A 72089-nucleotide genomic window follows, 5' to 3' on the forward strand; every position below is an offset into this window, starting at 1 on the left:
ACAACTATATACATAACAGAAACAACAACAACAACAGCACCTACAACAGCAGAAACAACATCATTGACAACTACTTCCACTCCAACAAGTACAAGTCAGGAAGCAACAACTACAGAGAAAATGACCACAGTGACAACTGGACCATCAACTGCAACAACAACAATAGGCTTCACCACTACCTCTGAATACACAACAACCACAGCAACAACAACAGCAGAAACAACTGCACCCACAACTGCACCCACAACTCTAACAAGTACAATTCAGGAACCAACAACTCTAAAGGAAACAACACCTGCTCCAACTGTGCCATCCACTACAACACAAACAGATTCTACCACTACAACTATATACATAAAAGAAACAACAACAACAGCAGTACCTACAACAGCAGAAACAACTTCATTGACAACTACTTCCACTCCAACAAGTACAAGTCAGGAAGCAACAACTACAGAGAAAATGACCACAGTGACAACTGGACCATCAACTGCAACAACAACAATAGGCTTCACCACTACCTCTGAATACACAACAACCACAGCAACAACAACAGCAGAAACAACTGCACCCACAACTGCACCCACAACTCTAACAAGTACAATTCAGGAACCAACAACTCTAAAGGAAACAACACCCGCTCCAACTGTGCCATCCACTACTACAAAAACAGATTCTACCACTACAACTATATACATAAAAGAAACAACAACAACAGCAGAACCTACAACAGCAGAAACAACATCATTGACAACTACTTCCACTCCAACAAGTACAAGTCAGGAAGCAACAACTACAGAGAAAATAACCACAGTGACAACTGGACCATCAACTGCAACAACAACAATAGGCTTCACCACTACCTCTGAATACACAACAACCACAGCAACAACAACAGCAGAAACAACTGCACCCACAACTGCACCCACAACTCTAACAAGTACAATTCAGGAACCAACAACTCTAAAGGAAACAACACCTGCTCCAACTGTGCCATCCACTACAACACAAACAGATTCTACCACTACAACTATATACATAAAAGAAACAACAACAACAGCAGTACCTACAACAGCAGAAACAACTTCATTGACAACTACTTCCACTCCAACAAGTACAAGTCAGGAAGCAACAACTACAGAGAAAATGACCACAGTGACAACTGGACCATCAACTGCAACAACAACAATACGCTTCACCACTACCTCTGAATACACAACAACCACAGCAACAACAACAGCAGAAGCAACTGCACCCACAACTGCACCCACAACTCTAACAAGTACAATTCAGGAACCAACAACTCTAAAGGAAACAACACCCGCTCCAACTGTGCCATCCACTACTACAAAAACAGATTCTACCACTACAACTATATACATAAAAGAAACAACAACAGCACCTACAACAGCAGAAACAACATCATTGACAACTACTTCCACTCCAACGAGTACAAGTCAGGAAGCAACAACTACAGAGAAAATGACCACAGTGACAACTGAACCATCAACTGCAACAACAACAATAGACCTTACCACTAACACTGAATACACAACAACCACAGCACCAACACCAGCAGAAACAACTGCACCCACAACTACTACAACTCTAACAAGTACAATTCAGGAACCAACAACTCTAAAGGAAACAACACCCACTCCAACTGTGCCATCCACTACAACACCAACAGATTTTACCACTACAACTATATACATAACAGAAACAACAACAACAGCACCTACAACAGAAGAAACAACATCATTGACAACTACTTCCACTCCAACAAGTACACGTCAGGAAGCAACAACTACAGAGAAAATGACCACAGTTACAACTGGACCATCAACTGCAACAACAACAATAGACCTTACCACTAACACTGAATACACAACAACCACAGCAACAACAACAGCAGAAACAACTGCACCCACAACTGCACCCACAACTCTAACAAGTACAATTCAGGAACCAACAACTCTAAAGGAAACAACACCCGCTCCAACTGTGCCATCCACTACAACAAAAACAGATTCTACCACTACAACTATATACATAAAAGAAACAACAACAACAGCAGAACCTACAACAGCAGAAACAACATCATTGACAACTACTTCCACTCCAACAAGTACAAGTCAGGAAGCAACAACTACAGAGAAAATGACCACAGTGACAACTGGACCATCAACTGCAACAACAATAATAGGCTTCACCACTACCACTGAATACACAACAACCACAGCACCAACACCAGCAGAAACAACTGCACCCACAACTACTACAACTCTAACAAGTACAATTCAGGAACCAACAACTCTAAAGGAAACAACACCCACTCCAACTGTGCCATCCACTACAACACCAACAGATTTTACCACTACAACTATATACATAACAGAAACAACAACAACAGCACCTACAACAGAAGAAACAACATCATTGACAACTACTTCCTCTCCAACAAGTACACGTCAGGAAGCAACAACTACAGAGAAAATGACCACAGTTACAACTGGACCATCAACTGCAACAACAACAATAGACCTTACCACTAACACTGAATACACAACAACCACAGCACCAACAACAGCAGAAACAACTGCACCCACAACTCTAACAAGTACAATTCAGGAACCAACAACTCTAAAGGAAACAACACCCGCTCCAACTGTGCCATCCACTACAACACCAACAGATTTAACCACTACAACTATATACATAACAGAAACAACAACAACAACAGCACCTACAACAGCAGAAACAACATCATTGACAACTACTTCCACTCCAACAAGTACAACTGGACCATCAACTGCAACAACAACAATAGGCTTCACCACTACCACTGAATACACAACAACCACAGCACCAACACCAGCAGAAACAACTGCACCCACAACTACTACAACTCTAACAAGTACAATTCAGGAACCAACAACTCTAAAGGAAACAACACCCACTCCAACGGTGCCATCCACTACAACACCAACAGATTTTACCACTACAACTATATACATAACAGAAACAACAACAACAGCAGAAACAACTGCACCTACAACTACTACAACTCTAACAAGTACAATTCAGGAACCAACAACTACAAAGGAAACAACAATAACAACAGCACCTACAACAGCAGAAACAACTTCATTGACAACTACTTCCACTCCAACGAGTACAAGTCAGGAACCAACCACCACAGAGGAAACAACCTCAGCTGCAATTGTACCATCGACCACAAAACCAACATCAGAATTCACCACTATAACAGTATACACAACTCAAAGTCCAACAACCACGGCACCAACAACAGCAGAAACAACTGCACCCACAACTGCACCCACAACTCTAACAAGTACAATTCAGGAACCAACAACTATAAAGGAAACAACACCCACTCCAACTGTGCCATCCACTACAACACCAACAGATTTTTCAACTACAACTATATACATAACAGAAACAACAACAACAACAGCACCTACAACAGCAGAAACAACATCATTGACAACTACTTCCACTCCAACAAGTACAAGTCAGGAAGCAACAACTACAGAGAAAATGACCACAGTGACAACTGGACCATCAACTGCAACAACAACAGTAGACCTTACCACTACCACTGAATACACAACAACCACAGCACCAACAACAGCAGAAACAACTGCACCCACAACTCTAACAAGTACAATTCAGGAAACAACAACTATAAAGGAAACAACACCCGCTCCAACTGTGCCATCCACTACAACACCAACAGATTTTACCACTACAACTATATACATAAAAACAACAGCACATACAACAGCAGAAACAACATCATTGACATCTACTTCCACTCCAACAAGTACAAGTCAGGAAGCAACAACTACAGAGAAAATGACCACAGTGACAACTGGACCATCAACTGCAACAACAACAATAGGCTTCACCACTACCACTGAATACACAACAACCACAGCACCAACACCAGCAGAAACAACTGCACCCACAACTACTACAACTCTAACAAGTACAATTCAGGAACCAACAACTCTAAAGGAAACAACACCCACTCCAACTGTGCCATCCACTACAACACCAACAGATTTTACCACTACAACTATATACATAACAGAAACAACAACAACAGCACCTACAACAGAAGAAACAACATCATTGACAACTACTTCCACTCCAACAAGTACACGTCAGGAAGCAACAACTACAGAGAAAATGACCACAGTTACAACTGGACCATCAACTGCAACAACAACAATAGACCTTACCACTAACACTGAATACACAACAACCACAGCACCAAAAACAGCAGAAACAACTGCACCCACAACTCTAACAAGTACAATTCAGGAACCAACAACTCTAAAGGAAACAACACCCGCTCCAACTGTGCCATCCACTACAACTATATACATAACAGAAACAACAACAACAACAGCACCTACAACAGCAGAAACAACATCATTGACAAGTACTTCCACTCCAACAAGTACAAGTCAGGAACCAACCACTACAGGGCAAACAACCTCAGCTGCAATTGTAGCATCAACCACAAAACCAACATCAGAATTGACCACTACAACAGTATACACAACACAAAGTCCAACAACCACAGCACAAACAACAGCAGAAACAACTGCACCTACACTGACTACCACTCTAACAAGTACAAGTCAGGAAGGAACAACTACAGAGAAAATGACCACAGTGACAACTGGACCATCAACTGCAACAACAACAATAGGATTGACCACTACCAGTGAATACACAACAACCACAGCACCAACAATAGCAGAAACAACTGCACCCACAACTACTACAACTCTAACAAGTACAATTCAGGAACCAACAACTACAAAGGAAACAACAATAACAACAGCACCTACAATGGCAGAAACAACTTCATTGACAACTACTTCCACTCCAACGAGTACAAGTCAGGTACCAACCACCACAGAGGAAACAACCTCAGCTGCAATTGTACCATCGACCACAAAACCAACATCAGAATTGACCACTACAACAGTATACACAACACAAAGTCCAACAACCACAGCACCAACAACAGCAGAAACAACTGCACCCACAACTCTAACAAGTACAATTCAGGAACCAACAACTATAAAGGAAACAACACCCGCTCCAACTGTGCCATCCACTACAACAAAAACAGATTCTACCACTACAACTATATACATAACAGAAACAACAACAACAGCACCTACAACAGTAGAAACAACATCATTGACAACTACTTCCACTCCAACAAGTACAAGTCAGGAACCAACCACTACAGAGGAAACAACCTCAGCTGCAATTGTAGCATCAACCACAAAACCAACATCAGAATTGACGACTACAACAGTATACACAACACAAAGTCCAACAGCCAAAGCACCAATGACAGCAGAAACAACTGCACCTACATTGACTACCACTCTAACAAGTACAAGTCAGGAAGCAACAACTACAGAGAAAATGACCACAGTGACAACTGGACCATCAACTGCAGAAACAACAATAGGCTTCACCACTACCACTGAATACACAACAACCACAGCACCAACAACAGCAGAAACAACTGCACCCACAACTGCACCCACAACTCTAACAAGTACAATTCAGGAACCAACAACTATAAAGGAAACAACACCCGCTCCAACTGTGCCATCCACTACAACACCAACAGATTTAACCACTACAACTATATACATAACAGAAACAACAACAACAGCACATACAACAGTAGAAACAACATCATTGACAACTACTTCCACTCCAACAAGTACAATTCAGGAACCAACCACTACAGTGGAAACAACCTCAGCTGGAATTGTACCATCGACCACAGAACCAAAATCAGAATTGACCACTACAACATTATACACAACACAAAGTCCAACAACCACAACACCAACAACATCAGAAACAACTCCACCTAAACTGACTACCACTCTAACAAGTACAAGTCAGGAAGCAACAACTACAGAGAAAATGACCACAGTGACAACTGGACCATCAACTGCAACAACAACAATAGGCTTGACCACTACCACTGAATACACAACAACCACAGCACCAACAACAGCAGAAACAACTGCACCCACAACTCTAACAAGTACAATTCAGGAACCAACAACTATAAAGGAAACAACACCCGCTCCAACTGTGCCATCCACTACAACAAAAACAGATTCTACCACTACAACTATATACATAACAGAAACAACAACAACAGCACCTACAACAGCAGAAACAACATCATTGACAAGTACTTCCACTCCAACAAGTACAAGTCAGGAACCAACCACTACAGAGGAAACAACCTCAGCTGCAATTGTAGCATCAACCACAAAACCAACATCAGAATTGATGACTACAACAGTATACACAACACAAAGTCCAACAACCACAACACCAACAACATCAGAAACAACTCCACCTAAACTGACTTCCACTCTAACAAGTACAAGTCAGGAAGCAACAACTACAGAGAAAATGACCACAGTGACAACTGGACCATCAACTGCAACAACAACAATAGGCTTGACCACTACCACTGAATACACAACAACCACAGCACCAACAACAGCAGAAACAACTGCACCCACAACTCTAACAAGTACAATTCAGGAACCAACAACTATAAAGGAAAAAACACCCGTTCCAACTGTGCCATCCACTACAACAAAAACAGATTCTACCACTACAACTATATACATAACAGAAACAACAACAACAGCACCTACAACAGTAGAAACAACATCATTGACAACTACTTCCACTCCAACAAGTACAAGTCAGGAACCAACCACTACAGAGGAAACAACCTCAGCTGCAATTGTAGCATCAACCACAAAACCAACATCAGAATTGACGACTACAACAGTATACACAACACAAAGTCCAACAGCCAAAGCACCAATGACAGCAGAAACAACTGCACCTACATTGACTACCACTCTAACAAGTACAAGTCAGGAAGCAACAACTACAGAGAAAATGACCACAGTGACAACTGGACCATCAACTGCAGAAACAACAATAGGCTTCACCACTACCACTGAATACACAACAACCACAGCACCAACAACAGCAGAAACAACTGCACCCACAACTGCACCCACAACTCTAACAAGTACAATTCAGGAACCAACAACTATAAAGGAAACAACACCCGCTCCAACTGTGCCATCCACTACAACACCAACAGATTTAACCACTACAACTATATACATAACAGAAACAACAACAACAGCACATACAACAGTAGAAACAACATCATTGACAACTACTTCCACTCCAACAAGTACAATTCAGGAACCAACCACTACAGTGGAAACAACCTCAGCTGGAATTGTACCATCGACCACAGAACCAAAATCAGAATTGACCACTACAACAGTATACACAACACAAAGTCCAACAACCACAACACCAACAACATCAGAAACAACTCCACCTAAACTGACTACCACTCTAACAAGTACAAGTCAGGAAGCAACAACTACAGAGAAAATGACCACAGTGACAACTGGACCATCAACTGCAACAACAACAATAGGCTTGACCACTACCACTGAATACACAACAACCACAGCACCAACAACAGCAGAAACAACTGCACCCACAACTCTAACAAGTACAATTCAGGAACCAACAACTATAAAGGAAACAACACCCGCTCCAACTGTGCCATCCACTACAACAAAAACAGATTCTACCACTACAACTATATACATAACAGAAACAACAACAACAGCATTTACAACAGCAGAAACAACATCATTGACAAGTACTTCCACTCCAACAAGTACAAGTCAGGAACCAACCACTACAGAGGAAACAACCTCAGCTGCAATTGTAGCATCAACCACAAAACCAACATCAGAATTGATGACTACAACAGTATACACAACACAAAGTCCAACAACCACAACACCAACAACATCAGAAACAACTCCACCTAAACTGACTTCCACTCTAACAAGTACAAGTCAGGAAGCAACAACTACAGAGAAAATGACCACAGTGACAACTGGACCATCAACTGCAACAACAACAATAGGCTTGACCACTACCACTGAATACACAACAACCACAGCACCAACAACAGCAGAAACAACTGCACCCACATCTCTAACAAGTACAATTCAGGAACCAACAACTCTAAAGGAAACAACACCCGCTCCAACTGTGCCATCCACTACAACAAAAACAGATTCTACCACTACAACTATATACATAACAGAAACAACAACAACAGCACCTACAACAGTACAAACAACATCATTGACAACTACTTCCACTCCAACAAGTACAAGTCAGGAACCAACCACTACAGAGGAAACAACCTCAGCTGCAATTGTAGCATCAACCACAAAACCAACATCAGAATTGACGACTACAACAGTATACACAACACAAAGTCCAACAACCAAAGCACCAACAACAGCAGAAACAACTGCACCTACATTGACTACCACTCTAACAAGTACAAGTCAGGAAGCAACAAGTACAGAGAAAATGACCACAGTGACAACTGGACCATCAACTGCAACAACAACAATAGGCTTCACCACTACCTCTGAATACACAACAACCACAGCACCAACAACAGCAGAAACAACTGCACCCACAACTGCACCCACAACTCTAACAAGTACAATTCAGGAACCAACAACTATAAAGGAAACAACACCCGCTCCAACTGTGCCATCCACTACAACACCAACAGATTTAACCACTACAACTATATACATAACAGAAACAACAACAACAGCACCTACAACAGTAGAAACAACATCATTGACAACTACTTCCACTCCAACAAGTACAATTCAGGAACCAACCACTACAGTGGAAACAACCTCAGCTGGAATTGTACCATCGACCACAGAACCAAAATCAGAATTGACCACTACAACAGTATACACAACACAAAGTCCAACAACCACAACACCAACAACATCAGAAACAACTCCACCTAAACTGACTACCACTCTAACAAGTACAAGTCAGGAAGCAACAACTACAGAGAAAATGACCACAGTGACAACTGGACCATCAACTGCAACAACAACAATAGGCTTGACCACTACCACTGAATACACAACAACCACAGCACCAACAACAGCAGAAACAACTGCACCCACAACTGCACCCACAACTCTAACAAGTACAATTCAGGAACCAACAACTATAAAGGAAACAACACCCGCTCCAACTGTGCCATCCACTACAACACCAACAGATTTAACCACTACAACTATATACATAACAGAAACAACAACAACAGCACCTACAACAGTAGAAACAACATCATTGACAACTACTTCCACTCCAACAAGTACAATTCAGGAACCAACCACTACAGTGGAAACAACCTCAGCTGGAATTGTACCATCGACCACAGAACCAAAATCAGAATTGACCACTACAACAGTATACACAACACAAAGTCCAACAACTACAACACCAACAACATCAGAAACAACTCCACCTAAACTGACTACCACTCTAACAAGTACAAGTCAGGAAGCAACAACTACAGAGAAAATGACCACAGTGACAACTGGACCATCAACTGCAACAACAACAATAGGCTTGACCACTACCACTGAATACACAACAACCACAGCACCAACAACAGCAGAAACAACTGCACCCACAACTCTAACAAGTACAATTCAGGAACCAACAACTCTAAAGGAAACAACACCCGCTCCAACTGTGCCATCCACTACAACAAAAACAGATTCTACCACTACAACTATATACATAACAGAAACAACAACAACAGCACCTACAACAGCAGAAACAACATCATTGACAAGTACTTCCACTCCAACAAGTACAAGTCAGGAACCAACCACTACAGAGGAAACAACCTCAGCTGCAATTGTAGCATCAACCACAAAACCAACATCAGAATTGACCACTACAACAGTATACACAACACAAAGTCCAACAACCACAACACCAACAACATCAGAAACAACTCCACCTAAACTGACTTCCACTCTAACAAGTACAAGTCAGGAAGCAACAACTACAGAGAAAATGACCACAGTGACAACTGGACCATCAACTGCAACAACAACAATAGGCTTGACCACTACCACTGAATACACAACAACCACAGCACCAACAACAGCAGAAACAACTGCACCCACATCTCTAACAAGTACAATTCAGGAACCAACAACTCTAAAGGAAACAACACCCGCTCCAACTGTGCCATCCACTACAACAAAAACAGATTCTACCACTACAACTATATACATAACAGAAACAACAACAACAGCACCTACAACAGTACAAACAACATCATTGACAACTACTTCCACTCCAACAAGTACAAGTCAGGAACCAACCACTACAGAGGAAACAACCTCAGCTGCAATTGTAGCATCAACCACAAAACCAACATCAGAATTGACGACTACAACAGTATACACAACACAAAGTCCAACAACCAAAGCACCAACAACAGCAGAAACAACTGCACCTACATTGACTACCACTCTAACAAGTACAAGTCAGGAAGCAACAACTACAGAGAAAATGACCACAGTGACAACTGGACCATCAACTGCAACAACAACAATAGGCTTCACCACTACCTCTGAATACACAACAACCACAGCACCAACAACAGCAGAAACAACTGCACGCACAACTGCACCCACAACTCTAACAAGTACAATTCAGGAACCAACAACTATAAAGGAAACAACACCCGCTCCAACTGTGCCATCCACTACAACACCAACAGATTTAACCACTACAACTATATACATAACAGAAACAACAACAACAGCACCTACAACAGTAGAAACAACATCATTGACAACTACTTCCACTCCAACAAGTACAATTCAGGAACCAACCACTACAGTGGAAACAACCTCAGCTGGAATTGTACCATCGACCACAGAACCAAAATCAGAATTGACCACTACAACAGTATACACAACACAAAGTCCAACAACCACAACACCAACAACATCAGAAACAACTCCACCTAAACTGACTACCACTCTAACAAGTACAAGTCAGGAAGCAACAACTACAGAGAAAATGACCACAGTGACAACTGGACCATCAACTGCAACAACAACAATAGGCTTGACCACTACCACTGAATACACAACAACCACAGCACCAACAACAGCAGAAACAACTGCACCCACAACTGCACCCACAACTCTAACAAGTACAATTCAGGAACCAACAACTATAAAGGAAACAACACCCGCTCCAACTGTGCCATCCACTACAACACCAACAGATTTAACCACTACAACTATATACATAAAAGAAACAACAACAACAACAGCACCTACAACAGTAGAAACAACATCATTGACAACTACTTCCACTCCAACAAGTACAATTCAGGAACCAACCACTACAGTGGAAACAACCTCAGCTGGAATTGTACCATCGACCACAGAACCAAAATCAGAATTGACCACTACAACAGTATACACAACACAAAGTCCAACAACTACAACACCAACAACATCAGAAACAACTCCACCTAAACTGACTACCACTCTAACAAGTACAAGTCAGGAAGCAACAACTACAGAGAAAATGACCACAGTGACAACTGGACCATCAACTGCAACAACAACAATAGGCTTGACCACTACCACTGAATACACAACAACCACAGCACCAACAACAGCAGAAACAACTGCACCCACAACTCTAACAAGTACAATTCAGGAACCAACAACTCTAAAGGAAACAACACCCGCTCCAACTGTGCCATCCACTACAACAAAAACAGATTCTACCACTACAACTATATACATAACAGAAACAACAACAACAGCACCTACAACAGCAGAAACAACATCATTGACAAGTACTTCCACTCCAACAAGTACAAGTCAGGAACCAACCACTACAGAGGAAACAACCTCAGCTGCAATTGTAGCATCAACCACAAAACCAACATCAGAATTGATGACTACAACAGTATACACAACACAAAGTCCAACAACCACAACACCAACAACATCAGAAACAACTCCACCTAAACTGACTTCCACTCTAACAAGTACAAGTCAGGAAGCAACAACTACAGAGAAAATGACCACAGTGACAACTGGACCATCAACTGCAACAACAACAATAGGCTTGACCACTACCACTGAATACACAACAACCACAGCACCAACAACAGCAGAAACAACTGCACCCACATCTCTAACAAGTACAATTCAGGAACCAACAACTCTAAAGGAAACAACACCCGCTCCAACTGTGCCATCCACTACAACAAAAACAGATTCTACCACTACAACTATATACATAACAGAAACAACAACAACAGCACCTACAACAGTACAAACAACATCATTGACAACTACTTCCACTCCAACAAGTACAAGTCAGGAACCAACCACTACAGAGGAAACAACCTCAGCTGCAATTGTAGCATCAACCACAAAACCAACATCAGAATTGACGACTACAACAGTATACACAACACAAAGTCCAACAACCAAAGCACCAACAACAGCAGAAACAACTGCACCTACATTGACTACCACTCTAACAAGTACAAGTCAGGAAGCAACAACTACAGAGAAAATGACCACAGTGACAACTGGACCATCAACTGCAACAACAACAATAGGCTTGACCACTACCTCTGAATACACAACAACCACAGCACCAACAACAGCAGAAACAACTGCACCCACAACTGCACCCACAACTCTAACAAGTACAATTCAGGAACCAACAACTACAAAGGAAACAACACCCGCTCCAACTGTGCGATCCACTACAACACCAACAGATTTTACGACTACAACTATATATATAACAGAAACAACAACAACAGCACCTACAACGGAAGAAACAACATCATTGACAACTACTTCGACTCCAACAAGTACAAGTCAGGAAGCAACAAGTACACGTCAGGAAGCAACAACTACAGAGAAAATGACCACAGTTACAACTGGACCATCAACTGCAACAACAACAATAGGCTTGACCACTACCAATGAATACACAATAACCACAGCACCAACAACAGCAGAAACAACTGCACCCACAACTTTAACAAGTACAATTCAGGAACCAACAACTACAGTGGAAATAACCTCAGCTGCAATTGTAGCATCAACCACAAAACCAACATCAGATATGACCACTACAACAGTATACACAACACAAAGTCCAACAACCACAGCACAAACAACATCAGAAACAACTGCACCTACATTGACTACCACTCCAACAAGTACAAGTCAGGAACCAACCACTACAGTGGAAACAACCTCAGCTGCAATTGTACCATCGACCACAGAACCAAAATCAGAATTGACAACTACAACAGTATACACAACACAACGTCCAACAACCACAACACCAACAACAGCAGAAACAACTGCACCTACATTGACTACCACTCTAACAAGTACAAGTGAGGAAGCAACAACTACAGAGAAAATGACCACAGTGACAACTGGACCATCAACTGCAACAACAACAATAGGCTTGACCACTACCACTGAATACACAACAACCACAGCACCAACAACAGCAGAAACAACTGCACCCACAACTCTAACAAGTACAATTCAGAAACCAACAACTATAAAGGAAACAACACCTGCTCCAACTGTGCCATCCACTACAACACCAATAGATTCTACCACTACAACTATATACATAACAGAAACAACAACAACAGCACCTAGAACAGCAGAAACAACATCATTGACAACTACTTCCACTCCAACAAGTACAAGTCAGGAAGCAACAACTACAGTGGAAACAACCTCAGCTGCAATTGTACCATCGACCACAGAACCAACATCAGAATTGACAACTACAACAGTATACACAACACAAAGTCCAACAACCACAGCACCAACAACATCAGAAACAACTCCACGAACACTGACTACCACTCTAACAAGTACAAGTCAGGAAGCAACAACTACAGAGAAAATGACCACAGTGACAACTGGACCATCAACTGCAACAACAACAATAGGCTTCACCACTACCTCTGAATACACAATAACCACAGCACCAACAACAGCAGAAACAACTGCACCCACAACTGCACCCACAACTCTAACAAGTACAATTCAGGAACCAACAACTACAAAGGAAACAACACCCGCTCCAACTGTGCCATCCACTACGACACCAACAGATTTTACCCCTACAACTATATACATAACAGAAACAACAACAACAACAGCACCTACAACAGCAAAAACAACATCATTGACACCTACTTCCACTCCAACAAGTACAAGTCAGGAAGCAACAACTACAGAGAAAATGACCACAGTGACAACTGGACCATCAACTGCAACAACAACAATAGGCTTGACCACTACCACTGAATACACAACAACCACAGCATCAACAACAGCAGAAACAACTGCACCCACAACTCTAACAAGTACAATTCAGGAACCAACAACTCTAAAGGAAACAACACCCGCTCCAACTGTGCCATCCACTACAACACCAACAGATTTTACCACTACAACTATATACATAACAGAAACAACAACAACAACAGCACCTACAAGAGTAGAAACAACATCATTGACAACTACTTCCACTCCAACAAGTACAAGTCAGGAAGCAACAACTACAGTGGAAACAACCTCAGCTGGAATTGTACCATCGACCACAGAATCAAAATCAGAATTGACCACTACAACAGTATACACAACACAAAGTCCATCAACCACAACACCTACAACAGCAGAAACAACTCCACCTAAACTGACTACCACTCTAACAAGTACAAGTGAGGAAGCAACAACTACAGAGAAAATGACCACAGTGACAACTGGACCATCAACTGCAACAACAACAATAGGCTTCACCACTACCACTGAATACACAACAACCACAGCACCAACAACAGCACCCACAACTGCACCCACAACTCTAACAAGTACAATTCAGGAACCAACAACTCTAAAGGAAACAACACCCGCTCCAACTGTGCCATCCACTACAACAAAAACAGATTCTACCACTACAACTATATACATAACAGAAAAAACAACAACAGCACCTACAACAGCAGAAACAACATCATTGACAACTACTTCCACTCCAACAAGTACAAGTCAGGAACCAACCACTACAGAGGAAACAACCTCAGCTGCAATTGTAACATCAACCACAAAACCAACATCAGAATTGACCACTACAACAGTATACACAACACAAAGTCCAACAACCAAAGCACCAACAACAGCAGAAACAACTGCACCTACATTGACTACCACTCTAACAAGTACAAGTCAGGAAGCAACAACTACAGAGAAAATGACCACAGTGACAGCTGGACCATCAACTGCAACAACAACAATAGGCTTGACCACTACCACTGAATACACAATAACCACAGCAACAACAACAGCAGAAACAACTGCACCCACAACTCTAACAAGTACAATTCAGGAACCAACAACTCTAAAGGAAACAACAGCCGCTCCAACTGTGCCATCCACTACGACACCAACAGATTTTACCACTACAACTATAGACATAACAGAAACAACAACAACAACAGCACCTACAACAGCAAAAACAACATCATTGACAACTACTTCCACTCCAACAAGTACAAGTCAGGAAGCAACAACTACAGAGAAAATGACCACAGTGATAACTGGACCATCAACTGCAACAACAACAATAGGCTTGACCACTACCACTGAATACACAACAACCACAGCACCAACAACAGCAGAAACAACTGCACCCACAACTCTAACAAGTACAATTCAGAAACCAACAACTCTAAAGGAAACAACACCCGCTCCAACTGTGCCATCCACTACAACAAAAACAGATTTTACCACTACAACTATATACATAACAGAAACAACAACAACAGCTCCTACAACAGTAGAAACAACATCATTGACAACTACTTCCACTCCAACAAGTACAAGTCAGGAAGCAACAACTACAGTGGAAACAACCTCAGTTGCAATTGTACCATCGACCACAGAACCAAAATCAGAATTGACAACCACAACAGTATACACAACACAAAGTCCAACAACCACAACACCAACAACAGCAGAAACAACTGCACCTACATTGACTACCACTCTAACAAGTACAAGTCAGGAAGCAACAACTACAGAGAAAATGACCACAGTGACAACTGGACCATCAACTGCAACAACAACAATAGGCTTGACCACTACCACTGAATACACAACAACCACAGCACCAACAACTGCACCCACAACTGCACCCACAACTCTAACAAGTGCAATTCAGGAACCAACAACTATAAAGGAAACAACACCTGCTCCAACTGTGCCATCCACTACGACACCAACAGATTCTACCACTACAACTATATACATAACAGAAACAACAACAACAGCACCTACAACAGCAGAAACAACATCATTGACAACTACTTCCACTCCAACAAGTACAAGTCAGGAAGCAACAACTACAGAGAAAATGACCACAGTGACAACTGGACCATCAACTGCAACAACAACAATAGGCTTGACCACTACCACTGAATACACAACAACCACAGCACCAACAACAGCAGAAACAACTGCACCCACAACTCTAACAAGTACAATTCAGGAACCAACAACTATAAAGGAAACAACACCCGCTCCAACTGTGCCATCCACTACAACACCAACAGATTCTACCACTACAACTATATACATAACAGAAACAACAACAACAACAGCAGCACCAACAACAGCAGAAACAACATCATTGACAACTACTTCCACTCCAACAAGTACAAGTCAGGAAACAACCACCACAGTGGAAACAACCTCAGCTGCAATTGTACCATCAACCACAAAACCAACATCAGAATTGACCACTATGACAGTATACACGACACAAAGTCCAACAACCACAGCACCAACAACAGCAGAAACAACTGCTCCCACAACTGTAACAAGTACAATTCAAGAACCAACAACTATAAAGGAAACAACACCCACTCCAACTGTGCCATCCAATACAACACCAACAGATTTTACCACTACAACTATATACATAACAGAAACACCAACAGCAACAGCAGCACCAACAACAGCAGAAACAACATCATTGACAACTACTTCCACTCCAACAAGTACAAGGCAAGAACCAACCACTAGAGAGGTAACAACCTCAGCTGCAATTGTAACATCAACCACAAAACCAACATCAGAATTGACCACTACAACAGTATACACAACACAAAGTCCAACAACCACAGCACAAAGAACATCAGAAACAACTGCACCTACATTGACTACCATTCTAACAAGTACAAGTCAGGAAGCAACAACTACAGAGAAAATGACCACAGTGACAACTGGACCATCAACTGCAACAACAACAATAGGCTTGACCACTACCACTGAATACACAACAATCACAGCACCAACAACAGCAGAAACAACTGCACCCACAACTGCACCCACAACTCTAACTAGTACAATTCAGGAACCGACAACTATAAAGGAAACAACACCCGCTCCAACTGTGCCATCCACTACAACACCAACAGATTCTACCACTACAACTATATACATAAAAGAAACAACAACAGCAGCACCAACAACAGCAGAAACAACATCATTGACAACTACTTCCACTCCAACAAGTACAAGTCAGGAAACAACCACCACAGTTGAAACAACCTCAGCTGCAATTGTACCATCAACCAAAAAACCAACATCAGAATTGACCACTACAACAGTATACACAACACAAAGTCCAACAACCACAGCACGAACAACAGCAGAAACAACTGCACCGACAACTGCACCCACAACTCTACCAAGTACAATTCAGGAACCAACAACTATAAAGGAAACAACACCTGCTCCAACTGTGCCATCCACTACAACACCAACAGATTCTACCAATACAACTATATACATAACAGAAACAACAACAACAACAGCAGCACCAACAACAGCAGAAACAACATCATTGACAACTACTTCCACTCCAACAAGTACACGTCAGGAAGCAACAACTACAGAGGAAATGACCACAGTGACAACTCGACCATCAACTGCAACAACAACAATAGGCTTGACCACTACCACTGAATACACAACAACCACAGCACCAACAACAGCAGAAACAAATGCACCCACAACTGCAGCCACAACTCTAACAAGTACAATTCAGGAACCAACAACTATAAAGGAAACAACACCCACTCCAACTGTGCCGTCCACTACAACACCAACAGATTTTACCACTACAACTATATACATAACAGAAACAACAACAACAGCAGCAGCACCAACAACAGCAGAAACAACATCATTATCAACTACTTCCACTCCAACAAGTGCAAGTCAAGAATCAACCACTACAGAGGAAACAACCTCAGCTGCAATTGTACCATCAACCACAAAACCAACATCAGAATTGACCACCACAACAGTATACACAACACAAAGTACAACAACCACAGCACCAACAACAGCAGAAACAACTGCACCCACAACTGCACCCACAACTCTAACAAGTACAATTCAGGAACCAACAACGACAGTAATTGCGGTCACAACTGCATCTGTGCCATCAACTGCGAAACAAATAACAGAATTGAACACTACCACTGTATACACAACACAAAATCCAACAACCACAGCAGCTACAACATCAGAAACAACTGCACCTACACTGACTACCACTCTAACAAGTACAAGTCAGGAAGCAACAACTACAGAGAAAATGACCACAGTGACAACTGGACCATCAACTGCAACAACAACAATAGGCTTGACCACTACCACTGAATACACAACAACCACAGCAGCAACAACAGCAGAAACAACTGCACCCACAACTCTAACAAGTACAATTCAGGAACCAACAACTCTAAAGGAAACCACACCCACTCCAACTGTGCCATCCACTACAACACCAAAAGATTTTACCACTACAGCTAGATACATAACAGAAACAACAACAACAACAACAACAGCAGCAGCACCTACAACAGCAGGAACATCATTGACAACTACTTCCACTCCACCAAGTACAACTCAGGAACCATCCACTACAGAGGAATCAGCAACCACTCCATCTTTGCCATCCACGACAACACCAGCAAGAGAATTTACCACTACAACTATATACACAACACAAGTTTCAAAAACTACAGCACCAGCAACATCAGAAACAACTGCTTCTACAACTACTACCACTAATCCAAGTACAATTCAGAAACCAGAAACTACTGTCACAACTCCAACAACCACAATTAAAACTGTACATTCAACTACAACAGCAACAGAAGTGACCAATTACATTGTAACCACTATAAAATCTACAACAACCACAGAAACCACTGTTCCTTCAACAACAACTTATGAACAAAGCACAGATGTAATCACTAGAAATGTAGCTGAAACCACTCCAGTTTCATTCCCAACTACACCTACATTTGCCACACTATCAAGCACTACAAACCCACTAACTGCGACTTCTACTGCAACACCCTCAGTAATGTATGTGCCTTTCAAAAATATATATGAACAAAGAGTTAAATATTCCTGCTGAATTGTCATTGGGAAAATTTGTAATGCTTTATTTTATCAGATCTGGTTCAGCTGTGGTTCAGACCAGGATGGTCTCCAATTCCTCCTCTCCTGTTCCCACTGAGAGTTTGGTCCTCAGTGCAATCCAGACTCTTCTGAATGCTCGAATCACAAACTTCACTGACTCTGTAAAAGTGCTGAACTTCACCTATGAGAGTATGTTTCTTTACTAATAATACAATTACAAACTTTACAAATTATTGTCTCATCACCATGAAGTCTTTATCAGCCATTCTAAATCACATTTCATTTGTTCCACAGAAATTTCAGACACCTCCTATGCACTCAACTTCACATTCAACATCAGTAACATGAGTATGCCAGAGAACCCTGACTTCAGGAATGACTCCTACAACCAAGTGAAGAGCATCATCAACAATGCTGTGAGTGTACATGATCATGTGCATAGCAACAATCTAACAAATGTCCAGAGATGGCATTGGATCTCATTGCAGCATTTTTAAATACAGTGGCAAAAATCAAATAAACTTAAAGTCAAGTTTATCTGAGGCAGGGCAAAGGTCAAAACACTAGAAAACAGATGCAAGAAAAAACAGCAGAGCAGGATCATGAAACAGTAATCATACATATGAATGCAATGGGGGAACTGAAAAGGGTCCCTAAAGTGCAACAAAAAAAGTAGCAAGGCTTCGCGCTGGCATGCATGCCACACTGGAGGATGGCCCCAAAGGGACAGCCTAAAGATCAGTGAGATGACTATTGTTGATATCACTTAGAATCCATAAAGATGGCTTAGGACTAAAACTGCTACCAACAGTTTTGCTACAATGGCTTAGGACTGCAACTGCAATGAACCGTTTTGCACTAAAATCTCCATCATTGAACAATTGATAACTTAAAAAAAAATAGACTTCATGTTAAAACTTTAATGAATTCAGAAATAACTCTGATACTCATTTTCAGAAGTTACTTACATGCTCCCGGTTACACAATTGCACTTTTTGACTATATAGTTTACAGTTATAGAAGGGAAATTACACATAGATGAGGACGGGTTCCCTTTTCAGTGTGGTTCCTCTAAAGGTTTCTTCTTCCTATCGTCTCAGGGAGTTTATCCTTGCCACCATCATAGCAGGCTGGCTTATTACTGATACATTCATAAATTCAAAATTTATAACCAGAATTTATGCATTTCTGTGAAACTGCTCTGTGACAATGTCTATTGATGAAAGTTCTATACAAATAAGATTGAATTGAACTGAATATATCAAACATGCTCCATAAATAGTGACATACACCAATAAGCCATAACATTAAAACCACTGACAGGTGATGTGAATAACATTGATAATGCACCCTGCCACACTGCCAAAATTGTTCAGGAATGGTTTGAGGAACATGACAGAGTTCAAGGTGTTGACTTGGCCTCCAAATTCCAGAGATCTCAATGCAATCGAGCATCTGTGGGATGTGCTGGACATTTACATTTAACATTTATAACTAAATTATTTCTAACAATTTGATTTAATATTTAAAATAATGTCTATATTCTTGAATTGAAAACCTATGAAACAGTTTTTAATTGAAAAAGAAAAAATGGTTTCATGAACAGTGCAATGGAATGTTCTTAGATCTCATATAAAAACTGATTAATTATTGTTATTTCTCCAGCTAAACACACTTCTAAATGAACCTGGTGCAGAACCATTCCAACCCCAGAGCTCTTTTTTCACGTAAGTTCACAGCAGTATTATTTCCACTCTGAAAATACATTTCAGTAATTCTTACTGTAAAATGAATTGTATTTTGACATTTGTGCTTTCTTCTACTGATAACAGGAGTTCAGAAAACCAGGTTAAAGGTGACATGGAGTACCACTTCCAAGATGGAGACACTAAAACACCAGCAGCCTTCCTGAATGAGCTTAAAGCCCAGAGCACACCTATGTAAGTGTCCTGATATTAATTTCACAAGTTTGCATTTAATCAGTGTGTTCTCACACTCTGTGTATAATGTCTGCTTATTTATGTATAATTAATATCTGATCATTTCAAACACATGTACTTAATGGAGATTTAAATTTTTGTCTTGATGGGGAAAAACAATCACCATAATGCTTTGTTTTTTCAGATCTGGTTCAGCTGTGGTTCAGACCAGGATGGTCTTCAGTTCCTCCTCTCCTGTTCCCACTGAGAGTTTGGTCCTAAGTGCAATCCAGACGCTTCTGAATGCTCGACTCACAAACCTCACTGACTCTGTAAAAGTGCTGAACTTCACCTATCAGAGTATGTTTTCTTTACTAATGACATCATACCACTACAACTTCTCACATCAGTGTCCCATCAGTATATAATCTGTAATTTTATAAGCAATTCTAATAGACATTTGATTTGTTCCACAGAAATTTCAAACACCTCCTATGCAGTCATCTTCACATGGAACGTCAGGAACATCAGAATGGCAAAGAACCCAAACCTCAGGAATGACACCTACAACCAAGTGCGGAGCATCATCAACAATGCTGTGAGTGTACATGACCCTGTGCATATCAGCACTCTAACGCAGGGGTTCTTTTTGGGCAAATGGCACCAGCTGGACATTGTGAATTTTCAGTTACCCCAATCCTTCACCAGCCTGTATTTTTTTTTATTCAAAATTTATTATATAGGTCTACTGTAACATTTATGTTATTAACATATGTGTGCATGAGGTAAGTGACTATAAACCAAAGGAATATTTCTTACACTGACTTCCCAGTCTAGTGGGAAGTGTTGTGCTGTTATAGGAAAATGACACACACCGGGGTGATGTTATGAAGTCTGACGTAATGCAGAGGGGTCTGGTTTATAATGGACATATTACTTTGCGTACAGGTGCAGAAGCAGCGGAAGTGCAAGCAGCATTTTTATCTTATGCACAGCTTTCCTGAATTAGCTTAAAGGATTAATAGCAACATTAATTAGATGGCAAGTGAGAGCCAAACATCCCTGTCTGTTAGGTTTCCAAGTCGAGCTGTAAAATGTTTAGAGATTTAATGTACAGCGCTGTTAAACTAATCTGTCTCTCATTAAAAAAAAAATTTAAAAAAAAACCTTCCACAGCACAGGATCAAAAAACAGAAATCTAGAACAGAGTTGAAACATGGGACTGCAAAGAGATATCATAAATGGTCAGTAATGCACCACAGCAATAGTGGAGAGACTTCGCAGTGGCAAACATCAAATGTGTTACATAGATAAGGATATAAATGAGGGCAAATTAGCATCAGGTGTGCAAACCAGTACAGAATTCAGGTGAGGGTGACCTCCTGTGGTCAGTGGGAGAAGCTCAGATAGTGGCTGTTAATTTCCTGTGTTCAAACTTTATTTTATTCTAGTCCAACATATATTTAAGCACGTGGTGTACCATGGTGAAATCATTTTTAGTCATAACATATAAGTGCTTACACAAACTGTACAATGGAATGATCTTATATCTCACAATACATTTCACATGATCTGATAAATAATCATTTCACCTACAGATAAACACACTTCTAAATGAACCTGGTGCAGAAAAATTTGAACCCCAGATCCCTTCCTTCACGTAAGTTCACAGCAGTATTCATTTCTTCTTTTGGAAAATACTTTAATTCTTATTGTAAAGTAAGTTGTATTGTGATGTTTGTATTTTTTCTATGGTAAACAGGAGTTCAGGAAACCAGGTTAATGGTTACATGGGGTACCACTTCCAAGATGGAGACACCAAAACACCAGCAGCCTTCATAAATGAGCTTAGACCTGTGTAAGTGTCCTGATATTAATTTCACAAGTTTGCATTTAATCAGTGTGTTCTCACCCTCTGTATATAATGTCTGCTTATTTATGTATAATTAATATCTGATCATTTCAAACACATGTATTTAATGGAGATTTAAATTTTCATCTTGTTTGTGAAAAACCGTCACCATAATGCTTTGTCTTTTCAGATCTGGTTCAGCTGTGGTTCAGGCCAGGATGGTCTTCAGTTCCTCCTCTCCTGTTCCCACTGAGAGTTTGGTCCTAAGTGCAACCCAGACTCTTCTGAATGCTCGACTCACAAACCTCACTGACTCTGTAAAAGTGCTGAACTTCACCTATCAGAGTATGTTTTCTTTACTAATGACATCATACCACTACAACTTCTCACATCAGTGTCCCATCAGTATATAATCTGTAATTTTATAAGCAATTCTAATAGACATTTGATTTGTTCCACAGAAATTTCAAACACCTCCTATGCAGTCATCTTCACATGGAACGTCAGGAACATCAGCATGGCAAAGAACCCAAACCTCAGGAATGACACCTACAACCAAGTGCAGAGTATCATCAACAGCGCTGTGAGTGTACATGACCCTGTGCATATCAGCACTCTAACGCAGGGGTTCTTTTTGGGCAAATGGCACCAGCTGGACATTGTGAATTTTCAGTTACCCCAATCCTTCACCAGCCTGTATTTTTTTTTATTCAAAATTTATTATATAGGTCTACTGTAACATTTATGTTATTAACATATGTGTGCATGAGGTAAGTGACTATAAACCAAAGGAATATTCTTTGCATTGACTTCCCAGTCTAGTGGGAAGTGTTGTGTTGTTATAGGAAAATGACACACACCGGGGTGATGTTATGAAGTCTGACGTAATGCAGAGGGGTCTGGTTTATAATGGACATATTACTTTGCGTACAGGTGCAGAAGCAGCGGAAGTGCAAGCAGCATTTTTATCTTATGCACAGCTTTCCTGAATTAGCTTAAAGGATTAATAGCAACATTAATTAGATGGCACGTGAGAGCCAAACATCCCTGTCTGTTAGGTTTCCAAGTCAAGCTGTAAAATGTTTAGAGATTTAATGTACAGCGCTGTTAAACTAATCTGTCTCTCATTAAAAAAAATTTTTTAAAAAAAACCTTCCACAGCACAGGATCAAAAAACAGAAATCTAGAACAGGGTTGAAACATGGGACTGCAAAGAGATATCATAAATGGTCAGTAATGCACCACAGCAACAGTGGAGAGACTTCGCAGTGGCAAACATCAAATGTGTTACATAGATAAGGATATAAATGAGGGCAAATTAGCATCAGGTGTGCAAACCAGTACAGAATTCAGGTGAGGGTGACCTCCTGTGGTCAGTGGGAGAAGCTCAGATAGTGGCTGTTAATTTCCTGTGTTCAAACTTTATTTTATTCTAGTCCAACATATATTTAAGCACGTGGTGTACCATGGTGAAATCATTTTTAGTCATAACATATAAGTGCTTACACAAACTGTACAATGGAATGATCTTATATCTCACAATACATTTCACATGATCTGATAAATAATCATTTCACCTACAGATAAACACACTTCTAAATGAACCTGGTGCAGAAAAATTTGAACCCCAGATCCCTTCCTTCACGTAAGTTCACAGCAGTATTCATTTCTTCTTTTGGAAAATACTTTAATTCTTATTGTAAAGTAAGTTGTATTGTGATGTTTGTATTTTTTCTATGGTAAACAGGAGTTCAGGAAACCAGGTTAATGGTTACATGGGGTACCACTTCCAAGATGGAGACACCAAAACACCAGCAGCCTTCATAAATGAGCTTAGACCTGTGTAAGTGTCCTGATATTAATTTCACAAGTTTGCATTTTTTCATCAGTGTGTTCTCACAAAGTGGGTTGAATGTCTCCTTATTCAATTATAATTAATGACAGATTTTTTTATTTTGTTCTTAATCTTTCACTCTGCATCAGCAATTATACACTTAATGAGTGGCTAACTACTCTTCTTTATATCCCTCTTATTCTTCATGCATTTTCTTAATTATATCTTATCTTTTCTCCTGCTTCAGATTGGGGAATGTCCTGATAAACATTCATCTACTATTTAAGAACTTCACCAGAGTACCTAGTGAGGCTGAGGTCCTCAAAGCTGCGAATGCTCTGCTGGACCCAAAGATCAGAAGAGCACGAGATCTTACAACAAAAAAACTGAACGACCCTGTGAGCATACAGAATGTCACCTATCAGAGTGAGTCTGCTTTATATTAATCTACCCATAAATTGTAATTTAATGTATTTTCTCTGAAGGTCTTTTGGATATAATTTTGTTTATCTTTCTTCTAGAAATTGAAAACAACTCATACATTATTAGCTTTGGATTCCAAATCAGTGATGTGACCATCTCCAAAGACATTCAGCTGAGGAACGAAACATATGATTTAATCCAAAACACCATCAACAGCCTGGTACGTGTAAGCCATTGTTCTCTGTCCCAAAATTACTTTACACAGTAAAATAAAAAAATACTTTGACAATGTTCAATTCTAACATTTTTACCCTTTTATTTAGCTGAATGATATTTTGAATGCAAAAGGTGCTACTCCATTTGTCTTCCCACGAGCAAACTACACGTAAGTGACTTCTTTCTGCAACTCAAGCCCAATGCTGGAATTTTTACAAGGTAGGTAAAAATAGTCACTTTGAACACTGTCTTCAAAGAAGGAAATAGAAGACATGTGATTTAGGAAATCTGTCTGTGCTGAAGCCATTACACTAAACTGGAGGGTATCATGACAGTGAGTAATAGTACTCTTTGCCAAGAAAGAGAATGTTAAGATTTTTCTGGAAGAATGCATCACTGACCAGAGGTGTTTTACCAGTGACAGACAGCTCAAAGGTGTAAAATTTAAATAATTCACAGTCAAAGAACTTTGTCTGTCAAAGCCATGGTCCACATGACTTCAGTTGTTTTGTTTTTTTCCAGAACTGAAAAGCAAAATGGGACACTCAGGTTTTTTTTTCTTTTCCTCCAGGCTTAATGGTAACGAAATTGTGGCTAATTTTGAATACGTCTTTGTGGAAGGTGACACCAAGTGGACACCAAGTGGATTTCTTTCTGAAATACTCAACATTAGAGGTCTGTCAACCTTCAACACTCCTTCTGCTCAAACAGAACCCCCTGTCTACATAGTCCTTGACAGTTGGTGCAGGTTTCACGGACTGTACTTGTTAAAAAATTGTTTTTCTTGCAGTGTCGTCTACAACAGTTTCTCCAGCAACTACAAAACCTGTTATTTTGACTTCACCAGCAACTCCCTCAGTAATGTATGTTAATTTCCAACATGTGCATGAAATAGAGAATTCAAATTTAACCTTGTTTGTGAAAAATAATCACCATAATGCTTTGTCTTTTCAGATCTGGTTCAGCTGTGGTTCAGACCAGGATGGTCTTCAGTTCCTCCTCTCCTGTTCCCACTGAGAGTTTGGTCCTCAGTGCAATTCAGTCTCTTCTGAATGCTCGACTCACAAACCTCACTGACTCTGTAAAAGTGCTGAACTTCACCTATAAGAGTATGTTTTCTTTACTAATAACACAATTACATACTTTATAAATTCTGGTCTCATCACCATGAAGTCTTTATCAGCCATTCTAAAGCACAATTTATTTGTTCCACAGAAATTTCAGACACCTCCTATGCAGTCATTTTCACATTCAACATCAGTAACATCAGCATGCCAGAGAACCCTGAGCTCAGGAATGACACCTACAATGAAGTGGAGAGCATCATCAACAAAGCTGTGAGTGTACATGATCGTGTGCATAATGACATTCTAACAACTGTCCAGAGATGGCGTTGGATCCCACTGCAGAGTTTAATAGAAACAGATGCAATAATCAAACAGTCTAAAAGTCAACACAGTAAATCCAGGGTTATCTGAGGCAGGGCAGACTCACAGTGGGTAATCAGGCAAAGGTCAAAACACAAGAAAGAAGATGCAGAAAAAACAGCAGGATCATTAAAGGGTAATCAAGCATGGGAAGCATGGGGGAATTGAAAAGGGTCAGAAAAGCACAACAGAGATAGTTGTGAGGCTTCACAATGGCATACATGAAACATGCTACATAAATGGAGTTGGTGGTTGGTAGGAGAAGTACGGGTAGTGGCTGTTACAAACACATTCCCCTGTACAAAATTTACTGTAGCACAACACATCTTTATACATATGTTGTATTAAAATTTAAATCCAAATAACATTTACACCTAAAATTATTTCTGAAAATCGGATTTAAAATATAACATGATATCTATTTCCTTCAACTAAAAACCTTTGAAACAGTTTTTAACTGTAAGAGAAAAAATCATTACACAAACTGTACCATGGAATGTTCTTGTATCTCACATTAAAACAATTATTTATCTTTCTGTCTCCAGCTAAACACACTTCTAAATAAACCTGGTGCAGAATCATTCCAACCTCATGATTTTTCTTTCATGTAAGTTGACAGCTGTATTCATTTCTCCTTTGGAAAAATATGTTCTGTAATTCTCATTATACAGTAATTTGTATTGTGATGTTTGGACTTTTCTTTTACTATTAACAGGAGTTCAAAAAACCAGGTTAAAGGTGACATGGAGTACCACTTCCAAGATGGAGACACCAAAACACCAGCAGCCTTCATAAATGAGCTTAAAGCACAGAGCACACCTATGTAAGTGTCCTGATATTAATTTTACAAATTGCATTTTACTCTGTGTTCTCACCATCTGCGTTTAATGTCTGCTTATTCATTTATAATTAATTACAGAATTTTTATTTTGTGTTTATCTCTCAATCTTCAATGGCCTTTATTTACCTAATAAGTGGCTAACTACTCCTCTCAGTCTTTAGGTGTTTCATTAATTATATCTTATCTTTTCTCCCTCTTCAGATTGGGGAACGTCCTGATACACATTCGTCTAGTTTTTAAGAACTTGTCCAGAGTCCCTACTGAGGCTGAGGTTCTCAAAGCTGCTAATGCTCTGCTGGACGCAAAGATCAGAACAGTGCGAGATCTTACAACTCAAAAACTGAACGAACCTGTGAGCATACGGAACGTCACCTATCAGAGTGAGTCTCCTTTTCAATAATCTACAATTAAAATGAAATTAAAATACATTAAATGAAATGTACTGGATATAATTTTGTTCATTATCTACCTTTCAGAAACTGACAACAACTCATACATTATCAGCTTTGTGTTCCAAATCAGTGATGTGAACATCTCCAAGGACATCCAGCTGATGAATCAAACATTTAATTTAATCCAAAACACCATCAACATCCTGGTATGTGTAAACCACTGTTCTCTGTCCCAAAATTACTTTACACAGTAAAATAAAAAAATACTTTGACAATGTTCAATTATAAAATTTTTTTATTTAGCTCAACACTATTCTGAATGCGAAAGGTGCTGCTCCATTTGTCTTCCCACGAGCAAACTACACGTAAGTGCCTTCTTTCTGCATCTTAAGTCCAGTGCTGCTTCACAAAATATGTCAAAAATAGAAAATTTGAACATTGCCTTTAAAGAAGGAAATACAAGAGTTAACATTAAAGAAATATCTCTGTGCTGGAGCCATTACATTGAACTGGAAAGTTTCATTTCATTTATGTGTTTTTAGCAGATGCCCTTATCCAGGGCAACTTACATTTTATTTCATTTATACAAGTGAGCAGTTGAGGGTTAAGGGCCTTGCTCACTGGCACAGCAGTGGCAGCTTGGTGGTGCTGGGATTTCAACTCACTATCTTCCAAGCCGTAGTCTAACGTCTTAACCACTGAGCTACCACTGCCTCATGACATTGAATAGTCGAAGTGGTGGAATATGTCTAGTCTTAAATAAGCAAATGGTCATGAGTGTGCAACCAACTTTCACCAGAATAGTTTAGTAAAAGAGGCAGTGGACTTAATATATCAAATACCTTAATATTGTGGAAGAATTTAGAGGTTTTCTTACAAGCATGTTGGATGGAAGTGTAGATTTATTGTGTAAATCACAGGTAAATAAAAACTAAAGGGCAGATCGATACTCAGAAATGTAGAACACAATAAATCAGGCCATCTGGACTGGACTGGGCTAAGCTAACTCAAACTCTATAACTAGGCAAACAAACTCAAACCCGGGAACATAAGGCACAGTATAAACAAGGCTTAGTAACATCACCCTCAAATGGCAGGAGCGAGACTGCAAAATCATCAGGTGAATGTCTGGGTTATTTAAAGCATTGTGTGTGTTTGTGAACAAGTGTGTCTAATCAACAGTCTGGACTTTGTGATAAGGGGTGGAGGGTTGTGTGTCATAGGATCAGTCATGTGACATGATTTTTAGTTCTTGCCTGAAGATCGTGTTCACGGTTCCAGCAAAAATTGATGCTGTTAGTGACAAGATACATCTGAACTATGATCTGTGAGTCTTACATTTAGATGTTTCCCATTATATTTTGTCATTATGTGAGACAGACACTGTGTCTCTATGTTGGAACATATGTGATGTCTCAAGGCAGCTAGGATATTAGTTGCTTTATTATGTTTGCTTGGGTCCTGGCAAGTCAAGGACTAGATACCCTAACATTGTTCACCAGATTTCTAGACAGGAGAGCAGCACCTCTTTAACAGACAAGGTCAATGAGAAAAAGTGTCCTAAGAAACCTGACCCCATTTGCAAGATAACACTTACACAATATCTTACATTCAGAACTGAATACAGACTCTTTTTTTAAAACCAGAATCGGAAACTCAGTTTGTATTTTTCTTTTCCTCCAGGTTTAATGGTACAGTCGTTGTGGCTGATTCAGAATACGTCTTTGTGGAAGGTGAAACCAAGTGGACACCAAGTGGATTTCTTTCTGCAATACTCAACATTAGCGGTCTGTCGAACTTCACCACTCCTGCTGCTCAAACAACCCCCCCTGTCCATGTAGTCCTGAGGCCCACAGTCCAAATAAACAACACCACCTCTGGGGGAAATGCTGCATGGATCCTGGCCATCATTATCCCCTGCAGTATAGTCATTATTCTCATACCGTGCTGGATTCTGCTCTGCGTAAGTGTCAATTAAATCTCTTCTAAACTCTAAATTTAGAGTGTTATTTGGCAAGAAATATAAATAATGTTTATATATTTTTTTATATTTATCTGTATCTGTATCAGTTGCAGGCACTGACTAAAATTATTTATTTTTGATTAAAGATGTTATTTTTATTTTACAATTACAGGAACATGAATAGCTAATCAGAATCTCTCCTGTATTCTCCCTTGTCTCTTTTTTTAACTTTCTCTCTATTTCTCTCAGTGTCTCCTGTGTGGCTGCTGTGCTGGTTTAAGGAGGCGCTACAACAGAAGACGGTCCTACAATGTCCAACGCACAACACAAAATGGACTCTTTTAAAAACAGTTTGAGTGTAAAATAACAAAATATAACTTGTAACCGTTGGAATCTATTTTACTTCATAGTTTAGTCTTCTATTTATTTATTTTATTCTATTTTATTTAACCTTCATACCCAAAAATTTACTGTTCTGAATTATTATTAAGCTGCATACCATCTATTAAAGTGAATTATTAACAGGATAAAGTATATATTTTTTTCCAAACTCAAATGTTCACAAATATTTTAATTTAGTTTATTTATTAAGGACATTTAGAATAAAGCTTATGAAATTATGTCTCTAAATGGGTATTATTCTATTTTGATTTGTTATTCTATAAGGCATCATGTTGCAGTAATGTCATTTTAATTAATAATTAATAAATAATAAGACATTATTTTAATCTCAATTATCCATCAGAGTTGCATAGAAATGAGAGCAGATTTGTTCGCCCTGAATGCTCCAGGTACACTGGTTTCCTCTGTCTCCAAAAAACATGCCAGTATTTGGACTGACCAGTCTGAACTGCACATCACTGGAGGGGACAAATGCAAGTGTACCACTGTGTGTCATCAGTGAAATCAACAGTGGAAGTTAATACAATGTTTTTCGAATAGTTTTGCCCAGAGGTAGCATATATAAAGAAAAGAGCAGTGGGCCTAAAACAGAGCCTTGTGGGACACCAAACTTTACCTTAGCATGAGAAGAGAAGTCACCATTTACGTTTACAAACTGATAACGATCAGTCAAATAAGACCTGAGCCAGGAAAGGGCTGTTCCCTTAATGCCTACTACATTTTCCAGTCTATCGAGGAGAATCGCATGATCAATGGTATCAAAAGCTGCACTAAGGTCAAGCAGCACAAGCAAGGAGACACAACCCTGATCAGAGGCCAGTAGTAAGTCATTTACAACTTTTACCAGTGCTGTCTCTGTGCTACAATGAGGCCTAAATCCTGACTGATACATTTCATGAATGTTATTCCTATGTAAGTATGAGCATAGCTGCTGTGCTACAACCTTTTCTAGGACCTTGGAGATAAAGAGGAGGTTTGATATTGGCCTATACTCCATCAACTGTGATGTACACTATATCCAGATTCCTGTAAAGCTGCTTTGTGAAAATGTCCATTGTTCGAAGTGCTATATAAGTAAAATTGATTTGAATTAATTGTAAAATACATACATAGATGTATTATAGATTTAGAAGGTAGCAGTGCCTATTCATTGAAGCAGATAGTTATATATATTGCTCTGTTTTAGCTCCAGAATTCTGACACTAATTGCACTCACGCGATTGTCTTTAATATGATGACACGAGGAAGAAACCTTGAGAGGAACCATACTTAAAAGGGAACCCATCTTCTTCTGGGTGATACTGCAGTGTGATATGCTTCCACAACTATTGAGTACTTATTATGCTCTTTCCTTTAAATCTGTGTCTGAAAAAAATCATCAGAAAAATCATCAGGCTCTTTTCTTCAAGACATGTGCCTTTTTGTACTTGTAACATGTAAGCACTGATATCCATCTTATTCATATCAATCCAGAAAAAGATTAAAAAATAAAAGCAAAACATTTTGTCCTTCACAGAATGTGGGAACAATACAGCAAGTTGGAGAACATCTAAAACCAACAGTCACCAAGTAATGCTTGAGATGAAAAGTACAATGGAGTGTGACAAATTATTGATACTTGTCTGTGTATATTTACATATAAATCCTTTTCCTTTGAACCTGTACATGTGTCAACAACCAAAGTTTCATGTTAGTTGATTGCAACATTGTTGTGGAAACAGACGCTCAACAGCAGGAAAAACAAGTTTTATATTAAGGTTTAAACTTGAATAGAAGGGAGATGATGCACCACCACTCCCGGTGAAAGAAATACTATTGAAGGACCACAGTCTCCAAACTGCTGTATTCTTCCAACTACAAACTGCACACCCTGAAATCTAACTATTTTCTCTGGAGATTTCAGTCATTGTGGTTGAGTAGGATAATAACATTTTGGAATAGAACAATAGGCATTTTACTTTAAATTACTAAACTGTGGAAAAGTAAGTGAATTTTTATAATCCCACTATGTGATATTTTTCCTTACCACTGTCATCTCTAGCTTGTTCATTAGGAATCTAGAGCTACATCTATAAACCTGCTTTGTGACAATGTCTTTTGTTAAAAGAGCTGTATAAATAAAACTGAATTGAACTGAGTAATCTGAATTGGGCACCCAGAAATTCAAGTTAATTATCTGTACAAGACAAGCCTGACAACTTTCCCAGAGTATGTGTTAATATCTTTTGAACTTCGCAAACTCCAAATATGACTCTTAACGTACATAGTGATAATTACTTGACTTGCTAAAGATTTACACCTGCTATGTGACTGCATATTCTGTACATTTTGTTCTGTTCTGAAAATAACCCACAAGTCAGATGAGTGTGAAAAGTCCAAGCTGTGAACACATCTCTGCTGAATAAACAAACACCTTCACCACAGGCCACTTTGCTTTAATTTACAAGAGTAGGATATTAAACCAAGGTTGAAAAACTTGTTCTAAAATCTTCTCTGACATCACACTTCATCTCAAAAGAACTCAGTCATCCATCCAGATTTTACACCAGCCATCATCCTGTGAGGTGAGATTTGAGATCAGCTGTGGCAGCAAAAGAGCTAGTTAAAAACAAACAGATGAAGTCTGTGATCCAGTTGTCAAGAAATATTTGGGGACAGGCACTATATAAAAAAAACAGTGACTCTTCAGCCCCTTGTACCATCCCCACTTCTCACACTCTGAAATCAACACTAATAATCATTACCATTAATATTCATGCACCTTTAACCACTAATATTGGACAAAGAGCGATGCTGTAGATTGCATCATAGCACTAAAACAGAAACCTCATTAAACATTTTATAATGTTCCACACTGAAAATAGAAATAAGAAAAAGAAATGACACCCTGTCCAAAAGGCTGATATTTTGGTGCGACAAATCCCAACAGGGAGAGTTTTAAATAATACTTACTTGGAAGCAATGGTAATATATTAAATACTACAACATTTCTAGTTAACTACTGCCTCATTCTGGTTAACTACTGCCTCATTCTGGTTAAGTGCTACCACATTCTGGTTAAGTGCTACCACATTCTGGTTAAGTGCTACCACATTCTGGGCAAATATTGCAGGATTCTGGATAAATACAACTGCATTCTGGTTAAATACTGATGCATTATGGTTAACTACTGCCATTTTGGCTAAATACTTACACATTCTGATACATTCTGGTTAAATACAGATAAATTCCAGTTAAACACTATGAAAAAAATATTTTTTGCCAGCTGTTAGTTCAGTTGTTAGCTCAGATTTTTTCTGTAGGATGGTTAAATAGGGGAGAGCGGGTGACAGAAACCCCCATCAGAAGGTGTCCCCTAATTCCCCCATTACCATCACAATCTTCCTTTTATAGACAGCACTGCCTGTTGGTAACCAATCTTCAAGTAATCTTCGTAATTAAGAAAACACACTCCTCTTATCTCATTAATTCCTTATTTGTTATCAGTAAAAATGACAACTTTGATCAATTGAACAGTGTGCATTCTCACTAAGACCTGAACTATCCATTCTATTAATAAGGATGGTAATTATTAAAACTAGAAGGTTAATGTTCATGGATGAACTTTGTTGTTAGCTGGAAAGAGCTAAAAGAGTTCAATACTAAAAGGTTAAAAGGCTACACATTTAGAATATTTAAAGATTAATATGTTAAAAATGTTGAAAAATGTTTAAAGGTTAAAACATGAAAGGTTAAAATGTTATAAAACATTAAAATGTTGCTATGATATTCCAGGTCGTTGCTAGGGTGTTGCTAGGTGGTTGCCATGCTGAACCAATTGTTTGCTAGAGTGTTACTTGGTGGTGGCAAGGCTAACTCAGTTGGTTGCTACAGTGTTGCTAAGTGGTTGCTATGCTAACCTAGCTGATTGCTAGGGTGCTGCTAGGTGACTGCTATGCTATGCTATGCCACTTGGATGCTATGGTGTTGCCTGATTCCCCATGCACTACATAATGATCAAGTTTTATGTCTGTAGCTGTAATGGTTTGTTCTGCATGACCTTCTGACTAATAATAAAGCACCCTTTGGAAGACTTATATATTTTATAATGTTAAAATGTTTGACATTATAGAGTGTAAAGGTTAAAAGGCTAAATGTATATAATATGTAAAGGTTAGAATATTCAAATTATTGAAACATTTAAAGGTTAAAACGATAAAATACTAAAAGCTGCTATGATATTCCCAATGATTGCTAGGGTGTTGTTAGGTGGCTGTTATGTGGTTCCAGGTAGTTGCTATGGTGTTTGTAGGAGGTTTTTGAAAGAGCCTACCAAACACGCTAAAAGAGTAAAATAATTTGTGAGAGAAGAAGCAAAAAAAAACCCAGATTCTAAATTCATTACATCAACCTATCAGTAGCTTCCAAAGAATTCAATAGAAAGAAGAATCATGGTTGCAGGTTAAGCCATTCAAATGTTATGAGCATTTATTACATTTTTATATTTTTGAGGGGATTTAGACAAAGCTTTTTGGAGTCATTTACTTATCTACAAAGACTGATAACAATCCATCCAACAATCCAACAATCCATTGCATTGCTGACATATGCTCTCACTTCCTGTTTGGCAACTTCACTGTCAAATTTGATATCAAAAATATCAGAAACACCTTTTGTTTGGATTTGTCTCCTGACGATCTGTTCCAAATTTCATGGTTAGTTGTCAAAATTTGTGGGAGAAGAAGCAAAAAACAATTTATGTTAAAATTAAAAAAACTTCCTGTTGAGCAGTTCAAAAGTGATGAGCATTTTCAAGAATTTGCAAATTATAGTGTCACCTAGAGGTGAATTTAGACAAAACTTCTTGGAGGCCATTAGGATGAGGTCCTTCAGTTATCTACAAAGAGTGGTCAAAATACATCACACAGTTGCTGAGATATGTCCTCACTTCCTGTTTGGTAGCTTTACCATCAAAATTGTTTGCGTTGTGGCTGAACTGTCTCGTACATCAAAAATCTAAGAAACTACTTTTTTTTCGGACTGGTCTCACAATGCTGCATGTCAAATTTGGGGTTGAAAAATAAAAAGCGTATGTGTTCTGTGGGCTGCCATTGACTGCCATGTGGAAGTAGTAGAAGAAGAAGAAGAAGAAGAAGACATACAACTACTATAGGGTGCCAAAGCACCTTCGGTGCTTGGCCCTCTAAAAAGAAGAAGAAAATGATTATGGACAAGAGTATGCTGGCTCTGTCAAGCCAACATAATTAATATTTAGTTATATAAAGAACATTTATAATGCTACTTATAATTTTTATTATTTATAATAATTTATATCACAGCATGATTGAATGCTCAAATCTTATTGGTCATAAAGTGTGCATTATATTTGTATAACAGCACAGCTCAGACAGTAGTTCCAGCTGTAACATGAATGATAGCTTTATATTTAATGCTCATTCTAATTCATTATTGTATAGTATATAGTAACAGCTCATACACAGGGACTTGTATGGCAGATACTCCACATGATCATGCATATGATAAAGTAAAACCTACAATTGTTGATATGGTGACATTTTTTGTAAGGAGACATCAATTTAACACTTGTGGAAGGATTCACAATCAGTCATGCATGTTTTTTGTGTGTTTGTGTGAGAGAGGGAGCAATCCAAACAAGAGATAGAATGAAAAAAGAAGGAGGCAAGTGAGGGAATGACTGTTTATCATGACTATAACCTAAGTGAAAACAGGAACAAACTTGTATCTCAGATGTTCCACAACATTAAATCTAAATATAAACTGTTAAAAAGTACAATGTTTCCATCACAGTATCCCAGAGAGTTGGATGCAATTATAAAAAACTCAAAATAAACAACAAAAAAAGGAACCAAAAACTAGAAAAATAAAACAAAGGACTAGCTTAAGGCAAGGCAAAGAAAAGAAAACTCAACATGAAAATGAAAAACTCACTCACAGTACAAACAGACCATGACATAATGCCAACAACGCAAATGGTACACAATGCTTGGCAACCAATGAGGGAAAAACACAGAACCTAAATAGGGACACTAATTAGAGGAACACAATCAAGTGTGCACAAATGAGGAAGGAAGTGGGACAGACAACAAAAAAAAAATTTCAAAAAATGTGAGTGAGGGTGCCCTCTGGTGGTCTGGGGGGAATTGTCCATGGTGGATGTGTCATTCATTAATAAAAGAAAAAATATAATTTGCTGGCAAATCACTGTGGTATAAGTGGAATAACATGCCAGATAATGCTGTTATACAAAGCTATACAAATAAAAATTGAATTGAATTGGTTGAATGTTTGAATCTGATGTGTGGGAGGGAAGGAGGACTTTTTGACAAAGCTTCATGCTCGCATTTATTTTTCACCGTGCTTTTCAGCGCGCTTTCAAAAACTCAACCAACTGAAAAGGGGCCATCACTAGCTTGCGGCCTGTTTGAGTTCAAGGTTCAAGTTCATGCTCTGTGTGTGTGCGCGTGTGTGTGTCTGGTTATGGCAGAGCCTGGAAACACACAGAATCATGCATAAGTAGCCATAACCGTAATAACGCACAGGTAAGAATCATCACACATTACCTGAGAGTTCCCCCACCTCCTTTCCATCCACAGCTGATGCTCGACCACGCTGCCACATACCCCCACCACCCAACTCAGGTCAGGGAACAATTCGGCCTACAGATGACTCCCCCAACCTCCCCCTCCACCACCTGGGACAAAACAGCCCCCTGCCCTCTGTCCGTGTCAGTCTGCAGAAAAAAAGGGAGAGAAAAGTCAGGAGAATGCAACCACAGGCCCCCATACAAAACCATTTTTACTTGGAAAAAAGGTCTCTCACATGGCTCCATCCACCACGCACATGGCTCCCTTTTTAGTGAGGTCGGTCAGTCGGCACATAAAATTAGGTACAAACCCCCAATTAGTCCAGATTCTATATTTCCATACTTCCACCCGTCCAACTGCACACTTCTTTGGATTTGCTGTGAGTTCCACCCGACTCAAGGATTACAGGACAGCTCTCAGATGTTGTAAATGCTGCTGCCAATCATTACTGTAAATAATTTTGTCAAGTAAATAAACAGCAGCATATGCATTGTGCAGTTGGCCTAGTCTGTTCATGAAATGTTAAAACATTTTTGGGGCTCTGGACAAACCAAATGGAAGGGTGACAAATTGGTGTAACCCAAACAGAGTGGAAAAAGCCATTTTTTTTTCTCAGGATTTTGGAGTCAAGGGATTCTGCCAGTACTCCTTAGTTAAATCCAGTGTTGAATAAAAGCAAGCTGTGCCTAACTGATCAAGCAGTTCATCAATGTGTGGCACTGGGTATGCATCAAATTTAGATAATGCAGTGACTTTTTTAAAATCTACACAAAAACAGACTGACCAGTCAGTCTTGGGCACCAAGACCACTGGGCTGCTCCAATCACTGTGGGACTCCCATGTCAAGCATAGCCTTGAGTTCATCCCAAACCATTTTTTTGTGTTCAGGTAAACAATAGGGGAGGCTGCTTATAACCACATCTGGAGAAGTCTCAATATGGTGCTCTGTGAGGTCTGTGTAGAGGCAAAAGCACATAGGAGATTTCCCCTTGCAACCTGTGCTCTCTGGGACAGTGAGAGGTGGTCTCCACAGGGGACCAGGGTGAATTTTAGATTTACCTCCAGTCCCAGCTCTTTTATCTCAGGAACCACCATCACCAGATCACATCACTCATTTACAACTTACATTTTATCTCATTTATACAACTGAGCAGTTGAAGTTTCCTCACTGGCCAAGCAGTAGCAGCACTGAAATTTGAACTTATGACCTTCCGATCAGGAGTCCAATAGCTTAACCACTAAGCTACCACTGCCCCCTGCCTAATGCTATAGTTTCAGGAGACTGAGGTGGTACATGAAGTGAATCACCTCTATCTATTTTCCTGACCTCATAGTCAGCTTCTCTGACTAACAGTGTGACCTCAAAGGGGGTCCTTCCCACTTTGCAAGTAATTTTATTTGGCTTGTCTTTAGCCATATTTTCAGTTGTGACTTAAATTGTGCAAAGGCGGGGCACTGTCTAATTTTAATTGGTAGCATTTTCCAAATGTTGGCAGATCTTATAGAGAAAGCTGAACAACAAAATTCTGTGGCTGTGTATTGCATGTCACAATTGTCTTATGTACTCTGAATGCAATGACACAAATTCTTTCAAGGGAGGTGTTGCAAGAGTGGTAGCAATTTTGTACATTAGGCAACAGGTGGTAAAATAAACTAAATTATCAAACGTAAAAAAGATAGTACTTTTTAATAATGTGACAGTTGATGTGTCTGGTGGAGGCTGATGAGGTACTTAACAAACTCACTAAATGGAGAAGTTTCCATGACAGCATTTGGTACCTCCTCCCAGGTTTTGGCACCAATGTATAACCCTGGTGAAAAGGTTCTCTCACTAGCTTGCAGCTTTTGCCCCATTCAAAATCAAGGTTCAAGTTCACGCTCTGCCCTTGTGTGTGTGTTTCCACTCATTTTCAGGTTATGGCAGACCCTGCAAGCACACAGAAACAAACATAACACATAAGGCACAGGTGAGAATCATCACATGCTACCTGCCAGTTCCCCCGTCTCCTCTCTATCTGCAGCTGGCGCTTGACCACACCCCCACTGCCAAAGTGTGCATTATCTTTGTACAACAGCATTGCATGGACATTGGTTCTGGCTGTAACATGAACTATAGGTTAACATAAATGAGCTCATTCGAATATATTATTTTTTCTATAGTAACATCTCATACACACAGATTTGTATGGTGGGCGGTCCACATAATCTCAGACTAATAATAGATTGTTTTGTTGTAAAACATATAATCATTAAAGTGGTGATTTTTTAGGAGTCCAGGAAAAAGTGCTTTGTAACCATCAACGTTTCTCAGCACAGGAAAGTCTTCTGGACAGGGGAGACACTTTCTGGTTTCTCAATAAAATGACAGGCTGCATTTGTGTGTGTGTGAGAGATAGAGAGAGAGAGAGAGAGAGAGAGAGAGAGAGAGAGCTCATCACACTCACATTAAAATATTATCTAACCATTTACTCATTGTGACATTATGACATGTCAAAAAAGTTTATCTCAATGCAACATGGGTGTGTCAGCAGAAGAATAGCAGGCAAAACAAGTTTTATGTTTTAGTTCAACACCTTCGCCACCACTCTCCGTGACAGAAATGATAATGGAAAATGTCTAGACTCCTGTATTCTCATTTGTAATGTTTGTAACATGTTTTCCAAGATTCAGCTTCCTGAACTTAATCATTTTATCCTTCAATAAAGATAATTGCAGTCACTACCGTGAAAAGCCATCTTGAAAGCTAAACGATATAGAGCTCACAGTTTGTCCGGCTTTCACTATACAACCTACAAATTCTTAATGTCAGTAGATGAAGGGCGGAATGTTCCACATATTTGTTCTGCTTCAAAGCACAAAACAAAAAGTGCAGTTGTGTAACCCTGAAAATTCATTATGGTTTTCATGATAAGATTTTGTTGAAGTTATCTACTGTTCGCTGAGACTTGAGTGCAAACTGTTCATGGGAATTAAAGGTAAAGTTATCAGAGCAATTGTAGTCCTAAGTCACTGTAGCTAAACTGTTCATATCAATTGCAGTCCAAAGCCATCTTCATGGTTTCTAAGTGGTACCATCCACAGTAATCTCATATAACTTTAGGCTGTCCATGTGGGCCATCCTCAGCAGGAGCGAGTGATTTCCAAGTGATGAGAAATCCAACCAGAAGTAGGGCATCAGGATGGATCAGGCAGGTCTGGAGCAGAAGGGGTCAGGATCACTGGTATCTCAGGAGAAGCATGTGTAGCTTGACAGAGAGAGAGATACAGAGAGAGAGACAGAGAGGGAGAGAGAGAAGGAGAGACTGTTCGGTATGCTTTTTGTCCCGTAATGATTAAGAACACTGTACTTTATGTGCAGAGTGCAGCAAGGAACTCAAGCAAGACTAGCTGTGACAGCATAACTAAAAGGGAGATCCAGAAGCTAACACAGACATGAGGGAGTCCTGGGACATAAAGGTTCAGCCACTCCACCTTCAACAAACCTGAGTGAATGTGTGAGAGTGGGGGGGCGACAGCATCCAAACATCCCAGTTCACCACAACACTCTATGCCTGTGAACTCTCCAGATCTGCTCCTTTACCTAAGAAAAAAAACTATTCACAAAAGTCTTGACTAAACAAATATGTTTTCAGCCTAGACTTAAACACTGAGACTGTGTCTGAGCCCCGAAAACTAGCTGTTCCATAACTGTGGGGCTTTGTAAGAGAAAGCTCTGCCCCCTGCTATAGCTTTCACTATTCAAGGTAACAACAAATAACCTTGATCAAAGTAGGCATGGCGGATCATAAAAGACCAAAAGTTCGCTCAGGTACTGTGGCGCGGGACCATTTAGTGCATTATAGGTCACTAGTAGTATTTTATAATCAATGTAAAATTTGAGTGGGAGCCAATGCAGTGTGGATAAGATAGGGGTGATGTGGTCATATCTTCTGGTTCTAGTAAGGACTCTCGCTGCTGCATTCTGGACTAACTGGAGCTTGTTTATGCTCCTACTGGAACATCCAGACAGAAATGCATTACAATAATCCAACCTAGAGGTAACAAAAGCATGAAATAGTTTTTCTGCATCGTGTAGTGACATTATATTTCTTATCTTAGCAATATTTCTTAGATGAAAAAGTTATCCTAGGTATATTATCTACATGAGCTTCAAATGAAAGACTGGAGTCAATAATCACACCAAGGTCTTTTACTGCTGCACCTGATGAAACAGAAAGACCACCCAGAGTTATTATGTAATCAGAATGCTTACTTCTAACTGCATGTGGTCCTAGTACAAGTACTTCTGTCTTGTCAGAATTAAGTAGAAGGAAGTTAATAAGCTTTCAGTGTTTAATGTCCTTTACACATTCAACTTTATTAAGCTGGTGTCTGTCATCCGGCTTTGCTGAAACATACAACTGTGTGTCATCAGTGTAACAGTGGAAGCTAATACCATGTTTACGGATAATTTTACACAGAGGTAGCATATATAAAGAAAAAAGCAGTGGACCTAAAAGAAAACCTTGTGGAACACCAAACTTTACCTTAGTATGCATAGAGAAGTCATCAGTTACATCTACAAACTAATAACAATCAGTGAAATAAGACCTTAACACCAACAACATTTTCCAGTCTATCGAGGAGAATAGCATGATCAATGGTATCAAAAGCTGCACTAAGGTCAAGCAGCACAAGCAAGGAGACACAACCCTGATCAGAGGCCAGTATTAGGTCATTTACCACTTTAACCAGCGCTGTCTCTGTGCTATGATGAGGCCTAAATCCTGACTGATACATTTCATGAATGTTATTCCTATGTAAGTATGAGCATAGCTGCTGTGCTACAACCTTTTCTAGGACCTTGGAGATAAAGAGGAGGTTTGATATTGGATGTTTGAGATTTAGGTACATAGCCAATGCTAATGGAAGAATTGATTATTTTTAGAAGAGGTTCTAAAACTTCTGGAATTATCTGTTTAAGGAAACACATATGTAAGGGATCTACAACGGGCCACCCATTCTATCCACAGTAGTTGAGTGCTTGAGAGGGGTTGCTCGTAGCAACATACTGCAAACACTTTTTCCAACTCTTGATTGACCCGCTCCACTTGACTGTTGGTCTGGGGATGGAACCACGAGGAAAGACTAATGGTGGGCCCAAGGGCTCAACAGAAGGACCTCCACACGTGCGAGACGAACTTTGGCAGCACGTCCTGATTTTGCCAAGTGGTTGCTGTTCTGAGACCAATATATTTTATGATGTTCCTGGGACAACAACTGCGTGAGCCAACAACGTTTATGATGTCATCACAGTGTGCCGTGCTGCTGCCGATTTCGCCAAAGTTTTAAAAAAAAAACAACAACAGCAAAACCCCTCTGTCAAGCACGCAAGTTACAAGGTAAGACCAACACGGTTTTCACATTTCCTTATTAATTTACAATAGTCTGCTACTATGGCTGATGATCATAAAATGCATATTTGTTTTTTAGATTAACATTTTTCCACCTTCGAATAACATTGGTGAGTTAAGTGTTGATACCAGTCAAAACTGATGAGCATTTGGCTCAAAATTAAACGGTCTGATAGGAACATTTAGATTTTAATATTATTTTTATAGTCTGCCTAGCTACAAACAAAAAAAAAACTACAGACTGAGACTAAATGGTCGCATTTTTCTGCCGCGATGCGAGACCCAGTGAGTGAGAAGCGTTTGAATTAGCTGATTTATTCTTTTACATGATGTTGTCTTCAGACCATCATATGAATATGCTGACCTCAATTCGTCACTGATTTATTCTGATACAATATAAGTCTTCACTTTTTCAACGTAACATAAGCTTGCTGAATAAAAGACTTAATAAAAAGTATTAAAAAAATAAAACACATACTGACCCCAAACTTTTGAACAATCGTGTATATTGTTACAAAGGATTTATATTTTGTATACATGCTGTTCTTTTTAACTTTTTATTCATCAAATATTCCTGAAAAAGTATCACAGTTTCAACAGAAATATTAAATTGCAATATTGATAATAAATCAGCATATTAGAATGATTTCTGAAGGATCATGTGACACTGAAGCATGGAGTAATGATGCTAAATGATAGTGTATATATACCATATTTACCAGACTTATAATATATCGTATTGTATGTATTTATATATGAATCTTGGAATTCTACTACATAGGTTTCTGTGAACAGCAGCCAGTTACATCATAATTCAGTTCTCAAAAGTCTCTCACATGTGAGATTGTAAACCTGTAAGGATAGATAAACAACACATCCATGGTTTAGTATTATAACAAAAATGTTGCCAAAAATGTTATTTCAGCCTATACTCTGAGGTGGGTCATTGTTTTACTTGTGTAAATAAAATCAGTAAATGTGTTTATTCTATCATCTGTTTCATATAGGCCGAAGTGGTTTCAGTATAAACAATCAAGAACATGGCAGATTCTCAGTACAGTAACTGCTCACACTAGGTTTGAGGTCAATGTTGAGGATTACCTGTATGACCTATAAATCAATTGCAGTTTATCATAACACTAAACAACATGATATTCCTTGTCCATTTTCACAGGAACATGAATTCAGAAGGAAAGCGGAGATGTTTCACTGCCAGTTTAAGAACCTAAAAGATGCCTGCAAGTACTTTAGGAACCACCGGGAGCCAATTGGTCATCTGTGGTCTAACTTCGGAAGATGCTATAAGCATGGAGACTCTGACACAAACAATCTAGTAGAATGGTAAATGGCACTTTCATGTATGTTCTCTTCACTGTTTATTAGTGGTCTAGCTGAAAGCTAGCATTGTGTCTTGAGTATTTTTTCATTTTCTCCTATTTTGGACTCATCTTTCTACTTCTCCCAATCGTCAGCTGTTTTCAGCTAAACCACAACTGTCAACAGAAAAAATACTTTTCAGTTAATGTAATTATTTGTTTGACTTTTGATTTGCTTGTTAATCTCAGTGAATCCTGACTAAATTAAACGAGTACATTCTAACTGTTTCAACCTGCTCCTCATGCAACCTCAATCTCTTTGCTTTTCTTTCCCTCTAGTTTCTTCCACCATATCAGAAACTGTAGATTGGATCACCTGATTGATGTGCTACTAAACAAGACTGACAAGTACTTCAACATAATACAGGATTTGCAGCCGGTTGGGAGAGTCTATAACCCTCTAGAATGCAAAATAGAAGAAATAAAGAAATCTGCTCAGAGGATGCTAGACAGTGGCTTCAACAGAAACATACATATACAATGTTCCATCTGAGAATAATCCACACATAGTTTACCGTGTACGCCCTGCAGAACAGTTGTGTAGCTGGTACAAGGGGACGTAAGTGTAAGCATCTCATTTTATTAAGTCTTCTCACTTGTGATGATGGTAAGACTTTTCCAGATATGAACACACAACTGCAAGCCCATGCCAACAACTTGATACAAAGGAATAAGTATACCATTTTCTGCAAAGCATAAAAAAATAGAAGTTGAAAGCTTATTTGGGAGAGCAGTATCAAAACCATGTATTGAGACAAATGTGTGTGACTGCTGTACTTTCTCATATCATAAGAAACTGCGATTGCTGTAGTGGCTTTGGGGCTGCAGTTGCCATGAGCACCTTCGTACTCAGGACTCACCTTCATAATCAGTGGACAGTGGATAGATTTTAACCAGCCGGACGTCTTGCGAAAACTGTGATGAATTTATTGCACAATTGCACTATTTGTCCTTATAGTACACAATAATAGAAGGGATTTATTTATAATTGCACTATCCGGTGTCACTCAGATGAGGATGGGTTCCCTTTTGAGCCTGGTACCTCTCAAGGTTTCTTCCTCATATCACCTCAGGGAGTTTTTCCTTGCCACCGTCGCCACTGGCTCGCTCATTAGGGATTAATTCACAGTGATAAATTCAAATATTTACAATATATTTTTTGGGAATCCATTTATTTCTGTAAAGCTGCTTTGTGACAATGTCCATTGTTAAAAGCGCTGTACAAATAAAATTGAATTGAATTGAATAGAAATACAAACCCTTATTAACATTCAGAACATGTTTGTGGACATGTTTTCTCCTTTGACCCTCCTCCTCAACTCACCTTCATCTACCTGGTAGCACTTTCCTTGAGCTGTTAACCTTCCTAAAACTTTGTACACTTTCCTTTCTTTTTCCTCCTCTCCCTCATCTTGCCTATGTCTTTCTTCATTGAGTTGCTCATGCTTCTCTTCCTCCTTGTCCTCCTCCTCCATCTCTTCCTCACTGCAACAGGCCATAGGTTTCCCTATGGCCTCCAACATGGCCATAACTATAACTGTTTCTAACACATAAATATAAACTGAACTGAACTTTGGCAGCAACTTTTTAAATCTGCAGCAGCACGGCACACTGTGATGACATCATAAACATTGTTGGCTCGCGCAGTTGTTGTCCCAGGAACATCATAAAATATATTGGTCTCAGGACAGCAACCACTTGGCAAAATCAGGACGTGCAACTTTGGCACCCGGTCAGAGACAATATCCATGGGTATTTTGTGTATCCAGAACACCTGGCTGACGATAAGTTTGGCGGCTTCACAGGCTGTGGGAAGTTTGGGGAGAGCAACAAAATGTGCAGACTTGGAAAAACAATCGTGTGTATGGTGGTGTTACCTTGGGAAGGTGGCAGGCCGGTGATAAAGTCCAGGGCTGTGTTTGACAGGCAGAGGGCAAAGGATGCTGGCAGGCAGGTGTTGTGAAGCCTTGCCTCGGAAACATTCTGAGCAGGAGCTGACGAAGTGCTACTTTAGCAGCTTCAAGGTGCGGCTGGACCCAGGATGGCAGGCGATACGGGAACTGTGCCCCCACTTCAGAACCTGAGAAAGCACAGAGTTAGGGACAAATAGGCAACCAATAGGGCCATTACCTGGGTCTGGCTGGGTATGCCAAGCTCTTTTGATGGCTGTCTTTATCTCCCAGGTGACAGCCCAAACCACACAGGAAGGAGGCCCAATGGTGTCAGGACTCGAGGGGGTTTCTTCAGGGGCAAACTGATGGGAGAGTGCATCGGGATTGGTATTCTTTGAGCTGGGGTGGTACATGATGGAAAAGTTAAACCGCCCAAAGAACAGGGCCCAGCATGCTTGATGGGAGTTAAGGCATTTGGTCATTTGTATATAAGCAAGGTTTTTATGATCAATTCAGACAATAAACAGATGCTCAGGCCCCGCGAGCCAGTGTCTCCTTTCCTCCAGGGCCATCTTCACTGCCAGCAACTCCTGATTCCCCATGTCATAATTGTGTTCGGCTGGGGGAAGACAGCAAGAGAAGGTGGCACAAGGGTGTAGTTGCTGATCTTGGGCTGCACATTGGGAGACGACAGCACCCACCCCCATGACCAAGACGTCCACCTCCACTATGAATTGCTGGGATGGATCAGGCTGAGTTACCACGAAGCCAAGGTGAATTTCCCCTTGAGGGTCTTGAAGGCCTGGTCAGCTTTGGGAGTCCAGACAAAAGGGTTGGAGGGTGAGGTTAACTTGGTGATAGTATTATATTACTATCAATTCAAGTGAAGTAGGTTTTTTTGTCATTCCTCTATATAGCTTCTATACATTGGAACAAATTAGGATTCTGTGCAGCTAAAAATTGTGACAATAACCATATAGCTAACAACAGCAATAGTAACTACATACAAGAATAATTACAGTTATTACTAGAAAGTATGGTCTGATTATTTACTGGATGTACTGTGTCTTTTGTTTAGTTAGTATTAGATAGTATTAAATGTTGTTATAGCATTGGCTTTATCCATAAGCCTAGAGGTGGGGAAGTCTACCATTTAGTGGCATTTCCAAACAGTCTCGCAATGATTAGGTAGGCTCCAGCTAAGGCAATGTCACAGTCAATTAGGTGGTCATTTTTGCTGTCTGGGATGCACTGAGAGGCATTCGAGTTCACACTACAAATATGATGTGGTCATATGCATCCCAAACCACCTCCGAATGTAGTATGTGTGATTGGATCACAATGCATCTTCAAGATGTATTGGATTCTGTTTACATCTGTACTTAGTGCTGTCCACTTACAGATAACCCAGTATGTATCTTAATGCCAAGTGTGAACTTGGGCTAAAGCTTGGGCTAAAGGAGCAATTACGACTTGTTTTTCAAGATTTGTAAAACCCATATTGTTAGATGTTTAAGCAGTTCTATTGCAGTAAAGGATTTTATTAAATTTCTGAAAGTAAAACAGCACAAAAGATGAAGTAGTTACTGCATAAACAACATAAACTGCAAATGCATCTTTATAGGTTAATTTATGTGCAAGCACAATGAGCTCAGTGTGTATCTCTTTTCTCTTTAGAGATGCCATTATTAAATGATTCCTTGCAACAACCCATGGACAACTTGGCATAGCAATGAATTACAAAATGGCTTAATTAGTGGTTAGCACTGTTGCCCTGCACCTCCGGGGTTGGAGGTTCAAATCCCACCTCTGCTCTGTGTGCGCAGAGTTTGCATGTGCTTTGGGGGTTTCCTCCAGGTACGCCAGTTTCCTCCCCGGTCCAAAGACATGCTTTGTAGGCTAATTGGCATTTCTAAATTGTCCGTAGTGTGTGAATGGGTGTGTGAGTGTGTGTGCGATAGTGCCCTGCGATGGGTTGGCACCCCATCCAGGGTGTCCCCTGCCTTGTGCCCCAAGTCCCCTGGGATAGGCTCCAGGCTCCCTGTGACCCTTTGTGGGATAAGCAGTAAAGAAAATGCTATGCTATACATATACAGTCAGGTCCGGAAGCATTTGGACAATGACAGGGTTTTTGTGATTTTGCCTTTATACACCACCACAATGGATTTGAAATAAAACAATCAAGATGTGATCAAAGTGTAGAATTTCAGCTTTATTTTAAGAGTTTCCACAAAAATATGGCATTTACCATTTAGGAATTACAGCCATTTTCAACAAAGTATCTCCATTTTCAGGGGCTCAAAGGTATTTGGACAAAGTGACATAATTGCAAATATAAGCATAATTTTAATACTTGGATGAAAATCCTTTGCAGTGAGTGACTGCCTGAAGTCTGGAGCCCATGTTCTCAAAACTCAAATTCTGAGTTTCCTCCCTGGAGATGCTTTGCCAGGCCTTCACTGCAGCCACCTTCAGTTGCTGCTTGTTTGTGGGTCTTTCTGCCTTCAGTCTTGTCTTCAGTAAGTGAAAAGCAGCTCTATTGGGTTGAGATCAGGCAACTGACTTGGCCATTGAAGAATATTCCATTTCTTTGCCTTCAAAAAGTCTTGAGCTGCTTTCGCAGGATGTTTAGGGTCATTATCCACCTGCAATGTCCTATCAGTTTTGTAGCATTTGGCTGAATGTGAGCAGAGAGTATAGCCCTAAACACCTCAGAATTCATCTTGCTACTTCTGTCAGCAGTCACATCATCAATAAACACCAGTGAGCCCATTCCATTGGCAGCCATACATGCCCATGCCATAACACTGCCTCCACCATGTTTGACACATGATGAGGTATACTTTGGCTCATGAGGTGTTCCTTTCTTTCACCATACTTTTCTCTTCCCATCATTCTGGTACAAGTTAATCTTGGTTTCATCAGTCCAAAGAATCTTATTAAAGACCATGGGAGGCTTTTTTAGATGTTTTCTGGCAAAGTCTAATCTGGCTTTCCTGTTCTTGAATGTTACCAGTGGTTTGCACCTTGTTGTAAACCCTCTGTATTTACATTCATGAAGGCGTCTCTTGATTGTAGATTTTGACAATGATACGCCTACCTTTTCCAGAGTATTCTTGACTTCTGTTGATGTTGTGAAGGGGTTTATCTTCACCAAGGAAAGGACTGTTTTGTAACTCTATGTTGTGTGAGGTGACGATGTTGTTTTATGTAGCACCAAGTGTTGTCTCGTTTCACTGTGTACTGCGTCAGCTATACATAGTTGAGATGACAATAAAAGCCTCTTGACTCTTGACTTGACTTGATTCTGCGATCATCCACTTTAGTTGTCTTCCGTGGTCTTCCAGGCCTTTCGATGTTGTTGAGCTCACCAGTGCTTTCTTTCTTTTTAAGAATGTACCCAACTGTTGATTTGGCCACACCTAAGGTTTTTGCTATCTCTCTCATAGATTTATGTTGTTTTTTCAGCCTAATGATGGCCTCCTTCACTTGCATTGAGATCTCCTTGGACTTCATATTGGTAGCTCCAGTCGAACAGCTGCCAAATGCCAACTCAATACCTGATATCAACTCCAGACCTTTTATCTGCTTCATTTGTCTTGCAGTAATGAGGGAATGGACTGCACCTGGTCAATTAACTTCTTGTCAGTCAATTGTCCAAATACCTTTGAGTCCCTGAAAATGAAAGACAAGACTGCAGGCAGAAAGACCCACAAACAATCAGCAACTGAAGGTGGCTGCAGTGAAGGCCTGGCAAAGCATCTCCAGGGAGGGAACTCAGAATTTGAGTTTTGAGAACATGGGCTCCAGACTTCAGGCAGTCATTGACTGCAAATGATTTTCATCCAAGTATTAAAATTATGGTTATATTTACAATTATGTCACTTTGTCCAAATACCTTTGAGCCCCTGAAAATGGAAGTACTTTGTTGAAAATAGCTGTAATTCCTAAATGGTAAATGCCATATTTTTGTGGAACATCTTAAAATAAAGCTGAAAGTCTACACTTCAATGACATCTTGATTGTTTTATTTCAAATCCATTGTGATGGTGCATAAAGGCAAAATCACAAAAACTCTGTAAAAATCCTGGTCCAAATCCAAAATTTTCAAGAGCATAAAGCATGTATGGCCACTCAATTTGGTCAAATGCATGTTGAGCATCAAGAGAGATGACAACTGCTGTCACATACTTGGCATAAAGGATGTTGAATAATCGTCAAAGATTGGAGAAGATGTGTCTTCACTTTACTTTTGTTCTTCACTTTACTTTTGTTTGTGTAAAGCTGCTTTGAGACAATGACCTTTGTAAAAAAGCGCTATACAAATAAAAATGAATTTAAATTGAATTGTCTACCTGGCATGAAACCTGACTGGTCAGGATGTATGATTGTGACTATATGATCTTTCAATCTGTTATTTTGCTAAGCAGCTTAGTCTCTATAGGGATTAGTGAAATAGGTCTATGAGATGAAATTAATACTGTAAAGCTTCCCACCCAGGTTTTGGGATCAAAACAATGTTGGCTCCATACATTGTTGGGGAAGCACATTGGCTTCTTTTGAATGCCTAAACATGCAAAGTATTGGAGAGAGTATTTTGTTGTACTTTTTAATTAAATTCTATACTAAATCCATATAACCCTGAAGCCTTGTTATTTGGGAAAGAATAAATAGCTGCACAGACCTCTTCCAGGTTTACACTGGCTCTTATATTGTGAATTATAAATCTCTGCATAGAATTCAGCAAATTATTGATTTATTGCTTTGCTGTCTGACAGAGTAGAGACTTTACTTGATTTAATGCAATGTACTGTAGGGTTTGCATGGATTGGGTTTTCCTCAGCTGCCAGGCTAATGGAAGGTATTGACAGAAGCTAGCATTCTGTAGCAAAGAGGTGTCCAGGCACCATACATTTTCTCCTCTGACAGTGACTAGGTTAAGATCCAAGGAGTGGGGTGAATGATCTGATATTATAATATTATGGTATTGGGAAGTAGATTTTGGGAATTAGTTATGCATCTAGGAGGAAATAATCAATCCTGCAATGGGATTTGTGAACAGGGGAGAAAAATGAGTAGTACCTGTCCAATGGGTGCAGTAATCTCCATAAATCTACCAAGTTTAAGCATTCCATATATTTATTGATTATTGTTCATAATTTGGGTGTATGGAGCCGACTTGGTTGCTGTAGAACCCAGCTGGGTGAGGGTGCGGAGGAAGACTCGGGAGGCAAACCAGAAAAGGGTCCATCACACACACACACACACACATACAGACATACATACATACATAATTAACAGCTCTGAATGTCTACTCTTGGTTTGAACCCTGGGTTTCGCTTGTGAAGACTGCATTTGTAGTTAAGAAAAAAAAAGTAAAAGTGTGAAAAACTGTACCCTATATATGTATATATTTATGCATACACATGCACACACACACCAATCAGCCATAACATTAAAACCACACTGCACTTTGCACTTTGTATTGTTACTACACGTAACACACTGCATATTTTGTACATCCATTTTTGCACATTCTCTGCGTATTTTGTACTTCCCTTCTGCACACTCCTGTTTCATATTTCTTATTTCTTATCTTATTTATTACTAGTTCTTATTCATTTCAGATTTTTAAATTTTAACTTTAGACTGTGCATTAAATACTAAATTAAAGAGGAGTAGGCCAGGTTTCCATTTCACTGCAAGTTATACACTGTATATAATTGTGTATGTGACAAATAAAAATCTTGAATCTTGAAAATCTTGAATCTAACCAGAGCTGTCTCTGTGCTATGATGAGGCCTAAATCCTGACTAATACATTTCATGAAAGCATCTTGTCAAAGTTACTCAGATCCTTACGCTTGCACTGCTTCCAACACATCAACTTCGAGAACTCACTGTTCACTTGCCACCCAATATATCACACTCCTTGACAGGTATAACAGGTGTGACAAGATAAACAATGTTAATCACTTCACCTGTCAGTGGTTTTATTGTTATGGCTGATTGGTGTATAATAGATATTCTGAGTAGATAAACCTTACTCACACATACATGGTTGCAGCCTTACATTTTAGGACATACAGGTCTTCTTTAGGGAAAAAATATGTGGTTCAGTACTCATTATACCACAGTATGTTAATGTGTGTGAGATGGAGAATTATCACTGTGTGAATGTCTGTAAGTGTGTGTAAGACAGAAAGAGTATCAACATGTGGACCCACCCTGAGCAACATGTGGTGGTTACTGCATTTATAAGATACTTTTTGTGTTTGTGTTTTTGTGTGTATGACTCAAACAGGCAGATATATTTTGGATGTCTGAAAAAGGTGTATCTTTAGCTGAATCTACAAACCAAACATTGGGTCATGAAACACGCTAACAACATTCCAGTACTGGTGAATCATTTTTCAGGTAAGATGGAATCATTTGACCTTTGTATTGGAAACATGATCTGTAAAATAATAATGCAGTACAATGATCAAGACATTTTTGGGTGTAGCAAAGGGATTTAGCACTAATACATCAACAAGCTGCAGAGTGTTCTTTTTAATTTTCACATTTCACATACAATTTTATTATTTTTATTTTATATCACCAGTTGGTTTAACACACATCTCCTGGTCTTTCTTGTTACAGGAGTTCATTCTTACCATTCGCAATAACACTGTACAACAGCTCACCTGTGTGTGACAGATGATAACACTTTCACATTACACTACTACAAGAAATCTATCATTTAGAAAACTGTCATTATATTCTACATTCTCAAGGTTCTTCATATTCATCATTCACTGCCAGTTTTCACAAGTGTGCTTATGTAAATACAGATGTAAATCTGGTTAAATCTACAACTGTGTTCCATATCTGCACTACTACATTTAATTTAACTTATTGTATTTTATATTTTATATTTTGTGTGTGTACTGCTGCATGCTGCTGTAACACAAGAATTTCCCTCATAGGATTAATAAAGTATATCTATCTATCTATCTATCTATCTAGTCCCTTCCCTGATTTTGTTGCCAATTATGCATATTATCATATTATTTAGCATTTGTACTCCAAAATTGATGTGAAACAATCTTCTTTCAAAACAATTATTAACTTAGTTGGCTTGCTGAAAGCAGGTAATATTTAAAATAGGTGAATTTAGGAAGCCTTTGCAGCAAAGAACAGCATGCAATAGTATTGTTATAGAATAACAATGATTAAAGTGAATTAAAGCATAATAGTAATATTATGAATAAATAAACTCACCTAATAAATAAGCCCAGCAATGCCTGTACTTCCTGAGAAGGCTAAAGAAATTTGGCATGTCAAACAAAATTCTTTGCAACTTCTACAGGGGTACCATAAAGCACATTCTCACCAGCAATATCACAGTCTGGTTCTCTTTGGATGCTCTTCTCAGGACCACAAGACTCTTTGTAAAAGTGGTTAGAACTGCTCAAACCATCACAGTAGCAGCCTACTCATCACTGGAGAACATTTAGGGCACAAGGGTCACCAGGAGAGCAAACAATATAATTATGGATAGAACCCACCCCCAGCACAGCCTGTTTACATTCCAACTATCAGGTAGACGCGACAGGAGTGTAAAGTCAGTTTTATCAGAAGCAATGCAGAGTAAGTATTTCAGTGTTCAGTGTAACTGTCTGTTTTACTGCATATATGATGCTTGATGCTTGATTGAAATTTCCACCCTCTGCCCTGATCTTATACAATTTTTGATTGGGAGACAACAAATCTTCTGCCTTTACATTCAACTGTATCTTGATGAGGGTCAGGGATGTTGTATTCTCATAAAATGCAGTAATGACTATACTAAATCATAAAGGTAACATTTAAAGGAACAAATATTAGTGGTTAATTATTGGTGACCAGTTAGGTGAAAATGTCTAGAAAATCATGTATTGTGATTGTTAGAAAGATAAAGTATTTAGCATTAATTAATTACTTAAATTAATCTTTTATTAATGTGTAACTGAGCATATTATACCTGTAGTGTGAATTTTTATAACTGTGGGTTTTAATTTAATATTACATGGTTTAACTCAAATGATCGAAGTATCTTCAGGCAAATTATGTCAGAAGATGTAATGAGTGCCAGAGAGAGAAAAAAGACAATCAATAAATTTTAAATAATTAGTGTCAGTATATTAAATAATGAAATACTATATTTGTAACAGTATGGCTACGGCTATGGCTAGTGCTTAGTGTATACACAATACAAGCAACAACAAGCACAGATCCAACAGCAGCAGAAACAACTGCGTCTTCACTGAGAACTGCTCCAACAAGTGCAATTCAGAAAAACACAAATACAGAGGAAATGAGCTCAGGTACACATGTACTATCAACTATAACATCAACAACAGAATTTAACACTGCCACTGTATACACAACTCAAGGTACAATAACCACATCATCAAAGACACCAGAAACAACTGCATCTACAATGACCTCAGCTCCAACAAAAACAATTCAGGAAATAACAAGGATATTGGAAACAATAAAAACTACAACTGTACCATCAACTCCAACACCAACAAGAGAACTAACCACTACCACTGTATACACAACACAAGGTACAACAACCACAGCACCAACACCAGCAGAAACAACTGCGTCTACACTGACCACAGCTCCAACAAGTAGAATTCAGAAAACAACAGCGACAGTGGAAACGATCACAGCTACAATTGTACCATCAAATCTAACACTAACAAAAGAAGTGACAACTACCACTGCATACACAATACAAGGTACAACAACCACAGCACCAACAACCACCACCAGCAGCGTACCCACAACACAGGCTACAACAACCACTGAACCAACAACAAAAGAATTAACTGTGTCTACAACTACTCAAGCTCAAAGCAGTCCAAATAAAGCATCAACAACTACAGTGGAAACTCCACTATCTACACAACCAACTGACCTCTAAGACTGTGTTCAAAACAGAACTGGTAACAAGTACCGTACCAACAAGACCAGGAACAACTGCTTCTAGTATTACTCCAGCTCCAAACACTAACATTGAGGAGCTAACAACTATAGAGAAAAGTCCAATAAACACATCTACAATTGTACCCTCAACTAAAAGAGCAACAGAAGTGATCACTAACACTGTGTCCACTACACAGGCTACAACAACCATAGAACCAATGACTCTGAAAATAACTGCTTCATCAACTACTCCAGCAACTACAATTGTAACCACTGCAATTTCATTCCCAACTGCAACTCCATTAACCACAGAATCAAGCACTACAAACCCAGCCACAGTAACTGCAACTTCTACATCAACACTTTCAGTAATGTATGTTACTTTCTGACATGTATATAAATTATAAAGAATTACATATTCATGCTGAGTGCTTATTGGAAAAAAAAATATAATACTTTAATTCTTCAGATCTGGTTCAGCTGTGGTTCAGGCCAGGATGGTCTTCAATTCCTCCTCTCCTGTTCCCAGTGAGAGTTTAGTCATCAATGCAACCCAAAAACTTCTGAGTGCTCTACATGCAAACCTCACTCACTCTGTAAAAGTATTGAATTAAAAAAACAGTACAGAATTCAGGTGAGGGTGACCTCCTGTGGTCAGTGGGAGAAGCTCAGATAGTGGCTGTTATTTTCCTGTGTTCAAACTTTATTTTATTCTAGTCCAACATATATTTAAGCACGTGGTGTACCATGGTGAAATCATTTTTAGTCATAACATATAAGTGCTTACACAAACTGTACAATGGAATGATCTTATATCTCACATTACATTTCACATGATCTGATAATTAATCATTCCATCTACAGCTAAACACACTTCTAAATGAACCTGGTGCAGAAAAATTTGAGGCCCAGATCCCTTCCTTCACGTAAGTTCACAGCAGTATTCATTTCTTCTTTTGGAAAATACTTTAATTCTTATTGTAAAGTAAGTTGTATTGTGATGTTTGTACTTTTTTCTATGGTAAACAGGAGTTCAGCAAACCAGGTTAATGGTTACATGGAGTACCACTTCCACGGTGGAGACACCAAAACACCAGCAGCCTTCATAAGTGAGCTTAGACCTGTGTAAGTGTCCTGATATTAATTTCACAAGTTTGCATTTTTCATCAGTGTGTTCTCACAAAGTGGGTTGAATGTCTCCTTATTCAACTATAATTAATGACAGATTTTGTTATTTTGTTCTTAATCTTTCACTCTGCATCAACAATTATACACTTAATGTAGGAGCCATGCTTATCTTATTTAATTTTTCTATATGTTCATTTAAATATTAGTTTGCTGCTATATTGTTAATGTTGTTTATTTCTCTGAGTGTGTGCCCTCTATAGGTGTGAAGGGAAAAATGTTTAGAAGGATATGCCACCCCTGACAGGAGGGGGGCGCTGGTGCGAGAGCATACAGTCTTTCGACCGTGCGCATGGAGCTAGGATGACATGGTGCAACAAGCCTGCAATTAGCGTTTAAGTTGTTTGTTTGTTTTATGTTGCAATTCAAGTTAATTTTGGTTTAATAAACTTCAGTTATTGTTTGGAACCTCAATGAGCTTTTCCGGATCTATTCATGCTACTTTGCACGCATCAAATTATTGCATCAACACCTCCCATAGTGGCCACGAAACAAGGGACAAAAGTGGAAATTTGGAACATATTTTTTACCACTACACTTAATGAGTGGCTAACTACTCTTCTTTATATCCCTCTTATTCTTGATGCATTTTATTAATTATATCTTTTCTCCTACGTCAGATTGGGGAATGTCCTGATATATATTCATCTACTATTTAAGAACTTCACCAGAGTACCTAGTGAGGCTGAGGTTCTCAAAGCTGCGAATGCTCTGCTGGACCCAAAGATCAGAAGAGCACGAGATCTTACAACAAAAAAACTGAACGACCCTGTGAGCATACAGAATGTCACCTATCAGAGTGAGTCTGCTTTATATTAATCTACCCATAAATTGTAATTTAATGTATTTTCTCTGAAGGTCTTTTGGATATAATTTTGTTTATCTTCCTTCTAGAAATTGACAACAACTCATACATTATTAGCTTTGGATTCCAAATCAGCAATGTGACCATCTCCAAAGACATTCAGCTGAGGAACGAAACATATGATTTAATCCAAAACACCATCAACAGCCTGGTACGTGTAAGCCATTGTTCTCTTCCCAAAATTACTTTACACAGTAAAATAAAAAAATACTTTGACAATGTTCAATTATAACATTTTTACCCTTTTATTTAGCTGAATGATATTTTGAATGCAAAAAGTGCTACTCTATTTGTCTTCCCACGAGCAAACTACAAGTAAGTGACTTCTTTCTGCAACTCAAGCCCAATGCTGGAATTTTTACAAGGTAGGTAAAAACAGTCACTTTGAACACTGTCTTCAAAGAAGGAAATAGAAGACATGTGATTTAGGAAATCTGTCTGTGCTGAAGCCATTACACTAAACTGGAGGGTATCATGACAGTGAGTAATAGTACTCTTTGCCAAGAAAGAGCATGTTAAGATTTTTCTGGAAGAATGCATCACTGACCAGAGGTGTTTTACCAGTGACAGACAGCTCAAAGGTGTAAAATTTAAATAATTCACAGTCAAAGAACTTTGTCTATCAAAGCCATGGTCCACATGACTTCAGTTGTTTTGTTTTTTTCCAGAAATGGGACAGTCAGTTTTTTTTCTTTTCCTCCAGGCTTAATGGTAACGAAATTGTGGCTAAATTTGAATACGTCTTTGTGGAAGGTGACACCAAGTGGACACCAAGTGGATTTCTTTCTGAAATACTCAACATTAGAGGTCTGTCAACCTTCAACACTCCTTCTGCTCAAACAGAACCCCCTGTCTACATAGTCCTTGACAGTTGGCTCAGGTTTCATGGACTGTACTTGTTAAAAAATTGTTTTTCTTGCAGTGTCGTCTACAACTGTTTCCCCAGCAACTACAAAACCTGTTATTTTGACTTCACCAGCAACTCCCTCAATAATGTATGTTAATTTCCAACATGTGCATGAAATAGAGAATTCAAATTTAACCTTGTTTGTAAAAAATAATCACCATAATGCTTTGTCTTTTCAGATCTGGTTCAGCTGTGGTTCAGATCATGATGGTCTTCAGTTCCTCCTCTCCTGTTCCCACTGAGAGTTTGGTCCTCAGTGCAACCCAGACTCTTCTGAATGCTCGACTCACAAACATCAATCACTCTGTAAAATTGCTGATCTTCACCTACATGAGTATGTTTTCTTTACTAATAACACAATTACATACTTTATAAATTCTGGTCTCATCACCATGAAGTCTTTATCAGCCATTCTAAAGCACAATTTATTTGTTCCACAGAAATTTCAGACACCTCCTATGCAGTCAACTTCACATTCAACATCAGTAACATCAGCATGCCAGAGAACCCTGAGCTCAGGAATGACACCTACAACCAAGTGAAGAGCATCATCAACAACGCTGTGAGTGTACATGATCGTGTGCATAATGACATTCTAACAACTGTCCAGAGATGGCGTTGGATCCCACTGCAGAGTTTAATAGAAACAGATGCAATAGTCAAACAGTCTAAAAGTCAACACAGTAAATCCAGGGTTATCTGAGGCAGGGCAGACTCACAGTGGGGTAATCAGGCAAAGGTCAAAACACAAGAAAGAAGATGCAGAAAAAACAGCAGGATCATTAAAGGGTAATCAAGCATGGGACTCCAAGCATGGGGGAATTGAAAAGGGTCAGAAAAGCACAACAGAGATAGTTGTGAGGCTTCACAATGGCATACATGAAACATGCTACATAAATGGAGTTGGTGGTTGGTAGGAAAAGTACGGGTAGTGGCTGTTACAAACACATTCCCCTGTACAAAATTTACTGTAGCACAACACATCTTTATACATATGTTGTATTAAAATTTAAATCCAACTAACATTTACACCTAAAATAATTTCTGAAAATCAGATTTAAAATATAACATGATATCTATTTTCTACAACTGAAAACATTTGAAATTGTTTTTTTATAATAAAAGAAAAAAATCATTATACAAACTGTACCATGGAATATTCTTGTCTCTCACATTAAAACAATTATTTATCTTTCTGTTTCCAGCTAAACACACTTCTAAATAAACCTGGTGCAGAACCATTCCAACCTCATGATTTTTCTTTCATGTAAGTTCACAGCTCTATTCATTTCTCCTTTGGAAAAATATTCAATTCAATTCAATTCAATTTTATTTGTATAGCGCTTTTAACAATGGACATTGTCATAAAACAGCTTTACATAAATAAATGGATTCACAAAAATATATTCGAAATATGTGAATTTATCCCTAATGAGCAAGCCAGTGGCAACGGTGGCAAGGAAAAACTCCCTGAGATGATATGAGAAAGAAACCTTGAGAGGAACCAGGCTCAGAAGGGAACCATCCTCATCTGGGCACAACAGATAGTGCAATTATAAATAAATCCCTTCTATTATTGTGTACTATATGGACAAATAATGCAATTGTGCAACCAATAAATTCATCACAGTTTTTGCAAGAAGTCCGGTTGGTTAAAATCTATCCACTGTCCACTGATGGAGTCCTGAGTACGAAGGCGTTTGTGGCAGCCGCAGCCCCAAAGCCACTACAGCAATCGCAGTCCCAAGCCATTACAGTACAGCTCCCCATATGAGATCCCCAAGCCATCTCCACAGCCCCCAGGTGGCGCCATCCCCAGCAATCCAAACAGTTCTTCAGACCGTCCATATGGGGCCGCCCCCAGCAGCAGCGAGCGAACTCAACCGATGAGAACTCCAACCAGAAGTAGGGCATCAGGATGGGTCAAGCAGCAAGGAGGAGCAGAAGGGGCATCAGGATGGGCAGGCAGCGAGGAGGAGCAGAAGGAGTCAGGATCACTGGCATCACTGGCATCTCAGAAGTAGCGTGTGTAGCTCGACAGAGAGTGAGGGAGAGAGAGATGGAGACAAAGGAAGAGATTGTTAGGTAAGCTTTTGTCCTCTAATGGTTAAGGACAATGTACTTTGTGTGCAGAGAGCAAGCAGGGACTCCAAACATCCTAGTTCACCACAACACTCTATGCCTGTGAACCCACCAGACCTGCCCCTGTACCTAAGAAAAAACTATTCACTAAAGGCTTGACTAAACAAATATGTTTTCAGCCGAGACTTAAACACTGAGACTGTGTCTGAGCCCCGAACACTAAGTGGAAGGCTGTTCCATAACTGTGGGGCTTTGTAAGAGAAAGCTCTACCCCCAGCTGTAGCCCGCACTATTCGAGGTACCAACAAATAGCCTGCACCTTTTGCAGTGTGGTTAAGATAGGGGTGATGTGGTCATATCTTCTGGTTCTAGTAAGGACTCTTGCTCTGGAACATCCAGACAGTAAGGCATTACAATAATCCAACCTAGAGGTAACAAAAGCATGAACTAATTTTTCTGCATTGTGTAGTGACAATATATTTCTTATTTTAGCAAATATGTTCTGTAATTCTCATTATAAAGTAAATTGTATTGTAACATCTCCCTTTCTGAAACTGACAACAACTCATACATTATCAACTTTGTGTTCCAAATCAGTGATGTGAACATCTCCAAGGACATCCAGCTGATGAATCAAACACTTAATTTAATCCAAAACACCATCAACATCCTCGTTTGTGTAAGCCATTGTTCTCTGTCCCAAAATTACTTACACAGTAAAATAAAAAAAATTAGTTTGACCATATTCAGTTGACACTTTTACAACCATTTTTTAGCTGAACACTATTCTGAATGTGAAAGGTGCTCCTCCATTTGTCTTCCCACAAGCAAAGTACACGCAAATGCCTTCTTTCTGCATCTCAAGTCCAGTGCTGCTTTACAAAATATGTAAAAAATAGAAAATTTGAACATTGCCTTTAAAGAAGGAAATAGAACAGTTATAATTTTGAAGAAGTCAAGTCAAGTCAAGTCAAGTGGAGTTTATTGTCATTTCAGCCATATACAAGTACATAGTGAAACGAAACAACGTTTCTCCAGGACCAAGGTGCTACATAAGAAACACAGAACTACATGGGACTACATAAATTATACAGTAAAGTGCACAAGTGCAAACATGTGCAGACAGCACAAGACAGTACAAGACAGCACAGTGACTACTGGGACAGACAGTGAGCATAGTAAGTCCCAGTGCAGCGCCAACCAGTACACAATTATGTTTAAAGTGAACCTAGTGACAATAGTGCAAATAGTACAAGAGTACAAAACAAGTAGCCAAAATAGTGTAAACATAAGAGTAGCGGCCTATGAACAGTATAATATAATGTAGCAGCATAAACATGTGCAAAAACTTGCAAAAAAATTGCAGAGAGGATGGAGGATGCTCAGTCGTGTGTGTATTGGTGTGTGTGTGTGTTCCTTCAGTCCAGTTTCTGAGTATTGGAGGTATGTGTGTGTGTTCTTTGAATCCAGTTACTGAGTGTTGAGGAGTCTGATAACATGGGGGAAGAAACTATTGCACAGTCTGGTCGTGAGGCCCGAATGCTTCGGTACTGTTTACCAGATGGCAGGAGGGTAAAGAGTGTGTGAGAGGGGTGTGTGGGGTCATCCACAATGCTGGTGGCTTTGCGGATGCAGCGTGTGGTGTAAACGTCCGTGATGGAGGGAAGAGAGACCCCGATGATCTTCTCAGCTGTCCTCACTATCCACTGCAGGGTCTTGCGATCTGAAACGGTGCAATTCCCAAACCAGGCAGTGATGCAGCTGCTCAGGATGCTCTCGATAGTCCCTCTGTAGAACATGGTGAGGATGGGGGGTGGGAGATGTTCTTTCCTCAGCCTTCGCAGAAAGTAGAGATGCTGTATCACTATGCTGGAGCCATTACATTGAACTGGAAGGTTTCATTTCATTTATGTGTTTTTAGCAGATGCGCTTATCCAGAGCAACTTACATTTTATTTCATTTATACAACTGAGCAGTTGAGGGTTAAGGGCCTTGCTCACTGGCACAGCAGTGGCAGCTTGGTGGTGCTGGGATTTCAACTCACTATCTTCCAAGCCATAGTCCAATGTTTTAATCACTGAGCTTCCACTGCCTCATGACATAAGTAGTCAAAGTGGTGGAATGTGTCTTAAATGAGCAGATGGTCATGAAGATGCAACCAACTTTCACCAGAATAGTTTAGTAAAAGATGTAGTGGACTTAATATATCAAATACCTTAATATTGTGGAAGAATTTAGAGGTTTTCTTACAAGCATGTTGGATGGAAGTGTAGATTTATTGTGTAAATCACAGGTAAATAAAAACTAAAGGGCAGATCGATACTCAGAAATGTAGAACACAATAAATCAGGCCATCTGGACTGGACTGGGCTAAGCTAACTCAAACTCTATAACTAGGCAAACAAACTCAAACCCGGGAACATAAGGCACAGTACAAACAAGGCTTAGTAACATCACCCTCAAATGGCAGGAGCGAGACTGCAAAATCATCAGGTGAATGTCTGGGTTATTTAAAGCATTGTGTGTGTTTGTGAACAAGTGTGTCTAATCAACAGTCTGGACTTTGTGATAAGGGGTGGAGGGTTGTGTGTCATAGGATCAGTTATGTGACATGGTTTTTAGTTTTGCCTGAAGATCCTGTTCACGGTTCCAGCAAAAATTTATGCTGTTAGTGACAAGATACATCTGAACTATGATCTGTGAGTCTTACATTTAGATGTTTCCCATTATATTTTGTCATCATGTGAGTTGTGTCTCAAGGCAGATAGGAAATGGTTTGTTCAGTATGTTTGCTTGGGTCCTGGCAAGTCAAGGACTACATACCCTAACATTGTTCACCAAATTTCTAGACAGGAGAGCAGCATCTCTGATCGATGTACCCAGACATCACTAACAACATAAATAACTATTTTATTAATGACTATACTTTCAATTTTGCTTTGATGTTGGACTTGGAATACTTTAGCCTATGGTTGTCTGTGTCTCTATAATCACATTTTGTAAAGTAGAATAACCAGTGTTCATGTAACAGGTGGAAGAGGAGAACCTGCTGGCAATGTGAATTAAAGAGTAGTGTCTCTTTGATTTGGTTTTCAACTATGCAACTGTACACCACTCAGACCATCAGACCCACTTAAGCATCAGACGCGGACAGAAGCGGACAGAAGTGGACAGGAGGTCACAGTCATGGCCTAATGGTTAGAGAGTCAGACTTGTAACCCGAAGGTCGTGGGTTTGAGTCTAAGGTCTAGCAGGGATTGTAGGTGGGGGGGAGTGAATGACCAGTGCTCTCTCCCACCCTCAATACCACAACTGAGGTGAGACCCTTGAGCAAGGCGCCGAACCCCCAGCTGCTCCCTGGGCACCGCAGCAAAAAAGGCTGCCCACTGCTCCGGGTGTGTGTTCACTACTGTGTGTGTGCACTTGGGTGGGTTAACTGCACGAATACTTGGCGTCACGTCATGAACAGCAGTTGGCATTCCAGGGCCCAGTTTATAACAAGGTGTCTCTCTAACTGCCACACTGTGATTGGATTTTAGTGAATGAACATAAAGAAATGCATGACATTTACAACATAGACAACTGCCAGACACCTCTTACAGGGCAGAGAAGGAGACCCCCATCACCCACAACCGCATGAAGACTCCTCATTGGACCACAGGTTGACCCTAACCACCAAACTCATTGGTAATGTTTAGGCCAGCACTGCCATAAAGATTCCTTAGGACCTCTGGATGCAGAAGTGGCTGAAACAAAGAAAGGCCACAAAGACCCATCCAAATCCATTCATAGTCACCTAAACGGTAAATGCCATATTTTTGTGGAACCTCTTAAAATAAAGTGGAAAGTCTACACTTCGATCACATCTTGACTGTTTTATTTCAAATCCATTGTGGTGGTGTATAAAGGCAAAATCACAAAAACTCTGTCATCGTCCAAATGCTTCCGGACCTGACTGTATGTTTGGAACCATTAAAATTGACATAAACTGTGACACAACCACTTCACATTCATGTAAAGAACAGTTTATGTTAATGGGAAAAATTATTGTTGACACAACAGTTTATATGAGCTGACCTATTAACAAATAAATGAATGCTTATCTTATCTTTCTTATCATATTTGGACTCTATGTGTTCAGCACAAGGCCTATAATATTTGGAAAGTGGTTTGGAAAAAAACGATGCATAAGCAAACTTTAAAGACACTTCTCCAACTGTGTATTTTACACTATGTAAATAAGTTCCACACTAGTGTGGAACACTGTGGCCACTTCTGGCATCAGTAGCCAATCACAATGCTGGAATGGAAAGGCGCCAGATTACAATCTCCTTCTTATCAGGAAGGGATAAATGCTTTTTCTGAGATTCTAACCTGATGAGGACAGAGACATTAACAGAAACACCATGTTCTGAGTCTTTGGCACATAAACAACCATCCTGAATCTCTGCTCTGACAAGGAGAGAGGCAACAGTACACTTAAGGTTAAGCTTTTGCGAGCAAAACCTTCCCTTTCAGACTATTAATTTAAAACCGGACAGTTCTATAACTAACCCTGTAGATGATCATATGATAATATTAGATAAACAACTACAACGCTTTACTCCCCTTGAAGAGACTGAACTAATTTCACTAATTTTATCATCAAAATCATCAACCTGTATACTAGATCCTTTACCTACTTGTTTCCTCAAACAGATAATTCCTGAAACAATCAAACCTCTTTTAAAGATAATCAGTTCTTCCCTTAGCATTGGCTATGTACCTAAATCTTTTAAATTAGCAGTTATCAAGCCCCTGATTAAAAAACCTGACCTTGACCCCTGTCAGCTGTCTAACTATAGACCAATATCAAACCTCCCCTTTATTTCCAAGGTCCTAGAAAAGGTTGTAGCACAGCAGCTATGCTCATACTTACATAGGAATAACATTCATGAAATGTATCAGTCAGGATTTAGGCCTCATCATAGCACAGAGACAGCACTGGTGAAAGAGGTAAATCACCTACTACTGGCCTCTGGTCAGGGTTGTGTCTCCTTGCTGGTGCTGCTTGACCTTAGTGCAGCTTTTGATACCATTGATCATGCTAGTCTCCTCAATAGACTAGAAAATGTAGTAGGCATTAAGGGAACGGCCCTTTCCTGGCTCAGGTCTTATTTGACTGATCGTTATCAGTTTGTAAACGTAAATGGTGACTTCTCTTCTCATGCTAAGGTAAAGTTTGGTGTCCCACAAGGCTCTGTTTTAGGCCCACTGCTCTTTTCTCTATATATGCTACCTCTGGGTAAAATTATCCGTAAGCATGGTATTAGCTTCCACTGTTACGCTGATGACACACAGTTGTATGTTTCAGCAAAGCCAGATGACAGACACCAGCTTAATAAAGTTGAGGAAGACATTATGTAAAAGACATTAGAAACTGGATGCTTATTAACTTTCTCTTACTTAATTCTGACAAGACAGAAGTACTTGTACTAGGACCACATGCAGCTAGAAGTAAGCTTTCTGATTACATAATAACTCTGGATGGCCTTTCTGTTTCATCATGTGCAGCAGTAAAAGACCTTGGTGTGATTATCGACTCCAGTCTTTCTTTTGAAGCTCATGTAGATAATATAACTTGGATTGCTTTCTTTCATCTCAGAAATATTGCTAAAATAAGAAATATATTGTCACTACACAATGCAGAAAAATTAGTTCATGCTTTTGTTACCTCTAGGTTGGATTATTGTAATGCCTTACTGTCTGGATGTTCCAGTAGATGCATAAACAAGCTCCAGTTAGTCCAGAATGCAACAGCAAGAGTCCTTACTAGAACCAGAAGATATGACCACATCACCCCTATCTTATCCACACTGCACTGGCTCACAATCAGATTTCGTATTGATTATAAAATACTACTATTGACCTATAAAGCACTAAATGGTCTCGCGCCACAGTACCTGAGTGAACTTTTGGTCTTTTATGATCCGTCACTCCTACTCAGATCAAAAGGTGCAGGCTATTTGTTGGTACCTCGAATAATGTGGGCTACAGCTGGGGGTAGAGCTTTCTCTTACAAAGCCCCATAAAATTGAATTGAATTGAATTTAAGGTACCTTCAGTTGCATGTTCCAGACTGTAAGGATCCCCACATTGGCAGATATTGCCTGAGCCACATGGCTCCTCAGTGACACAGCCAGCCTGCAAAGGATCCTGAGAAGACTTCTTCATCTAACCCAACGACATGGACCAGATTCTAAGGACCTGCCTGGTGCTATAGGAGTTCAGCATTCTCCAGCACAGTGTGGCAATGACTATTGAAATGTGACTCCTTTCCCACTGCACGCAAACCGCATCACCAGTGGAAGACATCTCTGCCACGGGACTGATCACCTTTTGTGTGGAATGTAAATATAAACTTACCAAACCTCTTTCCAGAGACCTTGGCATTAGTTTATAATTACAGCATATATTCATTTATCTGGGGTCAGCTCATAACAAATAATAATTAGATTATTTTTAATGATAAATAAGCATTTATTTATTGTCATTTGCCAGAGACTTTAAATGGTTTCCCCATAAAATGATTGCTACCATATAATTCTCTTCCATTGCTACATTCAACTCAACAGCATTGCATTTATCCATTGTGTTCACCTCATATATTGTTTTCCATGTGTCAGTTTGGCATCTTTTGTTTAGTAATTAGTTTATTATTCATTTATTAGTATCTTTCAATAATTGTGATGTTTACTCTTATATATCTAGTGTTAATAAAATTCGTTTAATTACAACTGTGTCTTCCTTGTGTTGATGATCAGAGACTAGTTATCCAGAATCTCACAAATCCTTCAGATAAGTCAGTTGGCAAACTCCCTCCAATTTACATTAATTCTAATTTATTGAACAGTCCTTTTGGATTGTTCTCATATTGTTAAGGTGAAATTCCTTAGCTGGTGCCCCGAGGTAAGAGGGAGGGTTCACCTGACACACTCATACACCCACGTTAACGAAGTGTGACCGAAACTCACTATGTCATCTGTGCCTTGAGTAAAAATCACTACATAATTGGTGCCCCATGAAATGAGCCTTCTGTTTATCAACACAAAGCAATATACCAAATGATTGCAAGCGTAATAGCTTTAGCAGGATACCAAAAATCTCAGTTTGGTCAGTTACTAGTTGCATAGCAGGTGGTTTCTTCCAGGCCTAATTCATAGTTTCATGAATTGTTAGTAGGTATATTAAAATATACAAATACACATGCACAAATGTGAAAATAAGACTTCTTGGCCATGTAGTTTAATCAGAATTTCATATTTAAATTAGTTTTCCATTTGTCACCAGCTTATTTTAACAGGCAATTGTTTTTAGATAAACACCTTCAAATATAAAAACATTATCAAAATTAAATCTCTTCACTAATAAGAGTGATTAAGAAAGTTACAGCAAGCTTCATGTCTGCCTGCATTTACTCTCTCTGCATGCACTGATAAAAGCAGAGAAAGGTGGGTTGGGTATGAGGGTTAGCCTCACACACAGTACAGGCAGCTGGAGTGTGCCAAAACTTTTCAAGCATTAACAGTAATAAATTCACAAATATACAAAATATTGAGAGGAGCCAGACTCAAAAGGAAATCCATCCTCTTCCGGGTGACACCAGTGTGTGATTACGTGTCATGACTCATCTACAGCTGTATACTATAGAGTCAAGCAGCGCCAAGTGTGTTGAAACAATCTTCAGTACAAGCATCAGGGTCATCAAGCCACTTTAAGTCCAGAAATATGGTGCTAAGTTATGTGTAGTGCATTCTAACTAGGGCACTTTTCCTTGTGCATTGGAAACACCAGTGAACATGTGTACCACTGCCAATTCTTAGTGACTATCGGGCAGTGGTGGCTCACCAGTTAAGGCTCCAGGTTACTATAAGGTTGGGTGTTCAAGCCCCAGTTCTGCCAAACTTCCATTGTTGGGCCCTTAACCCTCTCTGTGCTCTGAATCCAACTTCCTTATGTGAAGAAAAGAATTTCACTGTCCTGTAAAGTATATAATGGCTTCTTCTTAAAACAAAGCTCAGGTGTAACAAAGGATGGAATGGAGGAAGAGCTACCTGACCTTGGGTGTTTATGTGAGCCAGGCCTCAAGATGGAGGCATTGCCTGATGCGGCTGTCTGGGACAGGGGGCAACAGAAATAGTGCATGAGGAAACAGAAGCATGGCAAGTGAGTGGGAATAGCTACCTGGTTCTACCATCCATTGTCCTTTCCAGTGTTCAGTCTATTGACAATATACTGGACAACTTCCAACTATAGCTAACTACCCATCCTGGACTCAGGGTCAACATTTTTGCTTTTACAGACACATAGTTCAATGACAGCATCCCGGACACAGCCCTTCAGCTAGCCAGAGGAAAAACTCCCTGAGACGATATGAGGAAGAAACCTTGAGAGGACTCAAAGGGGAACCCATCTTCATCTGGATGACACCGGATAGTGCGATTATAAATAAATCTCTTTTTTATGTTTGTACTACATGGACAAATAGTGCAATTGTATAACCAGGAAATTGATTACAAATTTCACATGAAGTCTATTTTGTTGAACCTATCCACTGTCCACTGATGGAGACTGTAGTGCAAAACTGCTCGCAGCAACCGCAGCCCCAAAGCCACCACAGCAATTGCAGTCCCAAGCCATCACAGTACAACTGCCCATATGAACCGCAGTCCAAAGCCATCTCCACAGTCCCCAAGCAGCACTATCTCCAGCAATCCCAATGATCTTCAGCCCAACTATGTGGGGCCACCCTGAGCAGCATCGATTGATCTCCAACCAATGAGAACTCCAACCAGAAGTATGGCATCAGGATGGATCAGGCAGGTCCAGAGCGCAGAAGGGGTCAGGATCAACAGCATCCAAACATCCCAGTTCAGCACAGCACTCTATGCCCATGAACCCTCTAGATCTGCTCCTTTACCTAAGAAAAAAAATATTCACAAAAGGCTTGACTAAACAAATATGTTTTCAGCCTAGACTTAAACACTGAGACTGTATCTGAGCCCCGAACACTAAGTGGAAGGCTGTTCCATAACTGTGGGGCTTTGTAAGAGAAAGCTCTACCCCCTGCTGTAGCCTTCACTATACAAATAGCCTGCACCTTTTGATTAAAAAAAAGTCAGTCAGGTGATGTAAATTATTCCAAAGTTTTAGCAATCAATCATGACTAATATACCCATGTTTAATGTATAATGTATTCAAAATCTTTAAACTGAGCAAAATATAATACAAGACATATACAATACAATACAATATAATAATATAAGACATTTTGGGCTAAGAATGGTCAGGAAAAAAGTACCAAAAAGTAATACATCACATTGAATGCTCTACTAAACTCTACTGAATTCTGAATTCAACTTTCCTTGAACACTCTAGATTTTTTTTTTTTAATTCCACATTTGTAATATAGGACTACTGTATTTAAACATTTTACAATGTTATTAAAATAGGTATGTGTAATGGAATGGACTAAAAACTGACTGACAAAGTTAAACTGCTTTCACTGACTTTCCTGCTAAACTCTGACAGCTGAAGTGAATAATATTGATTATCTCATTTCAATGGCACCTGTCAAGGGGTGGGATATATTAGGCAGCAAGTGAATACTCAGTTCTCGAAGTTGATGTGTTGCAAGCAGGAAAAATGGGCAACTGTAAGGATCTGCCAAGGGTCCACTTTGACACGGGCCAAATTGTGATGGCTAGATGACTAGGTCAGAGCATCTCCAAAATGGCAGGTCTTGTGGGGTGTTCCCAGTATGCAGTGGTTAGTACCTACCAAAAGTCTTCCAAGGAAGGAACCGGCAACAGGGTCATGAGTGCCCAAGGCTCACTGATGCGCATAGGGAGCGAAGACCCATCTGGTCCAATCACACAAAAGAGCTACTGTAGCACAAATTGCTGAAAAAAATAATGCTGGCTCTGATAGAAAGGTGTCAGAAGTGAAGTGAAGTGAAGTGAAGTAACTTGTGGCCAAGACAGAAGACAGTGCATCGCAGCTTGCTGCATATGGAGCTGCGTAGCCGCAGACCGGTCAGATTGTCCTCTGATGTTCTCCACAGATGATCCAGAGACTTTTGTGGAGCTCTTCAAGTATGTGGGAGCTGCATGAGGATGGCCAGAGGAAGAGTAGACCCTTGCTGTCAGGGGAAGCCCAGCTCACTGCCCAGTGGCTGCTGCCATGTGTGCAGCCGAAGTACCAGGTCGTGAGGAAGATGGTGCTGGTCAGCCGTACCCTGGTGGAATGGATGTCAATGAGACTTCTGGGCCCTCAAACCCATGGAGGTCGGATGTCATTTGTCTTTGCGCAGCAGCTCAAAAGTCTCCTGGCTGTAGTGCAGGATGCCAAAGGAATCCTCAAACTGGTGGTGCTGTGGCACCAGCCACTCCAAAAGCACCTTTGCACCCCTTCTATTAATTGACATCCCCTTTAAAAGGATTGGTATGGACCTTCTCTAGCCTTCAGAATGGTGTGCACAAAGACATCGTTTTTTTGTTAATTTTAGTAGACTATGCTATGTAATACCCAGAAGCAGTGCCTCTTTGCAACATCTCCGCAGGCAGCATTGTGGAAGCATTCTTCTGAGTTCTCTCCCAAGTCAGTATCCTGAAAGAGATCCTGAAGGACCAGAGTACTTCTTTTATGTCACACACTTTTTGCAAACTCTACACATTATTGGGGATTAAATCAATTTGCACCAGTGTTTGTCATCCGCAAACAGATGGGCTGGTAAAATGGTTTAATCAAACCATGAAAAGTAAAAGGCTCAAACCCCTGTTATTTGCAGTACAAGGGGTTCCCCAAGCCTCCACGGGGTTTCCCAATTTGAATTACTTTACGGGCGCAAGCCCACAGCATCTTAGATGTCATTAAAGAAAATTGGGAGGAGGGATCTTCTAACAGCAAAAACAATATTCAGTACATTCTGGACCGGAAAGCAAATCTCCACACCTTAAGTCACCCAACATAGAAGAATTCATGTCAGGCCCAAGACTGACAGTTCCGGCTGTATTAGCATCGGGAGATAATTTACTTGTTTTACTAGCCACATTGGGCTCCAAATTACTCCTGAAGTTTACTTGTTCGTACACTATATGGCCAAAAGTATGTGGACCCCTGACCAATTACACCATATGTGCTTTTAGAACATCCCATTCCAGATTTAGTCCACCCATCACTGTATTTTAATAACCTCCACTCCTCTAGGAAGGCTTTCCACTAGATTTTGGAATGTGGCTGTGGGGATTTGTCCATTCAGCCACAAAAGCATTAGTGAGGTCAGGCACTGATGTTGGGCAAGGAGGCTTGGCACGTAGTCGACATTCCAATTCATCCCAAATGTGTTCAATGGGTTTAGGGCTCTGTGCAGGTCACATGATGTCTTCCACACATACCTTGGCAAACCATGTTTACATGGACCTCCCTTTGTGCACAGGGCCATTGTCATGCTGGAACAGATTTGGACTAGGCCCCTTTGTCCAGTGAAGGGAAATCTTAATTTAGATAGATAGATAGATAGATAGATAGATAGGTAGATAGATAGATGTACTACATAGATGTACTTTATTGATCTCCACCATAGAAGAACATTCTAGAAATTATTTGCTTCTAGAGTTTGTGGCAACAGTTTGGGGAAGGTCCACATACAGTATGGCTGTGATGGTCAGGTATCCACATACTTTTGGCCTTACTTTTTGTACTTTTTTAATATGTAAGTATTGATATGCATCTTATTCCACACAAGCCAGAAAAAGAGAAAAAAAAATAAAAGCAAAAGGTTTTGTCCTTCACAGAGTGAGGGAACAATACAGCAAGTTGGCGTACATCCAAAACCAACAGTCACCAAGTAATGTCACGCTTGAGATGAAAAGTACAATGGAGTGTTACGGATTATTCATACTTGCCTGTGTATATTTACAGATAAATCCATT

The 72089-nt window shown here is 39.6% G+C and overlaps 2 protein-coding genes across 2 annotated transcripts; both read left to right on the top strand.

Moving 5' to 3' along the window:
- Window positions 1–16474: 16474 nt before the first annotated feature.
- LOC128318001 (mucin-2-like) lies at window positions 16475–21530 on the top strand. The gene is made up of 5 exons (XM_053232337.1): window positions 16475–19529; window positions 19621–19775; window positions 19881–20002; window positions 21252–21313; window positions 21419–21530. Exons 1-5 carry the CDS (start codon window positions 16498–16500, stop codon window positions 21528–21530), a joined length of 3483 nt encoding a protein of 1160 aa, XP_053088312.1. The 5' UTR covers window positions 16475–16497.
- A 190-nt stretch (window positions 21531–21720) lies between these two features.
- Window positions 21721–31600, top strand: LOC113525486 (uncharacterized). The gene is made up of 20 exons (XM_053232711.1): window positions 21721–22103; window positions 23104–23165; window positions 23268–23363; window positions 23548–23940; window positions 24941–25002; window positions 25105–25200; window positions 25439–25617; window positions 25713–25834; window positions 25938–25999; window positions 26402–26505; window positions 26621–26693; window positions 26785–26939; window positions 27046–27167; window positions 27803–27864; window positions 27973–28080; window positions 28300–28478; window positions 28575–28696; window positions 28794–28855; window positions 30174–30453; window positions 30703–31600. The coding sequence occupies exons 4-20, from the start codon at window positions 23875–23877 to the stop codon at window positions 30796–30798; spliced, it is 1950 nt and encodes a 649-aa protein (XP_053088686.1). The 5' UTR covers window positions 21721–22103; window positions 23104–23165; window positions 23268–23363; window positions 23548–23874; the 3' UTR covers window positions 30799–31600.
- The last annotated feature ends 40489 nt before the right edge of the window (window positions 31601–72089 follow it).

The sequence above is a fragment of the Pangasianodon hypophthalmus genome, chromosome 3 (assembly GCF_027358585.1).
Source record: "Pangasianodon hypophthalmus isolate fPanHyp1 chromosome 3, fPanHyp1.pri, whole genome shotgun sequence".
In the NCBI taxonomy this organism is placed as follows: Eukaryota; Metazoa; Chordata; class Actinopteri; order Siluriformes; family Pangasiidae; genus Pangasianodon; species Pangasianodon hypophthalmus.

Bases quoted from the DNA above. Each gene is read 5' to 3' on its own strand.
- LOC128318001 (XM_053232337.1), top strand. From the start codon at position 16,498: ATGACCACAGTGACAACTGGACCATCAACTGCAACAACAACAATAGGC. The intron at 19,530-19,620 runs GTATGTGCCTTT...TTATTTTATCAG, and splicing joins ACTGCAACACCCTCAGTAAT to ATCTGGTTCAGCTGTGGTTC. The intron at 19,776-19,880 runs GTATGTTTCTTT...TTTGTTCCACAG, and splicing joins GCTGAACTTCACCTATGAGA to AAATTTCAGACACCTCCTAT.
- LOC113525486 (XM_053232711.1), top strand. From the start codon at position 23,875: ATGGCAAAGAACCCAAACCTCAGGAATGACACCTACAACCAAGTGCAG. The intron at 25,003-25,104 runs GTAAGTTCACAG...TATGGTAAACAG, and splicing joins CCCCAGATCCCTTCCTTCAC to GAGTTCAGGAAACCAGGTTA. The intron at 25,835-25,937 runs GTACGTGTAAGC...CCTTTTATTTAG, and splicing joins AAAACACCATCAACAGCCTG to CTGAATGATATTTTGAATGC.